Source organism: Sprattus sprattus (genome assembly GCF_963457725.1).
Source record: "Sprattus sprattus genome assembly, chromosome: 5".
In the NCBI taxonomy this organism is placed as follows: domain Eukaryota; kingdom Metazoa; phylum Chordata; class Actinopteri; order Clupeiformes; family Clupeidae; genus Sprattus; species Sprattus sprattus.
In genome coordinates, this window is record NC_137924.1 from 22705961 (window position 1) to 22778049 (window position 72089).

At 42.6% G+C, this 72089-nt stretch overlaps 1 protein-coding gene across 1 annotated transcript; it reads right to left on the bottom strand.

The window, feature by feature from the left end:
- Positions 1-15983: 15983 nt before the first annotated feature.
- kif5c (kinesin family member 5C) lies at positions 15984-41688 on the bottom strand (the record flags this gene model as incomplete). The annotated part of the gene is made up of 26 exons (XM_080839712.1): positions 15984-15991; positions 16373-16531; positions 16869-17085; positions 17395-17499; positions 19878-19949; positions 20329-20389; positions 20845-20946; positions 21255-21364; positions 21979-22055; positions 22166-22283; positions 22441-22629; positions 23019-23165; positions 23360-23566; positions 24971-25039; positions 25385-25551; positions 27634-27782; positions 30102-30250; positions 30622-30726; positions 31388-31512; positions 31975-32062; positions 32299-32354; positions 32530-32578; positions 33141-33245; positions 35001-35074; positions 35169-35256; positions 41563-41688. 26 exons carry the CDS (start codon positions 41686-41688, stop codon positions 15984-15986), a joined length of 2922 nt encoding a protein of 973 aa, XP_080695838.1.
- Positions 41689-72089: the final 30401 nt, after the last annotated feature.

Sequence of the window (72089 nt, forward strand, 5' to 3'; positions counted from 1 at the left end):
TAAGTTACAGTAGGAGGGCTGGAGGATCCCATTCCATCGTAATTTCATGGGTTCAAGGGCCATTTGGTAAAATTACACCTGTCTCACATTTCACGCCATCCTCATGACCAGTTAACAAGCACTTTCCCATGTGTTGCTTACCCCTTGGTGCATGACTCTTAAAAGCTGCTTAAAGGTGTACTCTTCCAAGTCCGGCTCCTGTACATTTGCGGGAACAGAGAACTGCGTGTGACCCTCTCAATACCTGATAGCGAGTTTCACTTCCAATGCGTGCCCACTTTATGTCAGGGCTTTACATCTCCGCTGACACGTGAAACACACCAATCATTTCAAAGACCCATATATCATATCAGGTGGTATTATGTTGGAATGATCCTTAGGTATGCCAGGGGGAGGGGGGCTTTCTATTACCCTTCAGGAATTTACCAATTCCAAGCCAACAACATACACACTTAGTCCTTTTGGTGCAGGCAGGGACACAAAGTAATATTGAATACCAGTCTTAAAGAATAAGCTGACAGCCGACACTGCCTGAGATATCAGGTATAATGTGACCTAATCTGCATTGGCCCGCTCCCCTCCTGCTCCGTCACTCGCTTGGAGACCTCTCCTCCGTCCTCCCCGTTTCCAGACTCCGTCATTACACAAGGGCGAGAGACCGGGTCTGTTTAATTGGCCAACTGATTACACCCGGTGCTCGGCCTGGCTCCCCCCTCCCCGATCCACTCTCTGTAGGCTCCTGTTCTCTCCCCTCGGCCGGTTCAAAAGGATCAGAGGCTCCGAACAAGGCCCTCCTTTGTGTCCGCCATTTTGCAGAGAAATCAAGACGCATTTGTCCATTTGCCTCGGAGGCTACTGAGAAGGGGGGTTGGGGGTTTGGGGGGGGGATCGGGCTCAGGGATCACTCACATCAGTGGCACACAAGTAAGGGCCACACCACACTACATACAACCACAGGTAGACCACTGCCTCAGAGATGGTACTATAATGTGTCGACAGAACCCTAACTCATGTCCCTCACCACTGATCCGAGGACAGATATGTCATGAGCGTAATGACAGCAATTTTGTCTTGTGGTTGGGAGAGCAGATACCACAGCACTGAGAGGCATGAAAAGACAATGACCTGTCATATACCGATAGCCATGACAGAGTAAGTCACCGTGTGAAATTAACTTAAAAGCATCTTGATCTCAAAATAACAAATTAGAGAACATTCAGGGGACATGAATATGGTATGGGATTTCTGATTCATGTGTGTCTGGTTAACTTATCATTACACTTAAACAACCTGATCCACCACAGGTGCTGGTCTTAGTGTCCCCGAGGTTTCAATGGCACAAGCAAACATGGGGAGTCCCTGTCACACGTGGGCTGAGCTCCAAAACAAGCCCAATAAATAATGTGCACTCTCGCATGACCACACCTTCAACCGACATCAGCCTTCCAGATGGGGTGACGGGACATCTTTTGTGTTTTGACAGCTGAAAATCAGTGTCATATACTGAAGGAGGCTTATCCTCCTTGGATTTCATTGGCTTCAAATGGCTTGGGCCTTTGTGTTCATTTCCAGTGACAGGGGCACGAAAGAGAGCATTGGGGATCAGAGTATGCAGAGAATTTAAACCCAATACGACTTAAACTTCAGAACACATCTGAAATGTGAGAGAGGCCAACAGGGGAAAAGAATGTGGCTGTCAAATGTGCATGATGGTCAGTGTGAACTACTACTCTATATCACACTACTTTAGCAAAAAGATTTGGTTATTTTCATCTTGAGAATATACAGTATGTGTCCACCAAAACTGAGAAGTTAAATCTCCGTATATATATAGGGCATACGTATGTGTCTGGTTAACCTATCATTACACTTAAACAACCTGATCCACCACAGGTGCTGGTGAAAGCGTCCCCAAGGTTTCAATGGCACAAGCAAACACGGGGATTCCCTGTCACACGTGGGCCAAATCTTTTTGTATATATATTGTATATATACAATATATTTTACTAGTCTTCAATACAGGTCAATTTGAATATTGGTACAAACTAAAATGACATGTCTTAATTGAAAGGTTGTGCAGAAACCAGGGCTTAGAACCAGAATTTTTCCCCAATTGGTTCGTTCCGAACAGAAACAGTATTTTAACGTTTCCGGTTTTCGTTTCAACCCTAAAATTGACGTTCCTGAACCGGTTAGAACAAAAAAAATAAAGTTCCTGAACCGGTTAATAGCGCTCCATGTCAGCTGCGGGACATACAAATAAGTAGGCTGATCATTAGGACTTTAAGATAATCTTCAATGTCTCTATATAATGTCATTAAACATTAAAGAAGCACTATAGGCTACATTATCTAAGTGGCATAACTGTAATTCTGCCATTTTGTAAGTATTATACATGAGTTAAGACAAGGAAAAGTTATGCTATGTTGTTTATTGGGCAAACAAAACATAACAGCATTTGGCCAAACCTCATCAGGGCCCAATCAGTGCATTTTTGTCAACAGAGACAATACAAATATTACAAAACTACAATGGTATCTACATACTGTACATCCCTCAATGTTGCATTTTGATTTGTTAATCGCGGGGTCAAATGAATAATGCTGCCGCATAGGATTCTCGCAATGTCTTCCCATCTGAACAAAAAAGTTAAAATGCCAAATATGAGAACTACCGTATTAGCCTAAGTTTTAAATAAAGACTTAACAAACTAGGGTAGGTTCTGCTGGGCAATAGCCAGGTAGTCTACTGCCAATGCTAACTGTCCAACTTAGCTATCATTTCATTAACTTGACCCTGCAGATTTTTACAACAATGCATTGGAAATTCGTAAACTATCTTAAAAGATAGAATTCCTATTTAAAAACAAACATGTGTGAGATACTTGGTAAAATTTTTTACCTATTCTTAAGATTGAGTTTGAGAGACTGGTGGCTACAGCTTGTGCATAGATTTGATCTGATAAGGCTACTAGCTGGCGGCGCGCGGCAAGATTATCTATCTAAGTGAACGACTGGAAGTGAACATCACCAATCATATTGCATTTAGGAATCTGGTGAAAGAACGAAAAAATAACGTTATTAACCGGTTACCATTATTTTAGGTAAACGATTCTGATCCGGAACATAATTTTTTTTTAAGTTTCTGGTTTTGTTTCTGTTCCTATCAAAACATCAAAAGTTTCTGGTTTTCGTTTTCGTTCCGTGAACCGGTTCAAAGCCTTGGCAGAAACTTACTTTCTAGCCCCTTCTACTGTTTGACAAAGATCTATCTGTTTCCTCCTAAAAATCATCAGCAGAGGCCTTAAAGAAACCACTGAAACCTATGAATAACTTAAATAGCCAATCACATTCCCTGGAAGTACCTTGTCATTGTGTCCAGTGCAGTTTGCTTTAATTGGCTCCTTAATTGACTAATATAAAACAGACGATTAACTTCAATTCATTTTGAGATGCTTGGTAACTCTCGAGTGGTCTTTTCAATCACTTTTAATTAACGACCCACAATACTCTGTCTGAACGTACGCGGGGGCCTACAGACCTCGTCCTGCACAGTCATAGAGCCTCTTATGAAGCTTTTGTCAACCATGCTTTTTCTAGCGTGGATCTAATCTCCCGAGATGCTGAGAGATTGGAAAGCGAGGCGCCCTTGTCAAGTTTAAGATTAAATAAAACCCCTAAAGCTGTTTCACCTGGGCCCTAGGCCAAGGTGACTGAATGGAGATGGCAAAGCATTTATCCAGTAAGGGAGAATACAGTGAGCCCTTCTTCTCTGCCTGTGTTCTCATGTGTCATAGGAACCAAGCCAGTGAGGGTTGATTGTGCGTTGGATAGGCACTGCGGTCCATATCTTGTTGAGGGATGCCCTATACAAAGTGCACCGTAAGTGACAATGCCAGTCCAAGAGACTGACAATGCTCAGAAATTCCATGAGCAAGCCCTTTCACTTGAATGGCAAAATGAGTGAACATTTTAGAAGGAATGACACACACACACAAGGAAAAAAGAAACATATACAGTACATATACATAAACCTGCCAGATACCCAAATTAACGTGTAGAAGTACTAAAAAAGTGGAATTTTCATAATATGTCCCATTTAATGAGTATGGTACTTAAGTTAATAAGATTTCTACATTGCTTTAATTTAGATTTGAAAAGCAAACATAACATGTTGCGTTTCTGTGGCATCACATCCCTACAGATTATGTCATGCACATAGCCAGCATGAGCACAGTGCAGTGCAGTGTCAGCACTGCTCGAGGGTGCAGCAATTGTTCATCAGAAACATTAATACCTACTGGGTAAGATTTCCAAACCAGTATGAGAACAGGGCTAAACGAACCTGCTGTTAGCTTGGTTGGTAAGACGAAAGGCTATTTATTTTCTATTTAGAAAAACGAAATTGTAGTTCAGCTTGCAACATATGTAACAGTGAATGAATACCTCAGAATATACAGTATGACAACTTCCTTTATATCTGATAGATAGTCTAACATCTTAAACTCAAACCCAGTCTCTTGAAGCAGATATACCTTACTTAACAAGACTAGAATAATTTGTTCTGTTGTGAATAGTGCACATACGATACAAAGACTCCTCAGACGTCTTCCTGACCTTTGTAAGATAAGACACAATAGGCCTATGTGACCCTTATGACTGACCCTCGGAATCTGTGACCCAGGGGTGAGGGCAACTGACCCGCCGCTGTCGTCTCATTTGATGTCACTATGATACCCTCTTGATGGACAGGTCCCTCAGGCCAGCTTTCCAAAGGGGGTACCCACATCCCCCCCTCATTCCTAAATCATAATCTACTCATGTTGCCTGAGAAATAGACCTACACCAAAACTCTATTCAATCCCAGCAGTATCTTATAGAATTCCAGTGTATGCACTGCCAAAACGTATATGAACTAGTAATGCCAGATAGTATTTAATCCTACTTTAAAAAATGCAAAAAAGCATAGAACACTTTATACAGTGGTGCATGGTTTCGTAATAGCCTTGAGCACCCATCAATGTAACACCCTACTGTGATTATACCATTAGCTTTACACTGGAAGAAAGCCTTCTACCACAAAAGGTACTTCTCAAGGCATGACTAATCTCATCAGTAGGTATGGGCCAAAGTACACAAACTGAAATTACTCTCCTGAATTTAAACTGGCGTTGTAACCGTGCCAAAACATGACAAAACCACATTCAGGTGACACAGGTGGCAAAAAGGTACATAACCAGGAGCTTGACCCATTTCCTGACACAAAAAAAAAATGAAAATAGCGCACTCCATAGTGGGGTGACCTTGACTAAGCGTAATAATAGACTACATGCATTGTTCCGGGTAGGCTTCTTTCTTTAAGAAGACATAAAGCAAACCCGTGCCTCAGGGCCTGAACATCCAAACACTTTGTCCACAGAATCATTTCCATTACGTCACTAGAGAGAGATGGGAGAAGTAATTCCCCCTCATAGTAATTCATGAGTGCAAAATTAAAAGGTGTTATGCAAGTCTTTGAATGGTGCCTCACTACGAGTAACAGGTTTCCAGTTTCTTGCAAAGCTGGGTAACACTAACACTCTTCTGCAGCTAAATGAATAGGCTGTTAATGAGACATGCATTTGCATACAGAGCTGTGATATTTTGTAGTTCTGCTGCAGTGCTACAGGGTAAGAGAATGGGTTCTAGCTCATGTTTCATGGAACAAGTTGATTTACTGGAAAATGCACCAAGCACAAATGTTTTATCAACCTCTGTCCAAAAAAGCAACAAGTGGTGTGTTGACTTATGACTCAGCTGTTATTGGACTGGGCCAAACATACAGTATACAGCAAATGTGAGCAATCTCCTGTGCAATATTACTTAAATGTCAAACGATTGAAAATTGTATCACCTCAGAAATGTGTGCAGCACTGCTATCCTCCATGCCGAGGAGGAAGGAGTCATCACAATTAAAGGTGGACATAGGAAGTATTGAAAACAAAAATTAATAATGAAAGGTGTGCTGACTATTGTTGCTACTGAGTTCCTACTGTGGGTCGTGTATTTTAGATTTAGTAACTCTAAACTGGTAATTTTTTATTTGACATAAAAGCAAATACACTACTGTATAACTTTTTTTTTTACTATTACTGTAAGGTGATGCAATGTTGAATCACTTGTCATTTGAGTGATATTACACAGGGGTGTACTCGCCTCTGTTGCATACTGAATAAGTCAGCTTTTTGCTAAATGTCGGGTAAACATAGCTACCCTGTCCATAAACGTAGAATATTTAAATACAGAAAACAATTGACCAGCAGGGATGCCTCTATTGGTAGAATTCTCCGGAGTACTTTTCCTCAGAATGGAGATGCTGATTGAGTACAAACTGTCCAGGAGAATACCAGAGAAATTTCTGTCTCAGAAGATTTGTTCTTGTCATGACTCTGGGAGTGTAAACGCAGCTAGTTTTATTCCTACAGTGTCACCACAGCTTTAAAGTTTTTGATGAGTGAGGTGTACCATTCAGATTTAGAAGAATAAAAACGGTATAATTGTAATATTTCAAGTAATTGTCCGATGTAAACAAACTTGGTTTGGTGAAATCAGACTGTTCTACAGCCTACACATACGGTGAAGGTTATTTCTATAGGTCAGTCATTGGTCTTAGTGTTCTTGGTCTTTCTGTATATTTATATACGTACGTCAATAATGGAAAGTGCTGTTCTTACACAGACTACCAATAAACTACTGCCCTAATCAAAAGATGATATGCCAATATAGTGGGGGTAAGGTCTCTCTACAGTACATTTGGCATTGGTCTAGAGGTTTAGGGGCAGTTTTGTTTTTACTATACAAACAACATACTATTGGAAATATTTGCATACATTTGAATGTATAGGATCAAGGATGATCTGCTGTGTGCATGTTTAATCGACAGCCTCAAACCTCAGTCATAGCATCTGTTGTCCTGTTTTCTTTCAGTCTCCCCTCTCTTAATCTGTACCCATCTGTCTGTTCCATTCCTTCCTCAGCACTGAAAAAAAGTCCACGGCTTTCAAAGCGAGATACTCAAAGGAGACGTGTCTTTTTCAGCCATGTGATAAAAAGTTAATTGGCACCGTATGACTTTCCAATTCCTCAGTAATTGCCTGGAGCTGGACTGCCCTCCATAAGGTCAGTTACAAGGAGACAACGAGGAGACCAACAAACACCTAAAAAACTTTGATCCACACAGCCTTTTTAGAAAGATCTCCTGCGCCAACCACAAATATGTGTCTTACACAGCTCACTGAAATACTACTACACATTGAAATAAAAAACTACAATATACAATACATTTAAATGGAACTGCTGGCACAGAAAACTATAGCCTTTTACTTCTGGTCATGTGCACTAAGGTCTCATTGAACAGAGTTATATTAAAACCCCACAACTAGTTGTTGGGATAGTGCCACAGAAAAATAAGAAGGAAGTAAAGGAAACCTCTTCATAGATCTTCTTGAAGCAGCTTTTTTTGCTATCAGTTATTATTCTACTATTTCTGTGACACAAGTACAATAAGTAGTCAAAGTTCAGACAAAACCATGATCACAGGCATTCAAAGACCTCAAAAGTCCATATTCCAAACATATAGCTAGACATACTGTACAAATCATCTCTGAGGCACACCTGTTAGGACTCATGTTGGCTCACTCACAGACTGTCTGGAACATGCCAAGTTTTTTTTTTTTCTTCCTCCTCTTCTGGGCAGTCTGAACTCGAAGAGCCTTCAGAGGAGACAGGCGCTCTGACAGCCTAATGGTGACCGCCCCCAATCCCCCAACTCCCCGTCCAGCTAGCTATCTCCCGGTGCTGAAGGAGACTTCAAACGCTACAAACCTCCCTCTGATCACCTGCTGTCCTCAGCACAGACATCTCCTGTCAGACAGAACCGAGAAAAAAAAAACAGAGGAGGGAACCCTCACTCCTCATTGCCCTTGGAAATGACTGATGGGAAGATAGTGAGTAGGAAGAGAAAAAAAAGAGAAGGGGGTAGGGATAGAATAATCGGTGGAGTGAGAATGGAGACCGGTGATGGGTTGGAGACTGAATGCCAGGGTGCTCTGAGTGTGGAGAGAGAGAGCGAGAGAGAGAGAGAGAGAGAGAGAGAGGAAGGGAAAAAGGTTTCAAACATAAAGAATTGCATGGGTAGCCATTTGCCCGGGAGAGAAAATGAATGGACAAATTACCTTTTTACTGATGCTATGGGGTGCTAATATCTGCAGGTGTGACCCATCTCAACCAGTGAGTCTGTTTAGACAAAAGCCATTCCATTTGGAACCCCACAAACTCCCAAGAGGCCTACAATTCTGGGAGGCTAATGTGTCTGTGAGGTTTGAGTTTCAGGAGCAGGCCTTGTGCAGCAGTGACCAGAGCACTCAAGTACTCCAGCAATTCTTCAGTTAAGGACTTCTGCTTGGGAGCGTAATCTTGAGCATTATAAATCTTATGGTCTGCTGCTCTAAACTGAACATGAACACTGGCATGCACACACCCTGACATTAACTGCAGTTTGTATGCACAGCCTTCAACTGCTTAACCTGATGGAAATCAATGTCCTGCTGAGGAAGTGGAGAGTACCTGGAAATCATTAGCTCAGCAGGCAGGAACCATGAACAACAGTAGGTAATAACTATTAAGAACAGATTAAATTACTTCAGTTCTTCAAGTCAGACTTCAAGTCTTAAAGATATTATTTATTTCTGTTTCCAGTCGTTCTCTTCATTTTCATGTTTGACGTCTTTATTTATTGTTGTGTCTTTATTTCATGGTCACATTCACCAGAGCCCATTACGCTTTAAGGTTGCTATTACATACAACCTTACATGTCTGTTTTTGCTGAAAGTTATTTCTCCAGATATCACCCTTTTGTGTGCCTTCCTGTTTTCAAAGAATGATACATTTATAAGGAGGCAAACCAAGCTATGCAGAAAGTAGGTTATAGGTTATTAAATCTGTAACCATTAAAATGTAGGTAACCTTAATCGACAAGCCCATGCAACAGCCACTGTTTCTGTGCGGGACATGAAGCTTAGGGAGGGGGGTGTTACTGCACTCTCATTCCCCCCAAAGCTGTCTTAAGAGCCCAGTGACAGATTGTAACAGGGGGTCATCGGTGGGTCTCGTTCATCCAGCCAGCCACACACACACACAAACACCCCATATGGGACACTGCAACTGTCATAACTGACTGAGCAATGACTACAGGGGGTGGTCAGACACATGTGTTCAACACCACACGGACTTTCTTTACATTCAACCCTGATGTATAACAAAATCATTTCAAACACATTGTCTTTGCATGGTGCAAACCCAAGAATTTGTTTAAAGTGGTTCTACATGAACGTAAGGATTGAAACGGCCATTGAAACAGCAACTGTAAAAGTAATCTTGACCTAACAGTTCCCATTGTGTTTTGAATCCAGACTATCAAGCGAGAGTGCTTGGCACACAATTTCAATGGAGCTTCACAATGGCTTTTGTTCGTTTGTTAAAAATGTCTTCAACAGCTGGCCGTTGCAGACAAGTCTGCTTCAATACATTGTAGCCAATTACATAATTGCGCGCTTACTAAACAGTTACAGTTACATTACAAACTTGCTTTATCTGTATTTAAATAGGCTACATTTTGTCGTGCAGTTTCGTTTCATTTATTCTACCAAGGCAGGCTATGATAACTAGAAGTTTAAGCGCAGATCATTATTGACTTTGTGGTCAACGTAATCGTCATATGAACGCAACTGAAATTGTCTCTAGAAATTGAGTAAGCTAAACACGAAAGACAGTGAGTCGACCTAGTCTTACCTCAATTCGCCTTTCATGTAACTGAAAACTGAAGATTGAAGAATTAATCTTTCCGATCTTCGGTTACTTTCACGGAGAATGCCTCTTCCCAACGGATGACAGACCGCGAGATGACTGAGGAGAGGGGCGGGATGAAGCGACTGGAAGGCGGGGTTGAAGGGCAGGTGAAGTTTCTACTTATCTACGGAAGGAATCGAGTGTAGAGTAGTTCTTTTACGACTGATCTTTTGGCGAGAGCACTGCTTTCAGATATTTTTAAGATGACAGATAATACATGTATCCTGTATTATATTATTCAAATGTGGAGAATCAGAATTGGCTAATTACTTGTTTTTTCAAGGTAACAAGTCAACATTTGGCATAATAACAAAAGTCCAACTGATGTAGCCATAAACAGGATGTTGATTGTCTAAAAATCACAGACAAGGAATTTTGAAAGTCTGATCCCTTTATTTCTCTGAAATACCATTTCATCTTGCAGCCAAGCAATAACCATTAACATCTTTATCAAGTTGATGCCCATTTCCATCAAATATTTTCTGTGCAGCAGGACAGGCATCCAAAATCTTTCACAACAAAACTGACCTCATCATTTTTATTCTGATAAAAAGCTCATTAAGACTTGCATGGTTTTCATACTCCTGCAAAGTCATACACATTTAACAAATTCAATACCTTTTTTCAAGATAAACAGTAGTTCATTGGACAGGGGAAAGGGGAAACACCAGAAGTTCAAAGCAGAGAAACAACATACAATGTACCACAGGTTTGTGATGATGATTCAACATACAATGGCTCACAAACAGTAGTTTGTACCACACCAGAGTCTACTTCATTATGTTATCTCTGTCCAGCCAGAGATGGTTAAGAGCTAACCATGGCGCCATGTTTGTCTAAAATCGTACAGTCACTGGTGAGACAGACATTAGTCCAACTACTATGGACGGAAGGCAAGACAGTTTGAGAGTATGTAATTTGAACAAATCAATCAGATATGCAGATACTTAAAAATACTGCACATGATGCACCTCGACCGTGTGTTACACTTCAATAGAACAATTCACAATTTCAGCGTTTTCACAATGTCTTGTCAAAATGCCACTCCCGTTTTTTTTCCAGCTGAATACAACACTTAAGTGCATGATAGAAGTACACTTTACAGCACAACTAGTATAATCAAAACCATCAGAGCACATCCAACAAGAGGCTGAGTGATACCATCAGTATTTTTTAACACACTTAGCATTGGCTTTGACTTGTCAGACGCAAAATGAGGAAGTTGTTTTTGTCATAACTGGTCACTGGTGATGAATATTATATGTACAATATACACATGTTACATCATGCTCTAAGTGTCAACAAACTACCATAGAGGAAGAATATACTAAATGCTCTGGTGAAACAGGTGAAAGAACTGACCCTTTATGAGAAGATAAGGAAACAAGGAGGTAGGTTTTGAATGATGCCTCCCTTAAAGAAACATCCGTTGACCACTACATTACTATGTTTCCAACCTTTGAAGTCTTAACACTGAGTTTTGTGTTAACACTGTTAACGTGTCTTCAGTAATGAGGGACACATTCTACCTTCACAGTAGAATCCTGAGAGCCAAGTGTGAGGTAAAATGGGATGTTCTGCGCAGAGGTATATCTGACCATAAATTAAATCAGACCACAGAGATCATAAGAGACAAACGTTTACATTTGTGCTCAGTAAGGCAAAGACTCCTCTTGATCAGCATCAATGCAGTAGGTTCCTCTGGAGAGAAGCTTTACCCAATTCCCTGCTTTTTATCGGCTTTCCTATCCTTTAGGTAGGTGCGGACAACAAGTTTTTCTTACACACTGACAATTTTTGTTTACTCCAAGATGGAAACAATGCTAAGGGAGCTCTCTTTTGTCCGAATTTCTTGAAAACAGTGCAATCCCTTGGTTGGGTTCTGATTGCCTTCGGATACCACCCAAAATTAATTATCCCAAGTTAATATGGTAATATCCAAGGCCTCGTTTCCCGAACGCGCACTTAGCCTAAAAAGCACTTGAAATCGCTCGTAAGAGGATTCCTACGTTGCAGACGGGTTTCCCAACGCCACACTTAGCTTAAGTGTATCTTTCATTGAGAGGAATTCTACGTGTGGTCAGGACCAGTAGTAACTTCACACTTAGCGATTTAATCCACCAGGGGCGTCGTTCGACCGTCGTTCGGAAGAAACGGGAATTAAAAAAAAAAACATGGCTACTTGAAGCGAGGAATATTTTACATGAATAAAGCTATCTACACAACTTTTTATATGTTTATAATGACTCGGTTTGATCGGAAATGTGCTACGCGACCAATGCAGAGTATTTAGGTCTTGACTGAAGCTTTCAAACAGTAGTTTGATGGCACATTTAGCGCTTATGCCACCACTCCATTGGCTTATATGGTAGCTTCTAGCTAGATGGTTGTATACATATATATTTGCAATGTTCTTCATTGAAACTTTTTTTAAATCGCTAGTTTCATAGCTCATACAGTCACGCATGACGTACGCTTCAAACCCCTCGACACCTTATCCAGGGGTGTCGTTCGGCCTATTGTAGAAGAAATCCAAACGATGTTTCTGTGTATAGCACATCATGAGAATGTCATTGTTTCACCTGCCTATTCCCATCAAAATAGAAATAAAGAATATTAAGTATTTGAAAATAAAGATTAGGCTATACAAAACTAGTGCATTGCCCGTAGGAATTATGCATTCTGTAGTGTTAGCAGACGTAGGGCTGTTGGGTAGTGTAATGGCAAGACATATTTGCACTCCACATAGGTACAGGTTACACTGAAGTATTATTGTGATGCATGTTTCCTTTTCATTAAGAAATGTGTTAATGGTAGCCTTTTTGGAGCGTTACCAACAAATAAAGTTTGAGATTATGTAGTGGATGCAGTTGAATATACAGTAGATGTCAACGTTGCTGTCTAAACTATAAACTAAATGTCATAAAGAAAGACATTATTTAAAATGAAGTTATGGTTGGAATAGGATCACTTCTTTATTGTAAGGGTAAGTGTAGGGCAAGAATGGTCATGCAGTTGGACTCAAATGTAGGTTAATTTTATTGAATGTATGTAGCCTACTGTACTGTATGACTTTGATGATGCTAGCTTTGACAGCCCACTCTCAGACAGATCGTAATAAATGTCCTTACAATGGGAACACAGTTTAAATAGGCTTCTCTGCTGGAGATGGCGTTACTATCCCCGCCCCGAATTTAGTGCACATTGCATGTTCGATGCACGCATAGGCTAGCTAATTTCACAGCAATTAACATAAACAGGTTAACCTGACGTAAACAGCTCCTAAGAGCTACTTAAGAACTCGTGCACGTTGCGCTCGTGCACCTGACTTTAAGTTGATGGTTGGGAAACGCACGTAAATACAAAGTGCTACTTAGTGTACGATGTCGCGAAAATCCACGTAGGCCGTTAAGATACATCGTTATCGGGAAACGAGGCCCAAATTCATAGAAATCAATTAAATGCTCTAATTTTAATGTTAATAGGGCAGATGTGCTTTGGATGATGCTTGTCAGATTGATTAACAGAAAGGACTGTCCACTTAGTGATTCCACAGACATGAACTACATATTAAAGCAATGTTTTAAAACAAATGACATTCTTTGAATTAACCTCAACAAAAATGCAGTCCAACATAAATGCAAAAGTAAACCTAAGTGCAAATAAAACTAAATATACAGGTTAACAAGTTAAATAATTAAACATTCATTTTTGGATGTGCAAGAGTAAACACCCGTGACAGATACATATTAAAAAAATCAGTAGAAACATTTGGTCAGAACAACAAAACAGTATGCGTGAAACTCTGTAAACTCCGTAAAAAAAAGAATACATTCGTAACCAAGTCTATACAAGTTCTTATTTAGCCCACAAATGAAGGTAGCGGGATCTTCAGCCAATTAAATAAACCAAAAAGTTACTCTCGATGTTCCTCCATTGACAGTTTGGCCTAGCTTTACTGTACTTACTTTCTTTGCCTAAACAGCCTTACTTGTGTAACAAGAGCCTAGGACCTAAATGTATGGCGACTTTACCATGTATTAAAACATACTCATTACTCTTTGAGTAGTTCTGTGTGTTGTCAAACGACAAATAGTGAAAATAACACTCTACCCTCTTCACTTAAAGGTGCAGTGTGTAGGATTTAGAGGCATCTGTTAGCAGAGATGGAATTAATGAAGTATTCATAGTTATGTGTTCATTAGCGTGTAATCCCCTTTAACTACTTATAGTGGTGTTTTGGTCATAGAACCGCGGAACAAATAAAACTTGCACTAGAGAGGGCCTTTCATGTTCTTACATTGAAGTGGCAGCTTGAATTTAAAGGTGCCATAGCACTGGTTGGAAGAAGAAGAAGAAGAAGAAGAAGAAGAAGAAGAAGAAGAAGAAGAAGAAGAAGAAGAAGAGGAATCAGTGAGGGTTTATACAGCCTGTTCAGGGAATGTTGCACCTTTATTAAATCTCGCCGTTCTGTGTGTAAGATATACAAACACGGAATAAGGGGTCATTGTGGTTGTTCCGCCTTTCAGACAGCACAGTCACAGAGCCGGAAGGAGAGACGACATGGCGGGACAAGGGGGTGATGCAGCCTAGCAACTAACCAAAACAAAGCAAGACTGTGTTGTCAGGACACATGTGTCCAACATAAGCAGAAATATGTACATGATGCACTCCAACTTTGGTTGAATCTAACCATAGCTATAAATGTGTGCAAAAGCAAAACAAACATAAAGAAGCAAAACTAAATTGGAACATGAAGATCAATATTGTTGTTGCCTTTCCCATTTGAGATGTTTTCAGTCACAATTTACAGTCCATGGAAGCTATGACCCATAGATTTACAAACTAAATACAATTTTGAAATGTTGTATCTGTATTATTGTTTACATGTTGTTGTATTGTGTACATATGATGACATCATTTTGGAAGTAGCTTCTGGCACCTGGCGGACACATTGTCATACATGTTTGCAAAGGGAGAGGTATTAAGTTGGTAGTTATCTGTAACCTCAATGCTAGATGCCACTAAATCTAACACACTGTTCTTTCAAGATCACACTGACATAGTGTGTGTGGGAGTGTGTATACACGCTCACCTGTTTGTATCTGTGTCTGTGACTGTATGTTTATGGGTATATGTGTGTGTGTGTGTGTGTGTGTGTGTGTGTGTGTGTGTGTGTGTGTGCGCACGCATGGACATGGATTGAAACGGAAAGATCTGTTAGGAGCCCATCAAAGTAGGGTTGTGTTGAGCTAGCTCCTATCAGACTCGGGAACAAATACTGAGAGAGAAGAAAACAGGAAAGGTTTTTATCTTGAGTTTTGCCGGTTATAAAGTTCTTCATTACAAAAAGGCAATAGTGGAAAAGAGCAGTAATCCTGTTGATGAACATGGTTTCAAAAGGAGGTGGACTGGCCAGTCCAGTGTTAAAATTCTGTAAAGAAGAGTAAAATGTGTAATGCATTAGAAATACCAATACTATTGAGTGGATCAAGTGACTATTAGGGGTATATCAGTGATACTAGCTATATTGATAAATGGTCATAGAAAGCAATATTTGGTTCCAACATGCGAAATTCAGCACAAAAAGGTAAAATAAGGTAAATTGGAAAGTATATTAGTATGACATCTCCCCCTGCTGGAGACTGATATAACTTTTTATAGAAGTGCAGAGTAAAATGTCCCACAAATCTTTTGGGATGTACTAATTACTAATAACTTGTGACTAATGACTTTCTCTCATGAGTTGCAATGTCTGACAAGTGTGTCATGATTTTCCCAGACCCTTTGGCATTGGGTAAAAAGATATTTTCTGCCTCTCACATCTACATTCCGCCATTACTGTCCAGTGGTTGGAGTCACCAAAATGTGAAATTCTGCCAGTCTAAGTAACCTTAAGGCAATTCCTAGACTCATCACATATCTCTGAAACTCAATTTAGAGATTGTCTTTCATTAAGGCATTAACATTCAATAAGAGGAGAAACTGAAGAAGTCTGGCTCAACCATTATAAACAAACTGAATTAGACTTAAAACCATGACAAAAGAGAGTGAGCCTCACTTGGCTTTTGCATGTCCATGTAGAAAAAATCATATGATTCAGGAACCTATGAGGAATATTTATATAAAGAGCACAATGGTGACCCTTCTGCCATGTACGGTAGGTGGATTTAGGAATGGGGTTCAAGGTCATTTGCTCATATAGTCTTCCAGACTTCAGACTTCCCTGGTCAACCTTGATTAAACAGGGGGCAGCAGCCAGCCAAATACAGAATAATTTGACACAAGACATAGAAAAGCTTGGAATCAGTAAACGTAGATATGGAGAACATTGGTCTCTCAAAATGTGTTGAATATTCACCTCACCCTTTACTTCATTTGCTGCTGCTGCTGCTGTTGCGGATGACGGTGCTGCTGCTGTGGGTGCTGAGGCTGCTGCTGCGGTTGCTGATGTTGCTGCTGTTGCTGCTGATGCTGTTGCGGATGACGGTGGTGCTGCTGTGGGTGCTGAGGCTGGGGATGGTGGTGGTGTTGCTGGGGGTGATGGTGGCGGCTAGATACTCCTCCTCTGATAGATGCTCCTCTGATGGCGTTGCTCATGCTGGGGGAGCCCTGGCTGTGGTGGTGCCCTGCCCGGATGGGCTTAGCTAGAAAGGGAGCAGAAAAACTCTCATTGCATTTGAAGTATAGATGGTACAATAACAAAGTAAACATATACATAATAACTGAATGTCCACAGTTATGGTATACATACTAAAAGGCCTATGGTAGGTGGTTCCTACATTACTCTTGTAAAACAAAAATGGCACAACCTACCCATGTGTTTAAGGTACTGTGATATATAATAACAAATGTACTAAATATTTTGTAGTTCTTATGTTATAAAACTACTTAATACTGAACACTGAGTACTAAATATTTAGTTGTTCTCATGAAATAATAGAAATGAATACTGAACACTGAGTATGGTATGCTCTCCCTCACCGATCTGTGCAGAGTGTCCCCTCCTAGCGATGTTCTTGTTGCGGACGGCCTCTTTGATGCGGTCCACCTCCTGCTGGTAGCGTTTGCGGTCGCGCATCGCACTCTCCTTGGCCTCGCGCAGAGCTGCCTCCAGGGCCTTCACCCTCTCCACAGTGGCCCGCAGACGCTTCTCCAGCTTGGGGAGCTCGCAGCGCAGGTCTGCATTGTCACGCACCAGCTGGGAGAGAGAGACAGAGAGTGAGACGGAGAGCGAGAGAGAGAGAGAGAAATTATTTGTTAGATAAGAAAGAAAGAGTATAGAGACACGTTACAACACAAAAATGTGATTGAACTAATATGCCTGTAGAATTATGATGTAAGCCTTTATCACTACTTAATTTAAATATTCATGTTTTATAGAGACATTTTACCAATTCAAAGAACCAAACACAAACAACCATCTCCTGTTATCAAAAAAAGACAACCATTAGCCTATATCTATTGCCAAGACTAGACAGTTGTGCAGAAGTCACTTAAAGAGGCCCACTTGTTTGTGGACTTTGGTGAGCTGTTCCAGATTATTCTCCAAGAAGATGATCTTCTGTTTCTGGGCCAAGCTGCCTCCAGCTTCATCACACTCCAGCTCAACACTCTGTGAGGGGCAGACAGGAAGAGATTATATAAACACTCGCCTAAATTCAGACGCTAAAGCAACAAAACCACAGTCCATTCAAATTGAAAACAACTGCTGAAATAGAATGTTCTGAATTTGTTCCTTGAAGTCTGACTGGCATCACTCCACGTGCTGAGTGATATTAGGTCACTCAAGATGACTGAATATTTTAAATTAAAAAAGAAAGAAGAGCAAGGGGAGCGTGTGGGGGCAGAGGCAAAGCAGCTAGTTTACCACACACTCCTTCAAAGCAACTCCTATCTGGGTGTGATATCCCAAACCAGCTTCCTCCCTTTACTCCTAGGAGAGCTCCTGTCCTTCATTTGGGCATTGCAATGCTGAGAAGGTCAATGTTATGGGCAAATTACTTCTTCTAGCTATTTTTGACAGCTGAAATTGTGCGTGTAATCCGTGTCCACACAAACACATATGAATGGCCCAATGGCGACAAGCACTGTGCCTGGTTTAAGACCACAGCAGGAGAAATACAGAAACTAATTTCCCTAATACTCTACTGCGGCTTAGTCAGTGTAACATCAAGTGAGCGGTACCGGACTACCAAAAACGCTCTACCACAGGCTTTGGGCACGAAGCATTATGTCAAGTTTCAGGCAATGCTCCATGTGGTGGAACCTGCGAGTGAAGATGAAAGGGACAAGCTGAGGAAAGTAGCCAGCTTCTTGGAAAACTTCAAAGAGAGATGTAAGACCCTGTACCAGCCATTTCAGCAGGTTGCATTGGGCGAGTTCATAGTGAACTCAAAACATAGGTCCAGCATTCAACAGAAAACAACAAAACCAACAAAATGGGGAATAAAACTGAGGGTCCTGGCTGATGGACACCTTGATCAGAGCAGGAGAGGATCCCAGTTTAAAAAGCTTGGGGTATGAGGTTGTCATGAAGCATGTAACACTGTTGATCAGTAAGGGCTTTCATGTACCGTATATTTTGACAATTTGTATGCATCTGTAAAACTGGTGAAAGATTGGTTTAAACTCGTGAACCCAGCTACAGAGACTTTGCAGCATCCTTGAAAACAGCAAGAAATGGGCGCAAAAAACTTGAAAGAGTCAGCATGAGACGGGAACGTGATGGAGTCTGTTTTGGGGACGACGGGGCTGTTGCAATCTTGTCCTCGATTGAATGTGCAAATCCTTATCTTATGGTGCCAAGGAAGCAAAAAGTCTGAGATTGCTATATTAATGCTGAAGTCAGGCAGCCTGTGACATTTCAACCATTACAGTCAATACATGAACGCTGTTGACAACAATGTATTAAAGAAGTGCATGAAGTGGTGGAAAGTACTATTTCTCCGCATGATTGATCTCGATGATTTTTATCCTTTTTCAATTTCATCAACTCAGCATCCTGACAGTTGCTATGCAACCTCTAGGAAAGAAAGGAAGGTGCGATCTTACTGTAACGCCCTTCAGTGCCAAGTCTACCTTCACTGCACCAGAGACTGGAATTGTTTTGGAATTTGTAAATTTTAAAGTTACCACTTTGATTAAAATGGATCTATAGTTCTGTAATTATATCTGCACGGACCTGTAATAATGGTAGGTTTTACACCGATGTCTACGGATCTTTATCTGATCATTCCGAATGAGCTGCCATGTGCCATGTTATCTAGATAGTTAATTTGCTATGAGGGAAACTACATTGTATTAACTACATACTAAAACTTCAAACTGCATCATTCTACCAGGTAAGGCCAGCTGCAGTTGCAGTGGACCTACATATATGCACACAAAGGATGTCATCACTCTACTCTTGACTGTGTATTAACAGCTAAACTGATGTCACCCCTTGGACCCTGACTCTAATGCTGACCACACAAGGCTGAGCTGAGGAGTGATGCGTGCATCATCCTCCCCCTGAAGAGGCACCCGTGGATTTCCTGAGCATGTCGTCAATGTTTCAGCCAAGGTCTCTTTTGAGTTTCCTTTCTCACAGTGCTGCCTCATCCTGTGCCCCGCTGGCAAACGCTGAAGCCATGAGCCAAGGAAGGATGGCACTGAGCCACCGGGGCGTACAAGGGAGGTGGAGAACCCCGGTGGTGACAACACGACCATCACGGCCATCATCGAAAGGTTACTGTGGCTCAAACTCAAGGATGCTCAGGGAACACAGGGGTGGTCGCTCACCTTTGACCCCACTCACACCCCTGGACTTGCACAACTGGGCAAATTTAGCTTTGCAATAACCTGTGAAACTGTCGAGTTAGTTTCTGTTTTTATATATCCTGTCTCTGTCCCCTTTGCACATAAAGGATGCATAAGCCGTTAAAAAGCAGTCATTATTTTAGTTTAATATTGTTTAAGACATGCTGTAAAATAACAGGAATGCGTTCTTACTCTCTTTACACGAGTATTGAGATCGTCAATGAAGTGCTTCCGTAGATTATGGAGTGATTGAAGTTCTTTTGCCTATAAAGAAAAGATTAAAAATGAAAAACTTAAAGCAATCATTGTTCTCACACAGACACATGTAGATATAACATTACACATTATAACATTAGGGCTCTTTTACATAAATCATAAGGAGTCAATCCATGTATTCACTGTATTCACTTATAACAAAGATGTGCTGTTGTTTGCTGAAAGGGGCTTCATAGAGAGATGTGAATGCACTCGCATTGCATTAGTGGATGTGCCAAACATGAAGGGAGGGATTTGTGCACTGTTAAAAATGATTCATGCTCGGATGAACACTAATACTTATGATGGGTTCTCCCACCAGCACTCTACAAGCTACAATTAGAGAAAGCCAATGGCCTGCTGGGAAATGTGAACAGTGTCCGCTCACCACAGTCTCCTCAAGGCCTTTGAGATCCTCCTTAGCCTGCTCCCTCTTTTCGTTAAGAAACCTGCAGGATAGATGTTTTGGTCAAAGGCAGACACGCTACATTGAAAAACCTGCATTTTGTTTCCCTTGTTTGCACCCCATAACCTCCAGCAGCCCCCCAAAGCCTTAAAGTGGTTTATAGTCTGGAGCGCAACATGACAAACTACAGCTTTTTTTGTTGCAACGACAAAATTGTTTTGCTCTTGATGTATGATGTAATTTGAGCCTGTCAATCTATGCATTAGAATATATTTGTTGTCAGTGTTCTACTTGTTGCCATGAGTTGTCACACTACAGACTACATGGTTAGTGAAAAACAATGTCGCTGAGTGCATGTGAAATGAAATACTTCCCTAATCAACTTGTATGAAACTGAAAGGAAGAGCGGCACTGGAGCTTTAGAAAAATACAGTAAATGTGTGACAAACTATCTTGACAGTAGGGGGCAGTATGGAGATAATATACCAGGAGACTCACATGAGGTTCTGCAGCTTCTCGTCCTTCTCCAGCTCCTGCTGCTTCAGCTTGTCATTGTCAGACACGAGCTTTGTCCGCTCTAGCTGCAGGCCCTCATTCAGACTGCAGGGGAATCACACACAGTTGAAGAAGTCAACTCTATGTTAATTCCACTCGATTTCAATCAACCTTGATCTCAATTCAACTCAATAATTTACTGTATTTCGTTTTGCACAATGGCGCAGCATCTTTGTTCATGGTGTCATGCTGATCAAAATTGCACTTTATTTCAAGATCCCTGTTCACATCGGGGCACCACAAAGCTGTTGACAATACATTGTAAGGCAGAATTTTAAAGTGAAAAGGAAGTTCCAGCTTAATTGTTGGCAGCGTTCTGATGGTTATTTTAAGATAATGACACAATCACTCACTCCTTGAGCTCGTCCAGGATCCTCTGCTTGCCTTCGACCTCGTCTCGTAGGCGTGACAGCTGCTTCTGGTGGGCTTCTCTATGGCTCTCCATCTGCTCCTCCAGGGTTTTCTGCAGAGAGACAGAGGAAAAGCCACACTCGCTATTTTTATTTACTGGTTTATTTGTTACTGTGGAGATTCATTTCAACTTTCTGAGATACAAACCATCCAATGCACTGAAAAACAAAAACATGATTTGTAACTTTGTTTGCTGAATTCTGGAGAAATGGAAGAAGAGGATGGAAGAACATCAGCGGCAGCTGTTGTAGGTGATGCCTAAACAAGCGTGAAAGAGGAGGGGGGAGGGTAGATAGAGAGTGAAAGAGGAGGAGGGGTAGATAGAGATTGAAAGAGGAGGGGTAGATAGAGAGTGAAAGAGGAGGAGGGGTAGATAGAGATTGAAAGAGGAGGGGTAGATAGAGAGTGAAAGAGGAGGGGGGGTAGATAGAGAGTGAAAGAGGAGGAGGGGTAGATAGAGATTGAAAGAGGAGGGGTAGATAGAGAGTGAAAGAGGAGGGGGGGGGTAGATAGAGAGTGAAAGAGGAGGAGGGGTAGATAGAGATTGAAAGAGGAGGAGGGGTAGATAGAGAGTGAAAGAGGAGGGGGGGATGGATAGAGAGTGAAAGAGAAGGGGGGTAGATAGAGAGTAAAAGAGGAAGTGATAGAGAGTGAGAGCTCATTCACCTTGATCTCCTCAGCATCCTGTAGTCTGCTCATGTGCTCCTTCTCTTTATCCATCTCAGACACCACATGCATTTTCTCTGTGGAGACATCATGACAGTGATTGGTTAGCAGAGACCTGTGTGTGTGTTACAAGTGGGCTACAGATGTATGTATTTATCAGTATCAGTGTGTATGACATCAAATGCACCTTCTGTTTGCAACTTGGCTAGCTCCTCCATCAGGGAGTCCTGGCTCTCCTCCAGCCGCCTCTTCTTCTGCTCCATGTTCTGCATGTAGTCAGTCAGGGACTTGATCTTGGCTTGGAGCTAAGGAAGGAAAAACACAATACGACTTTCTTTTTTACCTCAGCCGATGAGCTAAAGATCTTGTGGTTTCCATTGTGAGAATGAGAGTTTTCCCCAGTGTGCAGACTGGGATGCAGAAGCACACGACCCTTGGCTTGGAGCCTCTTCTAGTCTGTACCTGAGAGATGAGGAGCTGACAGGAGGCTAGCTCCTTCTCGTTGGCCTGCATCTTGCGTGTGGTGTCAGCCTGAGTGCTCTCCAGCTGTTTGCTGCGGTTCACCAGCGACTTCACCTCCGACTTCATCTTACTGATGTAGAGACGAGCCATGGTGAACTCCTCCTCTATGACGCCATTCACCTCGGTCATCTATATTAGACGGAGAAAACGGGCGTTAAAAATAACTTCAGTGTGGGCACTAGAAGACAGGGAGAGTAAAGAGTGGTAAAGACAGGTGGTTTTATTGGTGGTAGCTTGGTCATCTTTCTGAGATTTGATGTTTAAATTGACTGACAGTGAACTGAATTCACTGAATTTGTGTTGAATTCATGGAGCTGACTTTCACACAAAGAAACTCTGTGGAGGGGTGGGGTACTTTGAACCCAGTGGAAGTCCAGAGTTCAGTGCCCACAAGTTACATTTTAGCAGAATAGAACATCTCCTTAATCAGATATATAAATGACCTAGCTGAGTACATGGGTTATACAAAAACGAGGAAGGACCAGGACTGAGCTGAAGTGTAGAGTGAGGGTATTTACCGCCTTGAGGTCGGTGGTGCCGAGGACGCTGCCAATGTCACTGAGGTCACGCAGCAGCAGGTTGAGGATCTCTGCAGCCCTCTTCTTCTGGTGGCCACTCAGGTCCTGCAGCTGGGCCAGCTCCCTCTCCACAGCCATCAGAGAGGCCTGGACACAGACACACACACACACACACACACACACACACACACACACACACACACACACAACACATGAGCACACATCCATACATGCATACATGCACACATGCACACACACACACACACACACACACACACACACACACACACACACGAGCACACATCCATCCCGAAAACACACACGCACACACACACACTCACAGTTTTCTGGGAGAGCTCCTCGCTGAGCTGGTCGCTGCAGCGGCCCCTCTCCTCCGCCTGCTGGCTCTTCTGGTCGTAGTTGACGGCCAGCTCCTCCAGCGCCTGCAACACCTCCTTCACCTCCTCCTTAGACGCCTCATTGTCCCGATGCAGCCGTGACACATCCTCCTGGGTCTTCTCGTAGTCCCGCCGCGTTGATGCCACGAGCTAGGTGTGTGTGTGTGTTTAAATGTTCATGTGTGTGGGAAGGTACAAATCAGGATACAATTCACACCATCAATGCATAATCGCATTCTAGCCTGCCATGAAAGTATATTCCAAAGCATTCTGGTTGGCATGCACACGGCAAGGTTGAAAAGTGTGCATGCATGCTTTGCAAAGCTGCATGTTTTCTATAAGTGTGGTGCTGGATAACAGGATAGTTATTAAAATGGCACTAAAATATATATGTTATAGCACAGTTGAAATACTTGTCATTGTCACTAAATAGAAAAAGACTGTATCCGCATTCATGTGAAGACTATACGGGTTTTCTGTCTGATTTTACACGAAATGTGCAAATTAGTTTAAATAGTATGCTTAGTTGATAACCAAAAATAGGATGATTACTTGCAATTTGCATTCAAAATAGCCTTCACAGTTTGCCATGTCACCAAATGCACCTGACAATACACACAATGAACGGGGCCGTATGAGTGTGGCATTACAGGAGCTCTCAAACTCTGAAGTGCACTGTGACAAGATGGTGGCCCTAATGGAGCTGTCATTACCGGAGCCGCATTCATATTCAAATGGTTTCTCCCCCCACTTTAGTATTGTCCTGGAGAAAATTATAGCTGCACAACCATGTTTAAAAAAATACGGCACCTGACATGAATTCTCAAGTAGGCTTGCTGGTGATTTGTTTGCTTTGTTCTTCTCTACCGCAGAGAGGAGATGTTCTCTTTCTCCACTAGGTGGCAGTGAGTTTACTCTTGTTATTTTTTTATTTTCCATATTCCTATCTCCCCCTTGTATGGAAATGGAAATCCATCTCTCAGTCTAACATGGGATGATAAGCAGTGACTCAGGGCATAAATCCATATTTCATGATGACGTGCTGTGGCTGTGGATGCGGACCGAGCTGAATGGGGTATTTCTATGGTGGAATAGGTGATGGAATTGTGATGGCGCTGAGCTGTTGTGCATCTCTAATATTACTGGAGAATCCAAAATCCAAGCAGTAGTTTCCAAGGAATAGTTTGTATTCATATATACATAGGTATAAATAAATCTATTTCTGTATGTATAGTCATTTTTTGTAGGCCCTGTATTCATACAGTATATGGAAGTAAATACTTATAAATGTAGATGGCATTGTGTGTGTATATGTATGCATATGGGCTTGTGTATGTTTATGTGTGTGTGTGTGTGTGTGTGTGTGTGTGTGTGTGTGTGTGTGTGTGTGTGTGTGTGTGTGTGTGTGTGTGTGTGTGTGTGTGTGTGTGTTTGTGTGTGTGTGTGTGTGTGTGTGTGTCTGTGTCAGTGTGTGTGTGTGTGTGTGTGTGTGTGTGTGTGCGTGTGTGTGTGTGTGTGTGTGTGTGCACGCATGCGTCTCTAGTCTGTGCTCACCTCATCCTGATCAACCATCTGCTGCCTGAGCTCCTCTGCCAGTTGACTCTGCTGGTTGATTTCATCGTCCTGGGGAGAGAGGGGGAGGGGGGCGTTTTCACACATTTGGAGGAGGGTCTCAAAAATGGCCACACTTTGCTCAAATACCACGGCAACCATTAGTAATGGAACATGACCATGAGCATGTAGTAATACAGCATCGGACTGTACTGTAGCAATGTGTAAACCTATCATGGAGTCTGTGTACATGGAGGACATAAACATTATATGACCAACAATAGAATAACATTTTGCTACTATCTCAATGAAAGATATGATCATGAGCAAGTCTAACCCCAAACCTCAACATTGTTATTGTAAAGCCTTTTTTCAGTATCAGACTATCTCTGCAGTCCAGCTGTGGTGGAGTCCCACCTTGTCATCCAGCTGCTGGTAGAGGTCGTTGATCAGCTCCTCGTACTGGGTCTTCTCTGCGTCTGCGAGGGGCACAGTGGCCGGGGCCGGCGTCTCAACCAGGGGAGTGCTCTCTGCATTCTTCTGCTCTTTTGGAGCGGACTGCTCCTCCACAGGAACGGCCTCTCCTGGAAGAACGAGAGAAAGAGAGAGAATGTATAAAGAACAGTACAGGTGGATTTGAACCTGCAAGGAACCTTACTTCAGCATCAAGTCATTGGTTTTGCGGTTACAAAAGATATGCATATTCAAGGTACAAGGCACAAAATAGAGTTCCTAAAATACCTCTAGGATAAGCAAATACCTGCCATAACAGCCAAAACCTAAATGACCTAAAATAAAATAAAAAGTTTTGTGTAGTTGGATCCATTTTCAAAACACCAGCAACATTTTCCTCAGAGTATGACACACAGGGAATCAATCCCAAGAGTCACATTCATGATATGAGAGGCGATCAGGCAGATATTCGGCGTAACAACGCCAGCAGACAGACTTAACTCCCTGCTGCGGATATGTGCCAGGCAACACCTCCTCCGTGAATAATCCCCTCAGTCTGAAATAATAATAAAAAAAGCCGGAATGAGCCGGTGGGAGACAACCCTGCTGTGAGGCTACCGATAAGGAAAGTGGTGGAAGTTACAAGGGGGGGGGGGGCTTCTTCAGACAGACAGGCGGAGAGTAACAGGCTATAAAAGCACTGTCTGGTTCTTTGTAGTGGAGACTGGTATCTGCAGCGTAGCAAGCCACAAGTTTGTGTTATCTGTCATCAGGAAAAATATGTACAAAGACTGTTTTTAATTGGATTGGACTGAAAAGAGAGTACCCACTAGGTAAGTAAAAAGATGGCAAAAACAGCCACTGACAGTGAAAAAGAATCATGACTACTGAACCAGCCCATTCCAACATTCTACAGAAGACTATAGAATCTGGGAGCAGCAAATGCTACAACACTAACTTTATTGTTTCAACCTAGACAGCATATGCAAATGTTACATGCAACAGTAATCGGTTAGGAAACCTTTCTATACCTCTCATCATCAAAATTCATAACAGCTACTATGGATTAGAATATGTGTCTTAAGATGAGATCCTGTCTATAAAATGTTTATTAGGCATACAAACTATTACAAACATTTCCTTTCATGCATTCCCTGCTCAGCTCTTTATGGATTGAGAGCAAATATGACCTAATTCATTCAGATCCACTCAATAGTTAAAATGGAATGGCTAGAGACTCAGAGGCTAACATAACATTGTATTCATCCACATAATTACTGCACTAGACTTCCTCGGTTCCACGCAGATATGAGGTAAAACTGGGTTAGTCATTCAGAGGGAAATAAACAGAAGCCAAGCAGTAGGAGGCCGAAAGCCTGACCCATTTCAGTCCGGTAAAAGGAGAGTAGAAAGTAAGGAAGAAGCTGAGGTTTGTGGAGGCCTTTTTTGCTTGTTAGCAAAGCTAACTTACAATACTGTGTGCCTGAACACTGCCGTTAAACCCATTACATCAACTGAATCCCCAACATTAGTCTAACAACGTCCTTAATGGCAGGCAGGACAAAAAAAATAACAGTAATGAGTGATGCACTACAAAGGAGGAGCAGAAGAGAGATCCAGAACCTGTGATCTCAAAAAGCACAACAAAATAATATATGTAATTCTAATCAATCTTAATTCATCTAATAACAGGCACATTGAACATGCTTTGATTTCATATTTTAATGCATAAACACACGGTATGAATGTCAGTATATCACTTAGAGGCATTGAGGCAACCCCTGAACACAATATGTACTTGATGAGACAGTGACATGTGTCTAACATGAGCTCTGGGGCTCTCTGTTCTCCCACTCGTTATCACACTCAATCTCTTTTTCATCTTCATCCTGGATATAGGAACCTCATAACTGCTCTCAGCTGCTCTATCTACTAATATATCTGTCTGTTTGCTACACTCAGTAGTCCTCCTAAGTTCAAAAGCTCTTATGGAAGTCTACCTCTTGCTTCGATCTTATTGAACTATCTCTTCCCTTCCACCTGTTTTCTTCCTTTGTTTTCAGCCCTTAACTCTTGGACCAACTCTGCACAGAATGTTTTAGCAGCTTTGCTTGTCTTTTTGGCTACACAACTGACTCCACATGCACACCTTCTCTCAGTGTCCTTTGGCCTTTGACCTCTGGCCTTGGGCTCCATCCCTCCCCTGCCTTTACCTTTCCTCCAGCGCCTCAGCTCAGTCTCCAGGCGCTGAATGATGTGCTTCAGACCTCTGTTCTTCTCCTTCTCCTTCTCATACTTCTTCTTCCACTCCTCTGCAGTTAGCTCCATGTTCACAGACACTGTGTTCTTGATAGTCTTAGCTCTGCATGAAAGGATGGTGATCATCAGCTACTAGGTTGACAGAGCTACTTGTATTGACACATACAGCAGGAAACAAAAGTTTGATGTGAAAGGACATCTGGAGGAAATGTAGTGAAGTGTCACTATCACACGGCATTATAATAAGGCTAAAGGTACAAATTTAAATGAAAGATACTATTACAGATACAATTCAGTAATGATTTGTATTAGTCAATTCAGTATTAGTTCAATTGTTTATAATTAGATTTAAGTGATTGAATGAAATTAAATTTAGACACCATTTTAATTTTAATTATTTCAAAGCTTTGAAATGATTTAAAACATATCAGTGGACATGCCCATTACACATATGTGTATAAAGAGTATAATTCCTTAACAGATATTCCAAATATTCAACTATCACTTAAAAGAAGAATCTATGACTCAGTACTTAGACATACATTAACTCTTGGATGTGTTGGATGAAGCATTAGCATGCTGATCACATACAGACACAAGACCTAATTTCAGATTCATCAAATTCATAATCATCAGTCTTCTGTCTTGTGTTCAAGCTCTTTCTCAATCTTTCTCTCCCTCTCGGTGTATCTCTCCCTGCTTGTGTGTGTGTGTGTCTCTCAATGTGATTGAACCCACAAACAGGGAGATTAAATTGCAATTACTCTCACCGTAGGCTGCTGGTTAAACAGAGATGCTGTATCTACAGGTCACAGTGTGCTGCGCTAATAGTCATTTGGGGCTTTCACTAAAATGCTACTACATGTTAATGCCTTTGTCTAACATACTAGTTTAGACAAATGGTAAGAGGATGAAGGAGTTGCAAATCAGAATTAAGGATCAGAGTAAATAATGATTGACAGTAATCAATAATTCAATGAATCTTCTATTTATTTGTATTTGTTGCTTTTAATTGGACCTAGGTTAAAATGTAAGAGTTTCTGGTTGAAGTTCCTGGTATATGAAATGACCTAAGGGAGGTGTGAGTGAGTGTTTTCACCACCCCTACTCTCTTGGTCATATCAAAGTGTCTTTTTATTCCTTATAGCCTGTTTCTTGATTGATCATTCTCAGACTGAGACACCATTAAAATAATTACCATTAATGAGTATCCCAGACTAAGATTCGGAACATCTGTTAACTCTTCAGGCCAAACCCAGCCGTTTAAAATCTGTAGTGTAAATGCACGCTGTAGTTCTGCAGACACATTCAACTTTAGCTTTGGCAGTTCTTCTTGGAAACTGCTTGTTTGATGAAGCCAGTCCACAAAAGAAACTCTAACAAACCCTTTGTATTATTTTAGGAAAATATTCATGCAATGTAACCTCACTACTTCGTTACAATCTTTGTCTCATACAATATCTTCAAACTACATAGTTTTGTGTCTTTTGAAATGCCCTCACCCACCAAGCCAATTGAGTTCTGCATGAATAATGAAAAAAGAATGATCTGTAGCTTATTGTAGAGGCTTTGGCTCCTGTGGACATGCCCCTCCCTCTCTTCTTGTATTTCCTGCTCAGACTTACATGTGGGCCTTACACATTTAATATCTAGCTATAATTCAGTCACTGAGACTGAGGCAGCTTGCCTCATGTTTCATGCATAAGCGTTACATATTAATATTCATGCACACAGTCCTTTTGCTAATCACCAGGTTAGCAAAGACACTCATTTAGAATTTTTCATAACTGAATGAACTGGATTGTAGCCAGCATGACCGCATATGTTTAGTAACACCAGATCATACAGCTAGTTCTAGTCTATGTGAAATCAGTTCACTCAAAATCTTCCAATTCTAATACCAATCCTGGTATTTTGCCTACAGTAATGTAAAATAATGTATAATAGCAGAGTGAACAGCCTTAAACCCCAAACCCAAAATGGAAACAGCATGTCTTTCTCATTAAAAGTCCTGGCGTCAGCTTTCGGATGCATTGTTCTGGGAATACGGATCTGGGCTGAGTGCTGGCGGCGTTTCTGCTAGACAGCTGAGTGTCCTGAGGGGTTGGGTCTCCGGTGACATGGAGAGCATTGGGCTGGAAATGTGTGCATACGGAAGCTGTCTCTCTCACACACACAAACACACACACACACACACACACACACACACTCAAGGGCCTCCGCACATGCTTACACATTATCTGTCCGACTGGCTCTTTCCTTATTCGGTTGTCTTTCTGTTTTCTTTCTGTCTTTTTTTGTGTCTGTCTGTCTGTCTTTGGCTGTCTCTCTGTCTGTCTGTCTGTCTGTCTGTAGGTCTGTCTGTCTGTCTGTCTGTCTGTCTGTTAATCCATCCATCCTTCCACTCATCCATCCATCTCACCTCTGTCCAAACATGAGTGTGGACTTGGTCTCTGCCTCATTGTAGACAGAGGGAGAGCAGCAAATGATGATGGTAGTCCTGCAGTTCCCACCGAGGGAGTCCTGTAGGATCCTGGTCATCTTGCTGTCTCGGTATGGCACGTGGGCTTTCTGAAACCCAGGACAGAAGTAAGTCATAAGCCTGAAAAATAATGATCCTTACAAATCTGTGACTAAAACACTTGGACAAAGTGGGGAAATACAGATTTTGAATATTACATGCACTCTATTTAATATTTATGATGGAACATCCATCTAAGCAGGGCCATGACTGACTGCTTGTGCCCAGTTACAAAAGTGGAAGAATTTCAGTAACTCCTAGGTAAGAGAGTCATCAATTTCTTCTACAACTATTTCTTCACAACCCTGGCTGACAAGCTAAAAATGATGGTGAGCGTGTAGAGAGAGAGAGAGAGAGAATGAGAGAGAGTGAGGGCAGTGAAGCAGAAAGGAAGAGTAAGAAGGACTGACAGAACACTTACGTTCCCCTCAGCCAAAGCGGCGATGACGTTCCCCAGAGCAGAGAGGGACTTATTGATATTTTTAGCTTCATCCAGCACGGCTCCTTCTGCCCCAGTTTTACTGACCTTAAAAGCAAACACATGGTGAACATCCACGCTCGCAAAGACAGGGGTGAGGGACAGATTCTGACCTAGAGACGAACCTCGGGGGGATGGGACAGAGAGGGATGAGACAGTGGACTGTACTTTAGACCACTATCAGTCTTGGATCTCGTTATCTTGCTGCACCATGGTGAAAAAAATGACTGAAAGGTGGATGTCGTATCCAGGCATTATCACCTATTACAGATTGGGACTCACACAAGTAATCAATGATGGAAGATCTCTATGACTGATCAAATCCATTATATACGGTTTTGACCTTCTGAACACAGAAGTGGTCATGCGAAAGTACCAGGGGGGTGTTTATGTCAAGACCTAGACCATGGCTTAGCTGTTTACTACGACCATTGAACAAGGGAACTAAAGAAATATCCTTACTCATCACTGAAGCTATACTGAAACGTCTATCAAGAGAGATTATTACAATGGCGTCATGGATAATGTCTCATTTATTGTGGCCCATACTGTATGTATTTCTGAAAATGCATGTGCTGAAAGGTCTGAAAAGGCAGGTTTGTTTTAATTGTTTCTGAACGGTATGTCACAGTCAGTCAAGTTATTCAGCTACTCTCCTCCAGAGGTGACTGAGAACATGAGAACAGACCAGAATCGACCAGCGTCTAACCTTTTCACTGCCGGCCAGATCCACCAGATAAAGCTTGCCGGAGAGCTTCTTCTCTGTCTCCACATTCTCCTGCTTGATATTGATCTGGAAGATGCTGTGACTGCGGGAGCTGTGCTCATTCATGTCTGCAGAGAACATGAAGGGGACAACGGCCGTGAGAACACATCATCAACTTCCTTGCATTTGAAAATAAATGACAGTAACAAGTGAAAGCCATGTTCCAGTTCAGCTTTTCTTCCCCCACAGTTTAATAGGTCTGTATTTTCCTGATAAGTGAGGTCTATGGCAGACCAAGGAGTATGTGTTTAATGAGGTAATAAGCCAGTGTCCTCACACACCCTACAGGGATTGTTTGAGAATACTCTGCATACACAGCCTGAGGGAGGTGACTGGATAGGAAACACCGTGGCAAGCAAACGCTTGAGTGATTGACAAGCAGTAAATGGGTGGTTTACTGTGCACAATCTCCATGATGGGAGGAAGAACTGTATTGCCTGGAGCTTATTTCTGCCGGGAAAGTACTCCCCCCATTAGATTAGGAGGCTGTGAGTCGACTGCACATAAATGAGGAGTTATGAGCGTCTCACTTGTAACTGCGACGTGGCGGTTGGCTTTTCCCTCATCAATGACATCCATCACCTCCTCTGGGCTGGACACAAAGCGCTCTGTGCAGCCCTGGAAACATAACACACACACACACACACACACACACACACACACACACACACACACACACACACACACACACACACACAGAGGTGTCAAATCAACCCAAAAACCATTAGCGTTTCAGTGTGGTTAGATGAGTTTACATTGTCGTAAAAGCATGTTCATATTTAAAGATATTTTAATTAATCAGGAAAACACCTTTGTAATGAGTTGCTGCATAATTTATAAAAATGGCTTTTCACCTTCACATAGGGCACCCTTAACTTGTCTTCATGTACAGCCAGGTTGATCTTGGACACTAACAGAGAAAATTGTCAATACACAATCTATACACGTCTTTTAAATGCACTCAGTTTCAGGAAGAAATACTCTGCACCATAATTTTTGGTCACCGCATTTACACTACTACAGTGACACAATAAGTTTCCAATTGACCTAAAAAACAGGTCACGGGCACACTGCCTTCTACTCACCATCCAGAAGATCTCTGATTTTGTCAAGGTAGATCTCAAAATAGGACACCTGTGGACAGAAAGAGAATTCTGAATCATTTTGCATTTGTGACCAGTTGACTCTGTATGTCACTGCTTTAAATCGCTGTGATTTATAGATTCCTATGTCTGTACCCACTGACACGTAGTCAGGCATCTTAATCCCTGACAAATGTACATATAAACAATTTAAACATGCATAAACAAACAATATTAACTAGTAAAATCTATATGTTGCTTTCAAGGAATCAAAATAGAACAAGAACATGTCAGTGGGGTTTGTCCTCTCAGTCACAGAAGGGCACAGAAAGCATCTGTAGCCCAGTGACCCAGATCGAGAGCCCACGGCCCATATGGCACAGGTGGCACATCCGCTGGCATCTCAGGGGGTATCTATGGGTGACGTGTAATCCCCCACCAGTTCAGGATGTCATCTCATCCAACAGAAAGACCCCCCGCTCACATCATCTACTCTTAAACAATAAGGTACAACTGCTGCTGAGAACTCCTCTACAATGATTGAAAATTCTTAAAAACAGATATAAAGATATAGCTATCAACGGCTGTATTTCAAATGATGGGCAAATAGTCACCTTAATGTGGAACTCCAGGTTCTCATCCATGGAGTAGATGTGGTCAAAAATGTCCTCAGCAATGCGAGGGATAATCCCCATAACCTGATGGTCATGGAGTTTGCCCTGGGGGGAGGACAGAGACAGAGGAGATTGAAGGGGTTACAGACATTGGCACAAACAGCTACAGATGAAGTCACTGCAGTGGTGGGAAAGAATTGTATTCTGTCTTTTCTTTTCGTCTGTTTACTAAGCCAATGCTAAAGCTGAGCTATCGTATCAGAGAGGTGTTGTTTAAACATTTTTGTTCTAATACAATCAGGTGGGATTTCATCAAATGTTCATGATATGAAAAATGCAACTGACCTTGGGGCGTTTCTAATATCAGGAAAAGGAATGGTGGTGACTGACTCTAGTCTAAACCTTGCTATTGTTTCATATGGTTTACTATACAGCATGCCCCCATGCGCACCAAAATGCAATAAAACTGTAATAATAAAAAGGTTATTTACTCAAGCCACCATTTAGCCTGAAGGACACACACACACACACACACACACATACACACACACACACACACACACACACACACACACAACCCCCAATGGAATTGTGTGTGAGTGTGTGTCTGTGAAAATGACATTACCCGAGTATAAACATTCCTATTAATATCACTGGTATTTAAAGGCTTCGATTTCAAAATGAAATCATTTGATTTATATTTCTAGACACTCCCTAAAGCCTCCAGGGCTGTTTCCAGGGAAACTACTGCAGTTTCCTGGTGAGCAATCTGCTCTTGTGGGTTAGTGACGTGCCTCCGCCGACACGGCAACATAATTCCGCCTCGCTGTGGGTTCGGTCCAGTATGGGCTAGGTTTCAGCAAAGTCAGGAGAATTCCAGTAACCAACCGGCAGACTAAGAAATTACATCAGAGAATAACTGCAGCTACTTCCTGTGTGGTGCAGTAGAAGGTGTTTCAGGTTCCTGGCCAGAGAGAGCCAAACATGCCAAACATGCTCTGTATCATGCCGCAGATTTGGAACCTAAACTCGTTAACTACATTTCATGATTCCTCTGATTGAGCTATCAGGTATCTCATCCGGTTTTACCTGACATTCTAAGGGTGGACAAGGGTGGTAATGAGGAGCTTCCTGGCAATACTTTATATTTAGCACTGATGGAGAAGAGCGATCATAGAAAATGGCAGTGTGGAGTTTCACAGAAGCCAGAATGACTTTGATTAGATGACTAACACGCCTATATAGAGCAGCTTTGCAATCAGATCTGAACAGACAGCAGACAAGACATACACACTTCATTGGTTAAACAATTGTATTCCATCCACAACTGGAACAGTATGTGTAACTGGGAACGGCTGTACAACCAGACTGCTTATGTTTTGAGTTTCCTATGTTTACAGCACGTCTTGGGTTTAAGGAGGTGACGGATGTTTGTGACACAGCAAAGCAACCATGACAGAGCTTGGTGTTAGGCTGCAGGTGAAACCCCCGACACATAATCCTCCTACCATCCTTTAATCATCTTGTTTCACTGCTCTAAGACGCTTATGAGGACATTAAATAAAAATCCCACATCTTTAAACCCCTTTTCCGGAACCCCCTAAGGATTACGGCTCAAGACCACCATTTAATCTCTATCCGTGCCCAACAAAGGTTTTCTGTTATTCAAACAATAATTAAATATAATTATCTTTTATATAGAACCGGAAATAAAATAGTTTTAGTTGAAGTTAATCCATTAAATGTGCTTCATGCTTCTAAAATTAAAATAAAATATAAATAAAAGACAAGATAGCACATCCCTTATTTAGACCATTCTGTCTAAATATGTCCTGAATCACATTAGGTGATGGGCCTTACCTCCATGGTGTGAGTCTTCCCTGATGCTGTTTGACCATAGGCGAATATGGTTCCATTGTAACCGCCAAGCACATCTGCGGAAAAAGAAACACACATATTTCAGATTCGACTGCTTTATTAATCAACACATGATCTATGTTCAATGGCCCTCTCTGAAAAAGAGTTTACCTTTGACAATCTGTTTGGCACAGTTTTCGTACACTTCCACCTGCTCTGTGTCTGGCGGAAGGACTCTGTCAAAGACGTATGGTTTGCCCTGCAGAAGACAGATAAGCATCAGCCAGGTCAACAGCTTTCATTTGCAGCGAGTTTCATTTCAACTGATGAACTGATAAAATTGAATGAAATTTAATTTAGATTAAATTGTGACAGACAGATACATTCTGTACATACAAACACATATATATTACACTTCTATTCAAATTTGTAAAAACTTCCCCAGCCACTCCCCTTTAGATATCTTTTATATCCTCCTGCAATGAATTCATGAATGTTTCCTGCCAGGACTTACATGTTACAGTTAAGAGGGAAACAAATGTCTGAGTGAGTGCTTAAGTGTCTGAAAGACAAGGTTCCTCTCAGCCAGAACTAGGGCACAGAGGATTTGGGGATCCCTGAGGATCGGCAGTGCAGTTGCATCCAGATGCTACGTGAGCTTGCTAGCCCCCCCAGAGGACCACGCTCACAGGGGGGAGCCTGGCCAAATCGCATAAAGGCATTTACATGTTGAGCGTGACGGGGCAACTGCCTGCCACGGGCACTATTGCCATAGGGAGTTACAAGGCTAAAGTATTGCACATGAAAGGGGCAGCTTCTTCCTTGCAAGGTAAGCCTACAGTGCAGACACTCTGAAAGTTGGAGTAGGCAGTGAGTTTTTGCAAATTTAAGGTTATTGTTGCTATCAGACTGCCAGATCTTACGCAAAAACTAGGTCTTTAAGGTCATCAACAAAATATCCTTAAAGTCATGCAGCGAAACATAATCTTACATCACTGAACAACAAACTGCATTGAGATTAAGTGCGGGTGAATCCACTTAAAATGATTTAATTTCACGGCCTCCTTTGCATATTACTTTTTCTGTCTCTGATTCCTAGTGGAGCTGCTGGCGAATTCATGGCTCAAGGGTGAGCTTTTAAAAGACCCAATCCCACCCATCCCCCAACTGTCTGTCAGCACTCCTCTCCTTTGAAATCCACCAATTTGGCTGCTAATTTACCCTGTCCCTGCTGAACCCATTAGTGGAGTATGGCACTGTGTAAGTGTAAGTGATGAGGCAAGAAAAGGCACACTTAACCTGCATCAATGCCAAATGTGTCTAATGATGAATAAGCTATCTCCATGTAGTACTGCAGATGTAATCAAGATTCATTGCCAAAGTTTGAACAATTAATTCCATTAGCACAAGTGTTCTTTTAGGAAGAACTTCCTTTTCTTCCTCACACAAACACACAAACAAACAGACGAGGGCTGGGATGACTGCATACAATGCCTGGCCGTCATTGCAAAGCATGATTCACAATTCTGTCACGTTTCGCTGACAGTTATCACGCTTTAACATCATGAACACAGAGATGAGTGGACTATAGGAATACCCTAGGGCACTGAAGGCCTTTACTGGAAAGCTATGCTATGAACACAAAGAAGCGGCTAATCAATATGTTTACGTGTGTGAGTGAGTGTATGTGTGTGTGTGTGTGTGTGTGTGTGTGTGTGTATGAGTGAGTGTGTGTATGTGTGTGTGTGTGTGCATGAGACAGAGAAAGAGAGGGAGCGACTGTGTGGGTATATCTGTGACATTTCGAATCTCTTCTGCTAGACACAGATAGCTCTTTGAAGCAGCGGCGTCTCTTTACTTTTCCCCTGTCTGAGAGCATATTTAGAGGTCGGTCAGTCACACAGACAGCAGGAGAAATGGAATGCCGGTTTGTCTACACTGAGCCAGTTACCACGGAAACTGCCTCCCAGTGGGAGAGACCTTTACTGATTGGACATCAGTTGGCTCCAGGTGTTCCCCAAAAACTGATTGCAAAGGATGGGAACATGATTGCTTATGAGCTGTAAATGTAATGCAGTGTGTGTGTGTGTGTGTGTGTGTGTGTGTGTGTGTGAAAATACACCTCAACCTACTATTACCATCCCATTCCCAGGGCAACAAGAGTACGTAAAGAACACGCCACAGACATGTTTTCCTGTGGTTTGACCTAGCACTGTATTGTGCTTTTCTCTTCTATTTGTACAACAGGTCACTAACCTTCTCACACTGATGCAAGCTGTGAGTGAAATACTGCTGGTGGCTGCTTGCAAGATTTACATGCATGCACTCCTACACAGACACTTCATTATGTACTCTCCATATCTGGCACGTGACTGTGCATACATGCACACTCACACACATGTACACACACGCACGCGCGCACGCACACTCACATACACAAATTCACACACACAGCGATATGATAAAGACCCACACCTGCACACACACACACCCTTGAGTAACGTTCCTACACATACAGTGTATTCCACATGACATGTTCTCTTTCTCAATAATTGATGTGCTCTCTCGCAAGACGGTCAAGGTCTTTCCACATGAGAGGAGAGAGCTTGGATCTCAACACGTTCCATCACTACTAGTTGAAAACAAGAGAAATCAGCACTCCGAATTGCAGGACTCCGTCCTGGTGTGAAAATGATCGTCTACCACAACTTCAAATATCCACTAGCTTTTGTTTACTCAGTAAAGCTCCTCCGTCTCTAGCCTTTAGTTTGTAGTCTCGAGCATATGTATGGCCACACAGCTCTGTCCTTTGAAACCCTCTGTGGGAATTCATTTTTCACATTTCTTCCTATCACCAGCTGCCTGCCGGTAAGGTCTGACAACCTCCCATCTCCATCACCATGGAGACGTTATTCACACAGAGGGCCTCAAGGTCTTCCGTCATGCTGGAGGTGTGTTGTTACCTCCTTGCTGTAGACGAACGGTACACCAGGATTTCAGAAAAGCAAATGCCAAACGTGTTTCTATTATTTTCCAGACTGACTGCTATTAACACAGGTTTTTTCTGCTCCACATAGTTCAATTTTTATCAGACACACAAATGGCTATGCAGGACACTGTTGTATGTGTGTGTGTGTGTGTGTGTGTGTGTGTGTGTGTGTGTGTGTGTCTGTGTGTGTGTGTCTGTGTGTGTGTGTGTGTGTGTGTATGAGGGAATGCATTACTGTTTAAAACAAAGATACGGACATAACGGAAACACGCAGCGTGTGTAACTGTAACAAAGATACGGACATAATGCACACACGCACCATGAGTCATTGTAGAAGTGTTGAAGGCACTTTTAAAAATCGGGGTTCTGTGAAAAGAGGGGATGTGTGGGGGTCAGGGGATCTCCAGCAGTCGATGAGGATAATGTAAAATGCATGAGGGATAAAAGGCGTCCCACTGCTTACATTTAGGCAGGGTTTCCCTGCAGTACTGTGGAACATACACGTCGCCTATTCTCAGCTTAGATTTACCTCCAGATAGCTTTAATGGAGGGCTAGATATTTCGTGGTGTATTATCTTACATTCAGTAACATTTTACATCAACATTTGCTGGACTTACAATAGTTAATGCATTAATGCACATGCAATTATGCGATTATAAACCTCAGTATTTTTAACTATTCATTTTTTGGGGGGCATTAGAGATTTTGCTTAGCTTGATGTCTGTTTGTCTATAGGGACATGTAGCATTAGCCAATCATGTGAAGCAGGTCATTCAAACCAACATTTGTGTGTATTGTATGACTCAGTACTGTAACAACAGTGTTCAGGGACACAAATCTGCGTGCATTTAAGTTGTCATTGAAAACACTAACCAACTGAGAATAAAATCCATTTATCTGATGGCGATAAACTGAGTTAATGGAGCAACACTTATTTTATGAAGGCATTTGCAAGCCCCCTTTCCACACATATTGGAAATCTAATTTTCTTCTGAATTAAATGAAAATAAAAATGAATTGGCCACTAAAATGCATCTTTGCAGCTCTTGGAAAAGCATGTAATGGATTTGTCATTTAAAACTGCTGCATAAGCTGCATATTATATATTATATGACTTGATGCAACAAATAAAAAACAGACCTTCAATCATGACATGAATTAAAACACACAGCTGTCAGCGGTGACAGAAGGGTTCTGCCCAATTTGGTTGGAAATGGAGGGGAAGGAGGTATGAGAATTTAACCCTTCCCCCACACCCCCCCACCACAATAATTACCATTTATTGGCAGTACCCCCTGCACTAGGCCGTGCACCAATTCTCCTGAGCAACAGAGGCCAGCCACGTAGGTAACCACACAAAGGAGCCATCTGTCTCTGACTTCAGCAGTCTAATAATAAAGCATCTCTGTTTGACACAGAATGATGATGCAGCATGATTTGTGCATTCACCTTTAAAATGGCCTCACAGATGAGTGGAGTAAGTGATGTAGGTGATGGCTGGGCCGGTTAAAAGCTAAGGATGTCCAGTCAAGCAGGCCAGACAACGTTTTACGTGTATTCAGCTCCAGACGCACACAATTAGTAAACCCTTATTCATGCACCTGCTGCCTAAATTGGCCAGCCGCTCAATATTAAATAAAATACAATCCGCATAGAAAACAAAGACTAAAAGAAAGCACATACACAAAAAAATCTACACAAGCCTGCAGACAGACACACACACACACACACTTGCATTTCCAACTGGTTACACAACGCACAGTCTTGTAACTATGCCCACAAAGACCTGAACGTAGTCCATTCCCCTACCCAGTCTAATCAGGCACAACAGTACTGTTGTCATTTGTAGATTCACACAAATGAATAAAACCTGCAGTGATGCAGATGGCAAAGCACTGGCACGGGTGTGTTTGCCTATCTGAATGACATTATCCTCTAGGGAAGGGACACAGCTGGGCAAAGCCAGAATGAGTCAGGTGTCCAGGAGAAAATTGTTGCTTTGGCTGCAACTGCATAGATAAACCACATTAAGAAAATCTCAAGCTTGGGTTTAATTGTTCCCTGAGGAAACATGCACACAAAGACTCAAACTGTTTCAGATCGCAATCACTTCTTCACTTGAGAATCTAAATTACAAAAACATGGGCCCCTCCTCTCTTATCTCTGTCTCTCTTTCTCTCTCGTACACACATACAGTTTTCCATTGCTGCTGGTTTCTCCTTTTATCAGAATATCTCCTCACACAGCACATCAGATCTCTTATTTGTGTCACTTTGCACAACGTCAGCAGGCGGTTTCTTCGTTCGACAGCCATTTTTTCCTGTCAGTGGCTTGGGCTTGATTCAATTCCCTTCACAGTAAAGCACTTTGACCCATACAGACAAGACTAAACAACAAACAGTAGCTGTTGCCACGGCAATCAAAACACCCATACTGGAGTGATTATCTAGAAGTCATGCAAAATTGAATTCCTTTTTGGACAAAGACTTGCAGACTATTGAAGCAATAGCTGAAAGGTGACTGTTCTCAGACATGGCGTGTAAAATCTCGCTCCCAAATATGGAAATGGGACATTCAAAATTCTGGTTGGCCAACACATTTGGATCTCAAAGAAGTTGTATTCCATACATCTGTTTACACAGAACTATCATAATTTCACCGACATATTGCAAAACAACTGCATGAAGTCCATAGCTATTGCTTAAGTTTTTTTCTCCAGCTCATATGTTTTTTAATTTCATTGTTATTATAGGTCCTTTTTATCACTTTTTAATTTTAATTTGTTTTCACCCTCATCAATAGTCTACCATACTAAACCAAGACATGTAGCCTGTGATTTCAATAACGGAAAGAGACAAACGGACAACAAAGATGCAATTCGGATAGTTTGCGATATTAGCTCTGTAAACATGAAGAGGAAATTATATTAGCTAAAATTGAGAAATCCTGGTAACAGCCATGCATCCTATGACACCATTAATAGTCTGATGATGACAAATCTGCCCCAAAACACTGTCATGGAGAGTTCATTCCGGTCGGGGTAATTCAATTCTCCATGACAATGCATAATATATTAGCCTATTATAATTAAGCTGGTGAATGTCTCTGGTCGAGATTGTTTTCTGATTTCTAAACGGATATTCACAGCATGGCCACATTACTTCAACCCTGTTCTGCATCTGAACAAACAAAATGTCAAAGAATTAAGACGACAGGGCTTCGATGTAGCCTAAATCAGTTTTGCCAATAGAGAAATGTAAGAGACGATGGTGCATATATGTGCGTGTTGTCGTCAGCGGGTAGATTTAGGTCGAAACTATAGCTGTGCTATGTAGCTATTGGGATGTTGACTGTTTTGATTTGAGCTGGTGGATGCTAAAAATTAAACAAAAGTATTCTACAGCCTATAGCCTATCTGTAGTAGCAGTGTTGTCTGATTTTAGTGTCAAATTCAGCACGTAAAGATAGGGTAGCCTACAACAAAGGTATTTTGCATCTGTACTGAAATGCTGCTGTCTGAAGTCTCTCCTTCCAAAAACAGTCTGCAAAAAAGTTGAACAATTCAGGCAACTTACCGACACGACAACCGTGTCGTCCCCTTTGAATTTAGGAATGTATTTATCCCCTCGTGATATTTCAGCTCCGTTCAATGGCCTGAACCGGCACATTACTTTTACACAGCATTCAGATGCATCCGCCATCTCTGCCAGTCCAAGTGAAAAATGATTAGAGAAACTTTCACAACCAGCGAAATCAAAGCGCAAAGCCTTTTCAAAACATTAAGCCGCGATGCGCATTGTTGGTCGTCGATGGCAGCGTCTCCTCCAGTCGTTTGCGACCGCGGTGAATTTCTTTAGCGCAAACGTCACCTGTAGCCCGAAACAATTCACAATTGTATTAACAAATTCAATATCTTAACCGTGCAATGAAAGCAAAATGAAAGACGATGAAACTTTATTTCCGTGAAGCCTGGCACGCAAATCCCAAATCGCCTAGGTGGTTCGTCTGGCCCGCAGCATCAGCACCTCTGCACTCCACCTACGTTTCCACCCCTCCTTCGAGAGCTTCCGAGTCTGAACACCCCCAGCACTGTTGGAACCGTACCCTTTTCCTATACGATATGAGGCAGAGCGGTGGAATTGTGGGTATGGTAGTTTTAACGTACAGCAGGTAGGCCTACTATCATGTAAGTAGCATAACAGTTTTCTTGCAAAGGCTATTTTCAGTCGTGCACAAGGCTATTCCAGAACGAATATCGTCCCTGTGTTCCGAACAGATTCCGTTTAACTCATGTAGACATGGAGCTTGTGGCTTAGGGACACTCGGAATCTGCATGTGTCATCTTTCCTTGTGAATGAAATGACCTCGACACTACTTACAGGTGCATATTTCGACTATACAGCCACCAAAGGCGGAACGTAGAAGTGACAAATGTTTGGAAAGCATAACGAAAGCATAATTGCCTCTGGTTGATGACAAAATCTTGAGGCTAGGACAGGAGTCTTATCCATTTTAGTTTGATTTAGGCCTGTCTTTATTTCAGTCAGCCAATGTGGATCCAACTCGGTTATTACAACGCTCAACGAGGCAAGTGGGCTTACGATATTTTGAGACCCATGACATGCCTACAGGAGGCCAACGTTAAATGTGGTTAGATAACATCACTTCCACTTGTTGGCTAACTTTCATTCTAATACACTAGGCGTCGTTCACATTACATTACATTCATCTGTTGGTATGGTAGGCATATTCTGCAGACTGAATATGTTTCTATCGTTCCTTCATTTCACACGAAATTCTTTCATTAATTGTGGTAGCAAGCAAGCTACACAATAACTACAAACCTTTTGCTCTACAACTCAGTTAGGCTACACAGTGGTTTGTCATTGAATGGTTCAACAAGTGAGAGATGGGAACAACGTTACGTTTTTCTCATGTTGTAACGTAGCGATTTGAAAGGATGTCAGTGATCCTGAGCTATATCTTATCACTGATCTTTAATGAAAGTGAATGCAGTTTGGGCCAAACGAGCCAGTGTTGAAAAAGCCCTTCCTTGCAGTGTGTTTGTATGTTACTAACAAAAGGGGAAATAGCACAGACATATAAATTCGACGAGGAATATGAAGATTTTTCAAAACAGCAACCTGCGCATGGTCACTTTTAGCTTACGTACTTATTGCAGTTTTTTAATTTAATTGTGTAGTTTAAATGACAGCTCGTTGAAAGAGCATCTTCATTAATGTAATGGACCACTGATCTGTCATTGTAACGAAAACGTTCGTTGTCGGCAGGATTCGAACCTGCGCGGGGAGACCCCAATAGATTTCTAGTCTATCGCCTTAACCACTCGGCCACGACAACTCTGCCCCTAGTGGTGGAAGAATGAAATATCTTTCACACAGGCCAAGGGTTGCATTCAGTGAGGTACTATATTATACGGTTTTATGCAATGGTATGGACCCCTGATCTGTTCCTCTAACAAAAATGTTCTTTGTCGGCAGGATTCGCACCTGTGGGGGTCCACTTGCTACAACTTACAATGAAATACTGATTCGACCAACAAGTCACACACTCTTCCAGGACTTGCACCTGGAATCTTCCACCCAGCAGATGGATGGATGTGTTACTATTACACCACAAAAGGGTTTTTGTTGTTGTTGTTTTTTTTTAACACAAACACACAAGATAGAAACACAATAGCTATATACATACAATAAACACACAAAATAGAAATACAATGTAGCTATATACATATAATAAACACACAAAATATAAAACACAGTGTATCTAAACAAAAGGCACACAAAATAGAAACACAGTACTATTTACAAAAAAGCACACAATGTGTTTACATTGTCATTCTAACTTGTTTACAGTGTGCTCCTCCACTCTTCAATGGTCTGCCCTGATGCTGGACAATACCATTTACCCCGTACCTGGGTATGGCCAGTGTCTTTCGTTTTGGGCCGACCACAAAGCTTGCACTCATAGTGGTACTTTTCCATGGTTTGTCTCTTCTTTGGGGGCTCTCCTCTTGCCACCCGCTCCTGATCCTCAAGAGCTGCCCTTCTCCGTCTCCACTCACGCTGCCGATTTCGAGGAGCTGGTGTTGGAACTGGTGATGGCTGGTATGGGGACCAGTTCTGAGAAGGAGGCGCTGGTGTTGGAGCTGGTGATGGCTGGTATGGGGACCAGCCCTGAGAGTGAGGGGTTGGAGCTGGTGATGGCTGGTATGGGGACCAGTTCTGAAAAGGAGGCGCTGGTGCTGGAACTGGTGATGGCTGGTATGGGGACCAGTTCTGAGAGTGAGGCCTTGGTGTTGGAGCTGGTGATGGCTGGTATGGGGACCAGCTCTGATAGTGAGTTGCTGGTGATGGCTGGTATGGGGACCAGCCCTGAGAGTGAGGCGTTGGTGTTGGAGCTGGAGCTGGTGATGGCTGGTTAGGAAACCAGCCCTGAGATTGAGGCGCAGGTGTTGGAGCTGGTGATGGCTGGTAAGGGGACCAGCCCTGAGAGTGAGGCCTTGCAGTTGGAGCAGGTGGTGGCTGCCAGTAAGGGGACCAGCCCTTAGAGTGAGGTGTTGATGTTGGAGCAGGTGGTGGCTGGAAAGGGGACCAGCCCTGATAGTGAGGCGTTGATGTTGGAGCTGGTGGGGGCTGGTAAGGGGACCAGCCCTGAGAGTGAGGTGTTGAAGCTGAGTGTTGAACCTGCCGACAGTAGACAAGGTCCCAGCCAGGATAGTGCTGTGCACTAGGCCAGTCATGTGCCGCTTGGGTGGTGGGTGTGTGTGGTGCCTGTGATGTGGATGTGTGTGGTGCCTGTGGTGCCTGTGATGTGGATGTGTGTAGTGCCTGTGATGTGTATGTGTGTGGTGCCTTTGAAGAAGCATGGAGAACCACTGGTGATGCTGTAGAAGGAGTGGTAGATGGGTCCACATTTAGGTCTGCAGGACTAATAAAAACATGATGTGCTTCAATATGTTGCAGCAGTCCAATTGCGCCCCAGACTTTAACATCACACTGGACACAATGCTCTTGGACATGGTAGTCAGACAAGTGCTGAGTGTAACAAGTACTGCTCACCTCCTCGCTACATAGAGAGCATGTTATTGAGTCCAACTCACTTATTCTACACAGATTCGGTGCTTTCTGTGGTGTCCTGGTCTGTGGAGCTGGTGCTGTCTGTAGTGGCCTTGTTTGTGAAGCTGGTGCTGTCTGTGGTAACCTGGTCTGTGGAGCTGGTTCTGGTGCTGTCTGTGGTAGCCTGGTCTTTGAAGCTGGTGCTGTCTGTGGTAACCTGGTCTGTGGAGCTGGTGCTTTGTGTGCCTCTGAACTGCCCTGTGCAGCTGATGCTGTGTCTGACCTGGCCTTTGCAGCTGATGCTGGCAGCTGGCTTCTAGCACTGGAAGTGCTTGACTGACTCTCGCCTGATTCTTGGCTCTGTGGGGCTGTCTCTGCTGACCCTGCCTTCTCAGCTGACTGTGAACATTTTTTATATTAACATTTTCCCTAAGCCTGACAATAGATCCAACTAGAATGCGTTTCGTGAACGAACTGCGAGAGTGTGCTTGCTCTGTGACAGAGAGAACAAGTGCCTATGAATTAACATGTATTTACATCTACTCAATCAGTGTAGTGGGGCCTTCTTCCAATATATTTTAGCAAGCAACCAAGCTCAACCATTATATTTTGGCTCCACTGACGTTTAGACATATGAGGGTATCTCAGAGTTTCGTTATACTGACTTACTGAGCTAAGTGAATTGTTGAAATTGCTATCTTGGTAAAAGGAAACATCTCTGCAACAATATTAGAATGAATGCGGTTACATAGCCAGCTTTACTTAAAGTTTATTGTAAGATAGGCCTATATGTTAGACTTAATGCAGTTAGAGTTAGTCTGTAGGTGTAGTATCAAACGTAAGCAACACTTTTACTGTATAGATAGAGAGCACGTGTATCACATTGGTTTATAGTCTGTCAAATTAGTTCTAGTTATTGGTGTTCGTTGCCATACAAAGTTAGTCTTCTCTTATAAGCCTAGGTAGTACATCTGATTAGAGCTAGCAACCATGAATTGCAGATTAAGGGGTCCCCTATCTCAGTGTTCATTTTGGCAGCTATTTTTAGATTCAGTCTTAAGACAAAAATGCATATTAGTTTTAGTCACATTTAGTCATAGTTATCCTTCTTAGTTTCAGTCTAGTTTTCGAAAACTCATTACAATTTAGTCTAGTTTTAGGCACATTTAAAATTCCATATTGTAGCCACATTAAACTCATTCCCTTCCCTTCTCAGGCCCAGGGACCTCCTGTGTTGTGTCAACTGCATAGTAGTCTAGCTTGCAGTACTTACATTGTGGATGCAATTAGTCTCCAAGATACAGATCTCATGCCTACAGCTGAATTCGAATTTGTTTGTAATAAATAATCGAATGTGATGATGAAGTACGGTACGCAGCGTCTTAACTGAAGCTCAACTCAACTATTACAGCAGCTAGCTTGCCGCTAACGCCAACTGAAAACACATCGGAACACAGTGGCTAGCTAGGTAGCTAGCTGCTAATAAGTAACATATATAAGTAACACATCAGCAGTAATGAATCAAGTGTACTGATATTAAATGTACTACTAAATGTACTACTAACATGCCATTCTTAAATTAAAGCCAGTGACATGATGGTTAACGATTAACGAGTTAACGATGGATACCGACAATTAGCATACCTAGCTAGGTAGCATTACCATTGGATTTCAATGGCAGTTATGCTAGCTCTGGCTATCCAGTCAAAGGAGCCTTGTTTCTGGACACGTATCACTTGACGAGCGAGGGCAATACAGTCATCTGGAAAGTTTAAAATGATACTAAACGAAGGGAAATCTACTGTATGGAGAATTTTCTGCTCAGTAGACAATGCAGATTCTAATTAGGCTGGTGGATATGTCCAATGTAAGAAGTGTGAAGTTTTAATGAAATATGATTGATGCAATTCGTTCTCCATAACAACTTGGATTAACCTGGATGGCTGGATGAAGTTTCAGACCGAACGTCAAAGATCTTCAATGGTAAGACTTGTCGGTTGTGCCTCTGTTGGTGTCTCGTAAAACGTGAATTTTATTAAAGCATAGCGTGTGTATTGTGTAGCTATTTCATTCCGAGATTGCAGGGGAGTGAAATGCTCCGCTCTGCTGCTGGTATATAGACAGCCGGAAAGGTTAACAAACGGAATGAAATAGCTACACATTACACACGCTATGCCTTAATAAAACCCACGTTACTCACATACTGGTTAACACTGTTAGAGCGGGTGTATAAACTGTACCTGAAACTGTTGCCACTACATTCGTTTTAATATTTTGCACTCTCTATCTAACCACTTCTGGCATTTAAGAGAGCTTCTCCTATGTCAACTGATCTAATGTCAGTTGGCTAGAGTGCGTGACGTCACAATGGCTCAACCTTCCCCATGTTAGTCAATGAGAGAAAAAGGGGATGAAAAAGAGGGATAAAAAAGGAGTGGCAAAGAGTATCGCCACGAAAAGTCATAGCAGCTTGCACCGGATCGGGCCGGACGTTTTGGTGTTTGAATGGCGTCTCTAGCTCAATCGGGCGAGGAGTAGTTAGCTGCAAGAAAAACGTACGGAATAAATAAATAAAGAAAACTTGACGATAACAATACTGTGCTTCCCTTCGGGCAAGCACACTAATTAGCTTTGTGATCCCCCTGTTTAACATTATGGAACAATTCAAGTACAAGTGATGATAAAACAATGCATTGTCCAGGATAAAGTATTCAAATTGGTCATTAGAAAGCTAAAGCAGATTGACTTTTAGTAACCACCACCTTCACATGTTTAATCAAACTATTCAAATTCATCACTAACCTTGTGATATCCGCATTTACACTCAATCCTTTTCCCGAAAATGTCAAAATGACGGACGGACTGACTGTACATTGGCGTCAATGCACTTTATGGCAGCCTTCCACCTTGAAGACTTCGGCTTCTGGCCTGTGGAGAACTTGAACTTCCCCATGGCATACTTTTTCAGGACATCTGCCCAGTAAGTTTCTGGTTGACCAGTCTTTGGCATTTCTGCAGATATCAGGGTTGAATGTCACATAACATATAAAACAAAACTTTGAAAGGAGAGCTTTATAATTAGGCGACAGATGGGATTACCTCATCAACGACTGCTATTCATTTTTAAAAGCCAACTTCAGTTTTATATTTATCAAATGAACAGTATCCTGTCTAAGGACAAGCTGCTGATAATAAACAGCCAGGTACAGCACAGTGATCAGCGTACTGACGTCACATTTCACTCAAGTAAGTGCCCTCAAATTAACCTCAGACAGATCAAAAGCCACAGCAACAACAATGTTTTCCCACATCAGGTCACCGAAATAAAACAGTTTAAGTTGACCTCCAAGACATAGCCTAACAGTTATTTATCTTAGAGAAATCTCAGATGTCAGAAACTAAAAATTTTGTCGGATAAAAAAAACAACGCTTCATCATATTAGGCTACCGCAAAAAGATTTCAGTCTAAATTGAAGACGAATAAAAAGATCAGCCATCGATTGTGTAAATATAGCCAAGAGTAAAAGTCAATTTAATGGCTTGTGATATTAACGTTAGAGCTTCTTTACCGAGCAGTAACGTTAACGTTACCTCAGCAGTTCACTGTATCCCTAGCTCAAACGATACCATTTCCCCAGTATAATGTAAACGACAAAAACAACACAGGCTACTACACGTAAATATTCATCCATCAGTTAATGACACACCGTAATCATTTTTGAATAACTTTAGCCTGGGAAAATGGTGAAGTTCGACGATAAAGTTACGTGAAAGTTAAAGTTAACTCGGCAGGAAACGTAACCATACAATTTCCCCAGTATAATGTAAACGACAAAAACAACATAGGCTACTACACGTAAACATTCAATCATCGGTTACGATGACACACCGTAATCATTTTGAATAACTTAGCCTGGGAACAAATTTGTAAAGTTCGACGATAAAGTTACGTGAACGTTAATGTTAACTCGACAGTTCACTTAACTTTTTATGTTCGTCTGAACTAGCATTAGACGGACTAAAACATTCCCAAACATTAATTACGATCTTAACAAATAAGTCAACATTTTATTAATTTGTTGATTGCTAACTTACTTTAAATATCTCGAACGACGGGTCTGCTATCTGTGAAATTAGCTAGATTACCTCAGAATGATAAACCTCTGGCTGCGGTGTCTTAAAACTCTCGTGAAATATCCAATCAGTTGCGAGATTGCCGTAGCTACGGCCACTCGGCCACTCAGAAAACCGTGCGCCTGTGGAAGAATGAATTTTGTTCGCAAAGGCCAGGATTGCTAGGATATTGTGATCATGTACTGACCCTTTGCTTTTATTTATGTGAAGCACATTGTATTGCCATTGTGTATTGATATGAAGCACATTGAAATACCATGGTGTATGAATCGTGCTAGCCTATATAGATAAACTTGCCTTGCCTTAGCAATCGTTCGGGTCGCGTTTGTCGTCCGTCCATACGCTGGAAGGTGTGGCATTTTAAGGGTTGCATTCATAGACATGAATGAACGTTTATGTCTATGGTTGCATTCAGTGAGGCAATATATTATATGGTTTATGCAATAGTTTGGACCACTGATCTGTTATGCCTATGGTTGCTTTCAGTGAGGTACTATATTATATGATTTTATGCAACAATTTGGACCACTGATCTGTTACTATAACGAAAACGCTCGTTGTCGGCAGGATTCGAACCTGCGCGGGGAGACCCCAATAGATTTCTAGTCTATCGCCTTAACCACTCGGCCACGACAACTCTGCCCCTAGTGGTAAAGGAATGAATTCTGTTCGCATTGGCCAAGGGTTGCATTCAGTGAGGTACTATATTATGGTTTTATTGAATAGTTTGGACCACTGATCTGTTCCTCTAACGAAAACATTCGTTGTCGGCAGGATTCGAACCAGCGGGGGGAGAGGGAAAGGTGAAGAAGAGGAAAGGAAGTCCACTTGCTACAACTTACAATGATATAATTTTGAATGAAATACTGATTCGACCAACAAGTCACACACTCTTGCCAGGACTTGCACATGGAATCTTCCACCAAACAGATGGACACAAACACACACAATAGAAACACAATGTAACTATATACAAAAAAAAACACAAAATAGAAACACAATGTAGCTATACAAAATACACACAAAATATAAAACACACGGTATCTATATACAAAAATCACACAATAGAAACACAATAGTAGACAAATTTAGCTATATACAATAAGCACAACAAATAGCAATAACAATAATTCTAACTTTCTACAAATGTCTTTACATGGTGCTTAGGGTGCATCATTTGCCCCAATGTTGGAAATTGAACTTGTACCCAAATTTAAAATGTGACAATACTAATGAAAAGAAAATCTGTGGAATATTTGCTGGATTGAATAATGTCTAAGGGGTCCACCAAGCCTCTAAAGTTGTTACCTATACGGACATAGGGAAAAATCAGTTATTCTCAAGTAACTTAAAAAATAATGCATTTAGCCCTATGGTGTCAATGAAAGTTGAATATAAATGTGGCTATTACGCATCTTTTGATACCGGTTTTATATCACTTGCTTCATTGGTTTTTGTGATATTGCATTTTTGTCTAAATTTTCTGCATTTTGTCATCGCAATATCCATAAAAACCAGAGGTGAAGGTAGTCTCGGTGTCATAAAAATAGAACAGAACAGTTTACTTGTCCGTCAGGTCGCCAGTTGTTCAAGTGTTCTCAAAGGATTTCAGTTTATACAACAACAGTCAACAGGTCAGGTCAGGTCGCCAGGTGTACAACAACAGTCAACAGACTTGAGTTTCATTAACTGGCTTTCACTGGTTGCAGTCTTTTCAGCTTGAAGTATCTTTACGTCTTACATCTTGTCACACAATTATCTTACATAGTCCAGATATTGTATCCTGTGGTACTTGTCAGTACTTTGTCACTATGGCAGATAAGCCATTGCAAGAAGAAAGATGGCAAAGCAAATATCAACATCCAACAAGGACAACTGGGAACCTCCTAAGATGCTTACTGTCCATTGGGACTCAAAGTTAACACCATCTGTGATGACACCAAACAAGTCTGAAGAGAGGTTAGCAGTATCTGTAGGGAACACCCATGACAGCAAACTTCTGGGCGTGCCCTTTTACACACCTGGCAGTGGTCGAGGCTGTGGAATCATTATCAGTGAGCTGACATGCAACCTGCTGGAAGAATGTGTGCAGACAGAGTGGTCAACATTGCCTTTGACACCACAGCATCCAACACAGGTCATTTATCTGCAGCCTGCATCAGCATCCAGGAGAAGGTGGGTCGCGCTCTCTGGTGGTCAGCCTGCAGGCATCATGTTGGTGAAGTTGTGCTGGACCATGTCTTCACAGACCTCAAGATTGAAGTATCTAAATCCCCAGAGGTGGCTCTCTTTTCAAGGTTTAAGAAGAATTTCTCTCTCTTACGTGAGAGACAACCACAGGACTTGTGCAGATTAGATGTGACATCTTATTCTGTGGCAGCCCGGAAGGTGATTCACAATCTACAGAATGATGTGGTTCAAGTTGCCCAAGCAAGTCTTCAGGAAAAGCGTGATGACTACCTGGAATTCGTAGAGCTGTGCCTAGTATTCCTAGATGCATATCCAGAGGAGAGACCATTCTCTTTCAAGCAACCAGGTGCTATGCACCGGGCTCGCTGGATGGCCAAGGTGTTATATTCAATCAAGATCTCTCTGCTCCAGGATGAAATTGCTCAGCTCCCAACTGGCAAGATCACCTCCAGACATCAGTCTGACAAAGTTAGAGACTTTGTCACTTTTGTGACACTTCTCTATTCATCTTGGTGGCTGCAGTGTTCCGTGGCCATTGATGCACCATGGAACGACCTGCAGTTCTTCAAGAACTTACTTGAATATTCACATGTGTCAGCTGTGATCTCAAAGAGTGCAGTGAAGGCCTTCAGGAGACACCTGTGGTACCTCACAGCTGAGATGGTACCACTAGCCCTCCAGCAACAAGGTACCTGCAGAGCACAAGAGATCCCTAGCCAATAGCTTGTTGGCTGTCAAGCCATCTGGCTCCTGCACACACCCAACTGATAGAAATGGCTCCGGTTTCGGTAACCCAAAGTTTCCAGGAAAGATCACACAAAAAACAACTCTGGCAGACCTAGTGGGACCTGATGCATGGTATCTCTTCCATATTCTGCAGCTGGACCCTACTTTCCTCACCACTCATGTCTCAACCTGGCCTGCTCACCCAGCCTACAAGGAAGCCTTGATTAACTTGGAAGCCATGAATGTTGTCAATGACAGTGTAGAGCGTAATATAAAACTCAGCACAGACTTCATCACCTCTGCAAGAGGAGAAGAACATTACCAGAATGTTATGCAGGTGGTGGAAGCAGACAGAAAGGAAACACCAAATCTGAGAGATAAAGTGTGATGTTCTTTAAAATTGATTTATGTATCATCATTTTCATTCATGTATTTAAGATAGGACCTACTATTTGTTGCTTTTCCTGCAAAAAGTTATTTTGATTAGTTTCTATTTCATAAATGTTTATTGTTTAGTGTTCACTGTTTAGGATTGTTTGCTTTTCTGTTGGTACAGAAGTTATAGTAATATAGTAAGGATTTCTGAATTATCATAATAAATTATGCATTCTCAACCCCTTGTAAAGTTCTGACTGCCAGAGTGTACTTAGCTATTAAGTATTCTATATGTTCTCATTGATGTTTGTATTGAAACCTATTCATGAGTTTCCTCAGTGTTATTGTGGAAATTTCTGGCAAGGGCAATTTTCAATGCGTTTTGAAAGAAAAATGTACTTGATATTGTCATATCTCGGAAAGTTATGACGATAGAGACATACAACTGGCACCAAAAGATGCGCAATGTCCATATTTATATTCAACTTTTATTAACATTATAGGGCTAAATCCATTATTTGTGGCGTTATTTCAGAAAAACTGATAATTTCAGCCTAGCTTTATGGGCGTTGTTAGTAGGAAACTTCAGACCCTCGGTGGACCCCTTAGATATTCATGGAATTTGATACAATTTCTCATGGAAGTTTATTTTAGTAGGTGTAAAAAAATTAGTCTAGGTACAGATTGATTTTCAAAAGATTTGAAAAAAGTGGGGCAAATGATGCACCCTAATGGTGCTCTTACACTCTGCAATGGTCTGCCCAGATGCTGGACAGTACCATTTTCCCAGTACCTATGGCCAGTGCCTTTTGTTTTTGACTGACCACAAATCTTGCACTCATAGTGGTAGCTTTCTTTTCTGTGTCGCTTCTTTGGAGAAGTTGGTGTTGGCTGGTAAAGAGACCAGCCCTGAGAGTGAGAAGTTGGTGTTGGCTGGTAAGGGGACCAGCCCTGAGGGTGGGGTGTTGGAGCTGAGTGTTGACCCTGGTGACAGTAGACAAGGTCCCACCCAGGATAGTGCTGTGCACCAGGCCTGTCATGTGCTGCTTGGGTGGAGCTGGTGCCAGGTGCAGGTCCTCCAGTGTCTGCTTTGGTACTGCGATGTCGCGAATCATTGCCTCACCCTCACGGTTTTCCGGTTCCTGGAACTCCAAAGCAGCATGTCCAATGTGTACAGGCGCAGGTGGGAGGTCCCTGGCTTCCAGGACGGATTGCTCAGCTACATGGACCTGCTGGGGAAGTTGTACCCCTTGAAGCAGGGTATCCCGGTTCGTTCTTTTCTGCCGATCCTGCAGCCTGAAGAAACATGGCAGAAAAGCATTGTTGGTTTGGAATGTTTGGATGAATTAAAATATGTTGTCATATCTACGTGTTATGGCATCACGAGAGGACGTGTGGTAGAGGGGCGTTATGTTCCTCTCCCGGAATGGCTATCACACCACAAGATGGCTGCCGGGAAAACTCCATCCCCCAGAATGCACTACACAGACAGGTGCAAATGCCTCAGCCATCTAATTGATAGTTTTCAGCTGACGTCAGAATGACCAGCTGAAGGGCAAAAAAGACGTTCCAAAGCTATTTAACACGGGAGTTAATACAGGAACCACCCACCTTTCAAGCTCTTTTAATATAAGTTAGTAAAATGCCAGACAGCTGTTGTTCGGTTGGCTGTTTAAATCGGCGAGGAGACAACCCCGGATTTAGTTTTTAATCGCATTTAAAACCCGCTACCGCTCCTGCCAACTGATACAAGAAGTGTTTATTTCGCCGTGGCTGCCAGCTGATTGTATGCGCCTTCTGGTTCAACTTTTCTCGGACACACAGTAAACTGTAGACTTACTTTTGGAGCTGGAAAGAAAAGCAGTCACCCTGTTTTGGTCGCCTAATTTATCAGAATAACTACCTAAAATGGGAACAAATCAAGTAATAAAGACAAACAAAGCATCAAAACGATTCAAATGGGATTACCCAGCTGCTGATCTACCTAAGTACCTAAGCAAGCAAGTAGGTTAGGCTAGTGTATTTTGTCATTCAACTAGTAATACTACAATGTCAGTAGAAAATATATGGGAAGATCATTTAAGTTGTCATTCGCCAGACAAGGTTTTCGTACTGGTTTAAACCAGGGAATTGTTTCAAAACATAACGAACATCGTTGGGTAGGCTAACGGCTGCTAGCTTACAGCAGGTACCTCGCTAGCTGGTACCTAGCTAATAAATGGCATTTATCTTTGCTCTTATTATGAAGATGGTTTTTAGCTTTCACCTTCCAGACGACATCGTTGTGAACCCAACCACTTCTGAAAATTAAATAACTATCTGTGCTTCTGTAGGCTTTCTGTTTCTTTCTGTGAGATGTGTATGGGGACGGATTTTCTATTAGATAGGCCTAGATGTAAATATCTCCACACTGGAGCTCAGACAGGGACTGTGGGGAGGTTAACGAAATAAAAATGTCAGGACACCTGCAATAAATGTATCACAAGTTCCTAATTTGTTTTCCCTTGTGAATATTTCTGTCTGGCTATAGTGGTATGGTCTGTGGTTGATGGCAATCGTATTTGAGTAGGCACTGCTCGGCGTTTTTCACTGTTTCTCTGTTCTTTTTGCCCGTCAGCTAACAATTGTTGTGACGTCACTGAAAACTATCAATTGAAGCTGGAGCTCAGGTGTGGGGGAGGGAGAGAACAAAGGAGTGGAGACACACACGAAATGGGCGACATTGTGCGTGGCACAAACTCAGTTCGGTGGCATAAGAACTTTTAGCTTTTAAGCAACTACACTTGGTAGGATTTTAGTTTTTGAGCAACTTTATGAAGCCTATGTTTTGCCTTTGAAGAACTTTTATGTTTGCTTCCTGAAAGACTTTTTGTTGGTTAATAAACCGGATTCCTCGTTTGAAATCATTTTTGCCTGCTCTGTCCAGTTGATTACGCACTGCACTACACCCGCTCAGTGGTAAAGCCTCTCATTATACCACATGTGGTGGAGAATGCGGGCAAGAGGGCGTGGTCCTAATGAGCAGAAGTGAAGGAATCAACGACTTGGTGGAACTTTTTTCAGGATTTTTCACAGCTGAGTGAAAAAATGAAAACGAAATCGAGCAATTGTTGCAGGTGCTGGTGGAGGGCCAGAGGGCTCAAACCGAAATGAATACGGCTTTGCTGCAACAACAAGCAAGGGCAAATCAACTCAAAGAGCAGGAGCTTCGACAAACAAAGTCATCACCCCGGGCAAGTCATTTTATTTCTAAGTTGGGAGAAACAGATGATGTAGAAGCTTACCACCATGCTTTCAAGGACACCGCTGCTCGAGAGGGTTGGGCGAAGACACAATGGGTAGGACTTGTGGCTGCTTTTCTTTCAGGGGAGGTTCTTAAAGTTTGGGTTGTAGAAATAAGTGTTGGGCAGGAATGACAAATTAAAGGAAGAGATCCTGAGCTGCCAGGGCCTGACCAAGTTTAGTTTGGCTCAACGGTTCCATGAGTGGACCTTTCAAACAGGGGGAAACCCACGTGCACAAATGCATGAGTTGACACGAGTAACAAACAGGTGGCTGGACCCTGTAAAAAACCGCCCAGCAGCCATTGTAGAAATGCTTCTCATGGACCGATATCTAAGAGCCCTGCCGTTTGAGGCTAAAAAGGTGATCAGCCAGCAGAAGCTAACAACAACCATGCCAACAACCATTTTCTGTTCAAATGTACAGACAGATGACAGTCGACAGATGATCATTCAGTTTCATCATATTACCTGAGATAATGGTACAACAGGTGTGAAAAATGCTTCTCACCCAGCTGCATCTAGCTGAGGCACCCCGCTGTTTGGGCCAGTCACAGGACCTGGGGTCCAGGCAGAGGTCAGCCTATCAGCTGATCCCTAGGTTCTGTGGGGGTCGTAAACAGTAGAGTGCCACTGTCTATTGGCCACCACAGAGACTGTTTCATGAAACCTACATTCCTCTGTGGACTGTTTCAAGTCTCCCCCTGAGGCATGCCTGGACATGCAGCTCAGCCCCTCTCCCCCTATATAAGCCCGACCTTCTCTCTGGCCAGTGTGTGGGAGCAGAGCTGGAGAGAGGAGCATTCATCATTCAGAGACATTCACTTGCCGTGCGTCATTGAGAACGTGAGTGTTTGTGTATATGGGTGTTATTTACTTGGTCGGTTTCATCGTGTACATATATTCATTCTTGTTGTGCATAATTGTAAATATCTGTATGTCTTGTTATTATCATTCATAGAAACCACGGATCATTGTCTCATTCAGTTCACGGTTCAATCTGTCATTACACGGTCTTCATTCAGTTCATCATCTTCCTTGGATATAAGTCCTTTACACGGATATTTATATTCACGGTCCATCCTCAGTCATTCATGTCATCCCTTCATGTGTGTGTTCAATAAACCTTTCATCATCATTGGACATTGGCATTCTTTGCACTGTTCTTACCGGACAGCCTGTGGCGATTGTCACTCATCATTTCAGTAACCAGCATACAGTCCTTTCTGGGGATTCAACTACATCCCCTATTTTATATGGTCCTTCTTCCGCCGGAGTTTACATTTACCACAGTGAGGATGTCCATGCCAAGACAACAACTTCAGCAGGCACACACATCCAGCAGCCACAGTCATGTGGACTCACTAGCTCCACCTGCTGGACAATCATCATCAAGCCACCTTCAAGAGGCATTCCTTTCAGCCCTAAGGGAGATGAAGAATGACAACCAACAGTTCAGGAGGGATATACTGCAGATGTTGCAAGCCCTCTCACCGTGTGCATCAGATGCACCACCAGCTCCAGCCACCAGCTTCGCTGCTCCACCATCAGGACGACTCCACATCGCGGACAGTGGGGTATCCAAAGCCAGTCTTCAGGTCCCTGACTTCTCGTCCACGCCGCTGCCAACCAGTCAGGCATTCATTCAGCCATTGGATGACCTGCAAGGTGTGCCGTGGCCCACGTCTCATCATTCTCCACTGACGGTCCAACCAGCTGATGACACGTTCCCGCCACCACCTCCGCCAGTGTCATACCACGACATGGTCAGTGCAGCAGAGCAGAGATCGCCGCGTCAGGTGCCACACCCACATCATCCGCCGCCACAGATTGTGGCTGTGCTGACTGACCATGTGCAGAGCATGCCTATGGGTCCAGGGTACAGCCCGTCTGCTCACGCACCACCGTTTCAGGTGCCAACGCAGCAGGATGAGGTGCCATTCATCACGTCCAGAACACCGCTGGAAGAGCCACCCGACCGCCAGAGGGGCGCCAGGGGGAACCAGAGCCCAGCCGTGCGTTCTACCACTGTCCTGCTTGGGTGTGACTCACCTGTTAAGGCAGTCGAGCCCACTGAGACAGCGCAGCCCTCACCACGGAAGCCAGAGCACCCACCGAAGTACTGCCCATTCTGCGACAGCATCCAGCACTACTTCAACCAGTGCACAGCATTCAGACAGCTGTGCAAGGATCAGAAGGTCAGCTGGATGAAGGATGGGAAACGGTGCTTAAGGTGTGGAAGGGATCATCCAACAGTGCAGTGCTACCTCAAGGCCAGATGCCAGACCTGCAATCTGACGCATCTGGAAGTGCTGCACGAGGTGAACGCCAGACCAGAGAAGCCATCCACCGCCATTCATCAGCCAGAGACGTACTACCTGGATCCTGCCAGGAGGGGTAGTCGCATGCTACTGAAGCTGGTGAAGGTGTGCCTGTTCAATGGCAACAAGAAGATGGACACGTACGCCATCCTAGATGACGGTTCCGAGCGCACAATGCTGCTTCACAGTGCGGCTCAGGAACTGGGTCTTCACGGACGGAGTGAGAATCTGGCACTCCGAACCATCCATCACGACGTCATCAAGTCAGTGTCAGGGAGGTCAGTGTCCTTTTCCGTGGCATCAGCCAGTCAACCAGACAAGCGGTTTAGGATAGAGCAGGCTTTCACCTCATCAGAGCTTGGCCTCTCTACCTACTCCTATCCGGTCGAAGCCCTGCAGAAGGCCTATCCTCACCTCAGAGGTCTGCCTCTGCAGTCATTCAGTCAGGCCCAACCTATGCTCCTCATCGGGTCTGACTACCCCCATCTCCTCACCCCAGTTGAGCGGGTGCACCTCGGCCCACCAGGTGGACCCGCCGCACTGAAGACACGCCTCGGTTGGACACTGCAAGGCCCTTTCAAGGTACCCATGCATCAGTCCTCCACCCCTCAGTGTCTGCTCACTGGCACTCAGACTCCTTCAACTGAGCGTCGACATCAGGTGACCAAGCCCAAGCAGAGGGATGTTCACAGGCAACGGTTGAGTCAGGAGCCGGTCCAAGCTGAGGCCCGCAGCAAAGACAGGAAGTCATCACAGCCAGCAGTAAGAGAATCATCATCCCTGCACGAGCCTGCTGACCTGCAGAAGTCATCCTTCTGTGGTAACGTCTCTGTGACCTCTGCTCACTCTCATCCAGAGGCAGGGGGTTTCAGCAGCTGCCAAGAGCTGCTGGAGGCCTCTATCAGAGCATGTCATGGGGCGGCCACACTCACAGACCCCACAGCAGGGGATTTCAGGCAAGCAGAGCTTGCTCTCCTCCGGACAGTCCAGAGAGACTGCTACCCGGAGGAATACACTCTTCTGTCCACAGGGAAACCTGTCTCTGCAGCCAGCAGACTGCACGCATTGGCTCCAGATTGTGACACCAAGGCCCATCTGATCTGTGTGGGGGGGCGGCTCCCCAGGTGTGAGTCCCAGGAGGAAGACACATTTCACCCCATAGTGCTGAATCCTCTTTATCCCATCACCAAGCTCCCATCATCCCCACCGGATGCAACTGGCTGGAGTCACTGGAAGGAACTTTGCTTCACAAAGTTGGGGCGGCTGTGAAAAATGCTTCTCACCCAGCTGCATCTAGCTGAGGCACCCCGCTGTTTGGGCCAGTCACAGGACCTGGGGTCCAGGCAGAGGTCAGCCTATCAGCTGATCCCTAGGTTCTGTGGGGGTCGTAAACAGTAGAGTGCCACTGTCTATTGGCCACCACAGAGACTGTTTCATGAAACCTACATTCCTCTGTGGACTGTTTCAAGTCTCCCCCTGAGGCATGCCTGGACATGCAGCTCAGCCCCTCTCCCCCTATATAAGCCCGACCTTCTCTCTGGCCAGTGTGTGGGAGCAGAGCTGGAGAGAGGAGCATTAAGGAGCTGGAGAAAGGAGCATTCATCATTCAGAGACATTCACTTGCCGTGCGTCATTGAGAACGTGAGTGTTTGTGTATATGGGTGTTATTTACTTGGTCGGTTTCATCGTGTACATATATTCATTCTTGTTGTGCATAATTGTAAATATCTGTATGTCTTGTTATTATCATTCATAGAAACCACGGATCATTGTCTCATTCAGTTCACGGTTCAATCTGTCATTACACGGTCTTCATTCAGTTCATCATCTTCCTTGGATATAAGTCCTTTACACGGATATTTATATTCACGGTCCATCCTCAGTCATTCATGTCATCCCTTCATGTGTGTGTTCAATAAACCTTTCATCATCATTGGACATTGGCATTCTTTGCACTGTTCTTACCGGACAGCCTGTGGCGATTGTCACTCATCATTTCAGTAACCAGCATACAGTCCTTTCTGGGGATTCAACTACATCCCCTATTTTATAACAGGGTTAGTCTGGGACGCATGAAATGTGATGTCAGTTGCATTGGATATTGTGACATCACACTCATCCTCCTGAACTTCACCAAGCATCTCTGGCAGAGTGACACCAATTTTACTCTGCTCAAGTGAAGTCAGTAGGTCTCCAGTGTTAGACTGACCCAGCAGGTACTCCACAGCAATACGCTCACCTGCCACAATAAGTCAGCAGAAAAACACTGATTAGAATGTGTGAGAAAACAGTTGCATTATCACAGAATTCAATGGGAGAGAGTGTGGTCTCCAAAAGAATGTTTCCCAGTGCCTGCTTTTTTACTTGAAAATCTTACCAGTGGGTTTTACAGGGTGTATGAACTCCGGCAGGAGTGTTGATCCAATTACCCTGTTGCTGAGGGCACTTAGATTACACATCAAGCATAGATCATAAAGTTTAGTTTGTGATGTAGCACTCATATTAAGAGCTTGATGTGCACGATTTGCGTTCCACCTGGATGCCCCCTCAAGCATGTACATCTGGGTATGCAGAGCATTGCATCTCCACCCTTGCAAGACAAAAGGATTGATGAAACAAAAAATAAGAATCTTGTGACAAGTAATTCAGCAACACATTAAAAAAAATGTCTCAAAGATGTTCAGTTTTAACTTGCCTGGGATGAAACTGCACTGATGTCGATGGAAGCTTTCTAGAGAAGAGGATCCCCTTCCACATCTAAGGACATCAAGGGCTTTGTCTCCCTTTTAAGATTTTGACCTGATATTTGTGTACAGCGGAACACCAGCGCTCTGTTCCGTTGTCCATACCCTCCGTACCTACCATCCTTAGTGTGAGTATGTAGGGTGTTCCGTTTTCCGATTTCCCATTTCCGCGTCGAAAAGAAGTATACCCAAAGGACCCGTATCTGTACTCATAACGGTCAAAACGCTGAGTGTGGAACCAGGGTACACTTTCCACACTCAACGGCCGCCATCTTGTCAACGTAGCGGAAGAGGCGGACCCAGGCAGAGCCGCTCAGCTCGAAAAAGACGAATGCGGGGCTTGTCGCGATCGTAATTTCCGGTAAGTGCACCACGGAGTATTAGATTCGGAACAGCACTCACCTGCTGAGAATCTGCGTACCTAGTGAGTGTGTACTGTGTACTGCGTATAAGTATAGGTACGGTAGGTAGGGAAAATGGAACATAGCGCAGGTGGATCTTGGATGCAGGGCAAGTGTTTCTGTTGCACCTCCCACACACACGCCATGCTCTCATGGTTTATGAGACGCAAACCTGAGGTGTCGGTCAGCTCCCACATTGAGTCCAACAGTTTTTGAATTAGACTACGAGTCTCTTCAACCCCTCAAGTTTTCCGGTGGCAGTGCTTGGAAAGTTCACTGGAGCTGATGTTTGACAACACCTTGGTGTCTGTGGGAACATGACCCTGATGCTTCTTTTTGAGCTCTGACCACTTGGCCTCTTTGAGATGCCCAATGTCATCCTTGTCCCATCTATGCCAGCCCCCTCGCCAGTGGTCAGAACACCATTGAGAACTTGACCAAATTCATTCCCAATATTGGTCATCCATGTGGCTGTGTCTTCAATGCCACCGGCAAGTTTCGTTGTGATCTACATAAAGATTAACATATAAATCAGAGAAACAACCACATAAAATACAAAAACAATGAAAAGTTATCTTAGCTTCACATGTACCTTCTTGGTAGAGTCAAGCCTCAGGATCCTGCCATATGTTGATGTTATGACATCTTTCATTCATCAAGATGGAAGGATCTAATTTGAATGCACCGTCTCAAACCACTGGGCCAGGGGTAAGGGGCAATAGGGTGGTGGCCGTTGATACACAGCTTTGGTTTGGGTGAGGACTCATGTCTTTTTGTGCAGTTCACAATCAGACAGGTAATCAATGGCCTGTCTTGCACACTCCTCCATGTGTGACGACCCTCCACTCCACTAGGTGTCTTCTCCCTTTTTGCTGGTGTTTGCTGGTGTCCTGTTGGAGTGATGGGTCATCAGGCCTGATGAGCCACACCTGTGCCGGTTTTGGATATATCAACACTACTCCTCCAGTTCCCGAAGAGCCCTTCCCGGTTGCAGACAGCTGCATGATTGCCTTGGATATTGACTTGTGCTATTGTTACTTCACTGTTGTAATAAATAATTGTTATTTTGTTCATCCCTCGTCCGTCTCCCTGGTTGTTGACATAGCTCTGAGTCAGGCTGCGTCACACCTGTGTATTTCCAGTGGCGCTTGTTGGAGGTAGCTTGAGCTATTCCCTGCAGTTCTTGGCTTCATAAAGGTGACACACTTTCTGTCCAGTGCTAGGTGAGTTGTTCAAATGGCAAGGAATTTATTTCTGTGTGAGGGATCCAACTGTTTGAGGATGTCAACGCTCCAATGTTAGACAGGGATCATGAGTCGATGTCAATCACTTCCCTCACTTTTGGATAAATTCCAGAGTGGTGCATCTTCCTATTGCAATCTGTGCATTTTAAAGAGAAACATGCGCTGCCTGAAGTAGCTGTGTGGATCGGGAACTGATGTTGTGGGTTTACACGGGCTTGGTGGATGAAACCAGTTCTGGGAGAGATCTTGCCTGAGCTGTCCAGTGCTCTCATATAGACACTGGGAAATCCACTCCTGGTCTGCTGGCTTTATAAGTCTACTGAACTGCTTAGGAAGAAAACTCACCCAATCCACTTCAGGAGGCCTCAGAGCAATGTATCTTTGGGGTGGCTGTAATGTGCGTGGTGCCTGTGATGTTGATGTGTGTGGTGCATGTGGTGTGAATGTTTGTGGTGCCTGTGGTGTGAAATAGAGGATGGCAACCCGACCCGAGCCCGTCGGGTTGGGCCGGGTTCGGACAAATATTAGAAATGTATAAGCGGGCTCGGGTCGGGTTCGACACATCAGCGCGATAATGCATTGAACATTCCAAATTTTAAATATCTTAATAAATAGTGAAGCCAACTGTCTGCGTCACATGTGTGACGGCCCAGCTTACTCCGCCCACGGGCCGATGTATTCTCTTCCTTGTTCTGCTTAGGAGTGCCTGATTGGCTGGGCTATAAAAGGCCCGCGTTCCAACTTGACGGGGGCTCTCCCTCCTCCATCGCGGTTTTTGGCTCCGGTTGCTTATTGTTAAGTTGTTCCTTAAGGCGAGACACGGCAGGCAAAAACATCGATTTTTCATGCAGTGGTCAATTTTGAGATTTTGGGCTAGTTTACTCCTTCAATATGTGTTCTTTCAAGATACTATAAATAAAACGTTGAAAATGTACACAAAGATGTTTATTTTAATACATTTTGTTTACTTGCAGCAGTAAGTTACTCCCGAATTTACCAAGAAGTTAGCATTCCAACGCGACATGCCGAGTTTCGCCTGTTTACTGAAGACTTTCATGTCCGGTATTGTTGTAAAGCGTGGAGTCCCCTGCACAATGATCTGTTCTCCAAATAAGGGCATTTCCTTTCTATCAGTAACCAATCGTGAATGTCCAACCGGGGTTTTAAAGCTAATGACGAAATCTCATTGGCTATTGCTGATTTCTACTAACGTGATTCGCTCAGACGCGTCACGTGGTGTACTTTGACACTTCCGTGTTTAGCTTACCGCGGGAGCTTCCAAAATGCCGGTACCACCGCAAATGACAAGGGAGAGAAAAAAGCAATTGGGCATAGCAAGATGTGGAAAGGGAAGGCGATCTACTGGATTAGCTGTTAAAACACCAGCAAGCAGCACATCTGATCGTAAGCTGTCGTTGGGAAACCGAGGGGGGGTTAATGACAGTGCCACTGACTGTGCGACACAGCAGTGGCTAATTGTGCATGTCACACGTCTGAATGAATTGATTCATGATCTCTTGTGCCCCAATTGTGCTACTGCGTCAGGTTTATTTATAAAGATTGATCCAGAGAATCATGGCTTTTGCAGTAGTCTGCTTATAGAGTGCACTAATTGCAAAGGAGAGAGCAGGTATAGGCGGAGCGTGTACTCATCCACACGGCTTCAAAGCGAGACGAGAGGGGACGTCGCTTTTGACGTCAATGTCCGCATGGTGCTTTTGGCCCATGAACTAGGCATGGGATATGCTGCTCTGAGGAAGGTCAGTAAGGTGTTGGGGATCCCTTCCCTTCACCTGAAAACATACCAGAGGCATGACAAGAGAGTGACAGGTAGGCTATAGAAACAGGGATGTTGATTTTGGAGGTCTAATGACCTGTTACATTTTATGGTGTTGTTGTAGACTCTAACAGCGAACATATTGTCATGGATGGAACCAGGATGGATTTGTAACAGTAGAATAAAATGTCATCTCATACATTGTGTTGTATTGGTCAGTTTTACTTGAGTTTTCAGTTCAGTGGCAAAAACAAAGGACACTGAAATAATGCAGCCGAGAGAGAGAGAGAGAGAGAGACTATTATGTTATACCTGTTGTAATAGTATAACATTATAGGATGGCCTTATTCTTTATAGTCATTTACAGTTGGCTTGTCCAATTGGCTATGACATTACATTACATTACATACTGCGCGCTAGCCCAGCTCCTTTACCACTACACTACCACCGCCCCAACATGGCTGCATAGTCTGCTCCCTGGTCCTTTTTGCCACTCTAAGTCAACAATAAAGTAACAGTTCTCTGGCATTTTTTATTTTAGTGGCGGAAATTGAAAGAGGACTGGAGTCACTGCACAAGACCAGGGAGCAGATCAGGCAAGCCTATGCGGATGTTGACCCCGAGTTGGCAGAGTTGCTGAGGGAGGATGCTGATGCTGTTATCAACATCGGTGTCTCTTTTGATGGCACATGGCAGAAAAGAGGCTTCACTTCCCATTATGGGATTGGCATATGTATAGACATTCTCACAGGTTTGGTAATTGACTTTGAGGTGTTATCCTCTAACTGCCATGCCTGTGTCTTAAAGCAAAGTGCTGTTAATGAGGGCAAGATGACGGTGGATGAACTGGACAGTTGGAGGGAGAAGCACACTGACTGTGCAAAGAATTTCAGTGGTTCGAGTAAGGCAATGGAGCAGGAGGCAGCAAGGAGAATGTGGGCCAGATCAGTGAGTCGCCACCAGCTGCGCTACACTGAGATGCTCTCAGATGGTGATAGCTCTGCCTTTAAGGAGGTACTATCACTGAACCCATACCCTGGGAATGAAATTGTGAAGCTGGAGTGTATAAACCATGCTCACAAGCGAATGGGTACAGCTCTCAGAAAATTTAGTGCCGAGCGCAAATTGGGAGGCAAGGGTTTGGGGAAACTTACCGCAAAAAAATGCAAAACAATGCAAAATTATTACAGGGGGGCTATTTTGAACAATCAGGGGTCTGTGGATGCAATGAAAGCGGAAATATGGGCAGGCCTTCTCCACTCCATGTCCACAGATGAGACACCATTGCATACTAGGTGCAATGTGTCTTGGTGTTGGTATCGGAGGGCAGAGGATAAAGGTGAGACCCCCGAAAGCCACACACGACATGCTTCCAATTACCTCACCCGAGAGGTGGGCGAGAAACTTCTACCCATCTACCACCGCATGTCTAGCGACAGCTTGCTGAAAAGAATGCAGCATGGTGGTACCCAAAATGTGAATGAGTGCCTTAATTCTGTCATATGGGCCCGATGCCCCAAAACAGTTTTTGTTGGTAAGAGCAGGGTCGAGGCAGCAGCGAGCATGGCCATCTCCTCTTTTAATGAGGGTGCCTCGGCTATACTTAATGTGATGGCCAACTTATGGCTGGAGAGCACACTCATTACAGTGAACTCAATCAAGCAGGCAGACCTGCTCAGAGTGTCCAAGGCAAATGCCATTCAGTCCGCAACTATGAAGCGCAAACGAAAATTGGTGAGCACAGCAAAGAAAGTGGAGAGGCACCAGCAAGAACTGTCAGAGGGACCTACATATGGTGCTGGAATGGACATTTAGAATAGAAAGCTGATGGTCTTGTTCTGTGTTAATTCATGAGTTTGAAATGTTTTATATTATTATTACTAAGGGCCTGAGCATTTATTCTGTTTTTGAGCAATTGTTTCCAATAGAAATGTATTAAAAACCCCTATTCAAATCTTTAAATGCCGTTTTCTCAAAATGAGTTTTTTTGTCATTCTCCGGTAGATACTTCTCAGCCTATGTAGCACCTATGCACACCAAACTTTCCAGTTATACACTTAGCAGTATTCTGAAGATATTTACAGAGGGATTTGTTAATAAATCTTTCCTGGCCTGATTTATGTGACATTTTGATCAAAAAAAGGTGGCGAAAATCGATTTTTTTTTTAAGGCTATAGACAGTATATTTTGATTTTCTAGGTAATGAAAGCAGATATCCTGAAATCCCTCTGTAAATTTGTTTGCATCTTGTGTGTAAACAAAATGAAAAAAAAAAAAAATCACCTGGCTTTATCGTATGTCCAGATATATCTACCGGAAATATATGCAAATTTGCGCATATTTAATTAGATAAGGCCTCATTTGCATAATCAAACATAATAATTTCAGAAACTTGTAATACATTTTTTGTTCATACATGTGTAAGTAATCAACTGAGGAAGTTTCATGGTGATATCTATTATTTAAAAAAATTACCCTATTCACCTGTAGTGTCTCGCCTTAACTGATCTACAAGACATCTTTGGTTGATTCCACTATGCTGACTTACTCCACATGTATATTATACTCCATTCTTTAATCATCCTTATTTTCTAGTCTTTGGTAAATTCTATTATTTAATGAATTCACTTATTATTAGTGTGCTTGCCCGAAGGGAAGCACAGTATTGTTATCGTCAAGTTTTCTTTATTTATTTATTCCGTACGTTTTTCTTGCAGCTAACTACTCCTCGCCTGATTGAGCTAGAGACGCCATTCAAACACCAAAACGTCCGGCCCTATCCGGTGCAAGCTGCTATGACTTTTCGTGGCGGTACTCCTTGTCACTCCTTTTTTATTCCTCTTTTTCATCCCCTTTTTCTCTCATTGACTAACATGGGGAAGGTTGAGCCATTGTAACGTCACCCGCTCTATCAGTCGCTCTCCATTCAACTGTAGGAATATTAAGAGACACCTTCCAGGGCTCTACAGTGCGAGTATTTCACTCGCATAAATAGGTACGTGCAAACTTGAAAAATAATTTACAAGCACAGTGTGCGAGTGACAGACAGTTGTCAATACGGCGCCAAAAAGTGAAGCATTCCATTGATTTCACATGGAAACAAGTGACAGGGTCGCGACTCCAGGGTTTTCGACGGGACCAACAGCAGCAGCAGCATAATCATCATCTGGATTTACTGACATTTTCGGTATATATAAACTAGGGATGGGAAGATTCACCGGTTCGCCACGATGCACCGGCATAAAAGTTCACGATACGATGGCCCGGATCAAAAAAGTGTGGACCGGATACAATGTGAGATGAATCGCGATGCATCGGTTCTAACATTTTTGTATCGGTATAATCTCAATACAAGACCAATCATTTTATATTTAGATAGATTCCACCTCTCTTACTGTTTCTTAAACGCGCTCTCATCTCCACTGCTGTTAATGGCCGCTTCTCGTGAAGTCTATAACTTTTCTAAAATCACTTTATGTCTGCAATACCGCTCTCGGCCTCTACACAACTTCGGGGCTCTCACAGGAATAGACAGTGGGATAAGCGACTATTACTAACGGTGTTTTTCGCATGGAAGTCTCTAGAAATCTAGCACTTTATTGAACGAAATTAAAAAGAGTGAACGTGCAGTTCTCAGACACCAGAATGAACACGCTCACAGTATCGTTAATCAGACAGTAATACCCTACGTTCAGTTCACTTTCACCAAAATTATGAACGAGTTCATGAACTTTCATTCAATGAACGCGTTCAGACACAACACTGGCGCTTGAACCACGTTTCAAAGACCTGGCTTTCTTTGAAGACCACGGCACCAAGGACATGGTATTTTTAAAGATAATAGCAGAGGTGATGATGGAGGAAGAGGTAAGAATATACTCCATATACCGTAGCTAAACTCTCTATTTGTTACTTGAATTTACCTGTGCCTTCCTTAAATTGGAAAAGGAAATCTAGCAGCTAGTCTCCATTATACTTTTTTCTTCATCCTGATCATGTGGATCAACTCAAAACCTAAAGAAAAACCTTAAAATAGGGCAAATAAGTTAAATTGATTGCGTGAGGCATTTGATCCACATGTTTAGGATGAAGCAAACTGTGTTGTGACTGCTTGGTAGGCCTACAGTTAAAAATAAAAAAATAAGACATTTAGAGAACACTTACACACGTTACATATACATGTTATATTTTGTCAGATACCTTTTTAATGATTTGTTGTATGACAAATAAATGAATCATTATGAATAATATAAAATTGCATTATTTTGTATCGCACCTTGTTGAATCGCATCGTGTCGAATCGTACTGCATCGCAATAGGGGTGAATCGTATCGTATCGCATTAGTAGCTGCTTTTATGTATCTTTAATGTATCGGATCGTTGGCAGTGCATCGAGATGTGTATCGCATCTTCCTCAGTGATGAGATGCACATCCCTAATATAAACACATAATATCAATTGGTAACTGGTGTGTTGTATCCTGTTTATGTCTGATACTTTATAAACATTTATGTTTTACGTTAACTTATTACACTAGGCAGCAGTATTGTGAAGTAGAGCTAGAAATGGCTTTGCTAGCTCCCATATTGTAGCTCGCACCAGCAACTGCTCAATTTAGGACAGAAAGGAGTTTGGTAAATTAGCTTGTAACTGTCAATGATAACTAGTTATTAGAATATATTAGCCAACGTTAAGTTGACTTCAAAGGGGCAGTCGAGTGTTTAGGTTGTGTCAGCTAGCTTGGAAAGCTAGCTAATCATTTTTGATTGAAGCTTCACGTTAGCCTCGGTAAACGTTTAGCTAGCTAACGTTAGCTAACTATGAGGTAGCATATCCCAAGTTATACTAGCTTTTGATAGCTAGCTAGTAAACTCATTGCAGTATGGGCTAAAGGACAGGGCTAGCTAATCATTTTCGATTGAAGCTTCACGTTAGCCTCGGTAAACGTTTAGCTAGCTAACGTTAGCTAACAATGAGGTAGCATATCCCAAGTTATACTAGCTTTTGATAGCTAGCTAGTAAACTCATTGCAGTATGTTTCCTTTTACCAAGATAACAATTTCGGACAGGCTACGCACAACATTAATCAAGCAAAAAATAAATGAATATGTGACTGGTTTGAATAGCCTTGTTTATTTGGGCAATTGTTATTATAATCATTGACACCACTTTCAACTGTCAAAACTATCCGTCTAGCTAAATCTGTTGGTAATGAGATTTCACAGCATTTCATATGGAGGATAGTTGGTTGATTTAATCTAGACGTGATATTCTCATATATTTGAATGACAATTCTGTTAATCAAGTATTGCCTTGAATTATTATTTACATTGATTTAATTGGAATTCAGCTGATCTGTATCTTGGAGACTAATTGCATCCACAATTTAAGTACTGCAAGCTAGACTACTATGCAGTAGACACAACACAGGAGGTCCCTGGGCCTGAGAAGGGAAGGGAAGGAGTTTAATGTGGCTATAATATGGAATTTTAAATGTGCCTAAAACTAGACTAAATTGTAATGAGTTTTCGAAAACTAGACTGAAACTAAGAAGGATAACTATGACTAAATGTGACTAAAACTAATATGCATTTTTGTCTTAAGACTGAATCTAAAAATAGCTGCTAAAATGAACACTGAGATAGGGGACCCCTTAATCTGCAATTCATGGTTGCTAGCTCTAATCAGATGTACTACCTAGGCTTATAAGAGAAGACTAACTTTTTATGCCAACGAACACCAATAACTAGAACTAATTTGACAGACTATAAACCAATGTGATACACGTGCTCTCTATCTATACAGTAAAAGTGTTGCTTACGTTTGATACTAGACCTACAGTCTAACTCTAACTGCATTAAGTCTAACATATAGGCCTATCTTACAATAAACTTTAAGTAAAGCTGGCTATGTAACCGCATTCATTCCAATATTGTTGCAGAGATGTTTCCTTTTACCAAGATAGCAATTTCAACAATTCACTTAGCTCAGTAAGTCAGTATAACGAAACTCTGAGATACCCTCATATGTCTAAACGTCAGTGGAGCCAAAATATAATGGTTGAGCTTGGTTGCTTGCTAAAATATATTGGAAGAAGGCCCCACTACACTGATTGAGTAGATGTAAATACATGTTAATTCATAGGCACTTGTTCTCTCTGTCACAGAGCAAGCACACTCTCGCAGTTCGTTCACGAAACACATTCTAGTTAGTGTGCTTGCCCGAAGGGAAGCACAGTATTGTTATCGTCAAGTTTTCTTTATTTATTTATTCTCCCCGTTTTTCTTGCAGCTAACTACTCCTCGCTCGTTTGAGCTAGAGACGCCATTCAAACACCAAAACGTCCGGCCCGATCCGGTGCAGGTTGCTATGACTTTTCGTGGCGATACTCTTTGCCACTCCTTTTTTATCCCTCTTTTTCATCCCCTTTTTCTCTCATTGACTAACATGGGGAAGGTTGAGCCATTGTGACGTCACCCGCTCTATCAGTCGCTCTCCATTTAACTGTAGGAATATTAAGAGACACCTTGGGCTCTACAGTGCGAGTATTTCACTCGCATAAATAGGTACGTGCAAACTTGAAAAATAATTTACAAGCACAGTGTGCGAGTGACAGACAGTTGTCAATACGGCGCCAAAAAGTGAAGCATTCCATTGATTTCACATGGAAACAAGTGACAGGGTCGCGACTCCACGGTTTTCGACGGGACCAACAACAGCAGCAGCATAATCATCATCTGGATTTACTGACATTTTCGGTATATATAAACACATAATATCAATTGGTAACTGGTGTGTTGTATCCTGTTTATGTCTGATACTTTATAAACATTTATGTTTTACGTTAACTTATTACACTAGGCAGCAGTATTGTGAAGTAGAGCTAGAAATGGCTTTGCTAGCTCCCATATTGTAGCTCACACCAGCAACTGCTCAATTTAGGACAGAAAGGAGTTTGGTAAATTAGCTTGTAACTGTCAATGATAACTAGTTATTAGAATATATTAGCCAACGTTAAGTTGACTTCAAAGGGGCAGTCGAGTGTTTAGGTTGTGTCAGCTAGCTTGGAAAGCTAGCTAATAATTTTTGATTGAAGCTTCACGTTAGCCTCTGTAAACGTTTAGCTAGCTAACGTTAGCTAACTATGAGGTAGCATATCCCAAGTAACTTGTTGTGACCGATAGCGTGAGTTAACATTAACCCGTGTCCTGGGAGTAATGATTCATGAGAGACCTTGAATCATTAGGTTAACTGAAAAACGTTTGAGGATGTACACACAGCGTAGCTGTTGTAGTGTGCTCAGTTTTCGAAAACTAGACTGAAACTAAGAAGGATAACTATGACTAAATGTGACTAAAACTAATATGCACTGAATCTAAAATAGCTGCTGAATCTAAAATAGCTGCCAAAATGAACACTGAGATGTATTAATTTTGGCAGTTATTTTAGATTCAGTCTTAAGACAAAAATGCATATTAGTTTTAGTCATAGTTATCCTTCTTAGTTTCAGAAGAGGTTTTTCATGGTTGCTAGCTCTAATCAGATGTACTATAGGCTTATAAGAGAAGACTAACTTTTTATGCCAACGAACACCAATAACTAGAACTAATTTGACAGACTATAAACCAATGTGATACACGTGCTCTCTAGCTATACGGTAAAAGTGTTGCTTACGTTTGATACTAGACCTACAGTCTAACTTCTGCATTAAGTCTAACATATAGGCCTATCTTACAATAAACTTTAAGTAAAGCTGGCTATGTAACCGCATTCATTCCAATATTGTTGCAGAGATGTTTCCTTTTACCAAGATAGCAATTTCAACAATTC